The following is a 72,089-nucleotide window of genomic DNA, read 5'->3' as shown; positions in this document are numbered from 1 at the left end:
TAAATATAGTTTTAAAAAAATGTTATTCAAAATGTGTATTAGAGCTGTGTCCAAGAGAAATTAAAGAGAAACAAGAGACAAGTTCAGCATCGGTGCCAGATTTCTGCCACAGCCCCCAAAACCCCGGAGACCCAAGGGAAAAGATCAGTTTGAATATTTGGGAAGCCAAGCCAGTTGAAAGGAAACTATAGATTTTTTTAATCTCAGACTTAGGTTCTGGCCACCATCTCCCATTTGGGTGAATCATCAATTCCAGAACACAGATTATCCATGCTGAACTTCCCCTGTGACTTAGCAACTTCTGGCAGTTTTAGTCTGATTAGTTCAATAGCTAACTTCTAAGTCATTGGGGAAATTGGAAACTGAAGTGTATCAACATTTGTAGGGTTTGATTATCCATCCTAGTCCAACTATAAGTGTACTCAGTTATATTGATAAGTAGAGCTAGTCAAGCTTTTTAGGCAATGCATGAGTATACTCTGCTCTTAAGTCCATTTATTAAGTCTATAAAATGCAACCCAAATTCAGTCAATATCTGTAGCAGTTTGCCATATATACAGCCCCATGTTCCACCCATTTAAATGTTTGTGTTACTGAGCTTTGACGATTAAGCGATCGATGCAAACTGTGCAGTAGTATTTGATTGGAATCTTCAGGAAAAATTTAAAAATAAGCAGAAAAATAAACAACAGATTAAAGCACACATTGGGTTGACAAGAGGGAAAGTATCAGGAGATTTTAGTGTGGTCTTGAGTGTTAGGAGGATTTCATGCAATCTTCTGCGAGCTCCCTACACTGTTGGCAGCCTACCTCGTTAACAAGAGCAGGCATCCTCTTCCACTTCAGACCTAACTCAACATTGCTCTCTTGATGGACACTGCAGCAGACACAGCAGCCTTATGATAGGGACTAAACTACCCCTTGAGCTGTTCTTTCCCTGGATAGTTGCTGATACACCTTGGAAAGAAATTCAACTTGGAATCATCTCAGTTTGTCTTTTCTGATCTCCCCCTGTCCTTTGAGTCCATCCGTCCACCCCTGAGCTACTTGGTCATTCTCTTCTCAGGATGCTGCTAAATCAATGAGCATTTTAACAGAGTTCCCTGATGTGAGGATACACAAGACGCAAGATATTTCTTACTTAGAAACTTGCAAAACATTCTCACTGTTATATGACCAAAGAAAACGCTGTCGTTAGGTTTTTATTGGAACTTCAACAATACTGAAAAAGGACGCTATGGAAATATCACAGATGGATATCCAAGTTGATATTTCTATATGGCAGCTAGTATAAAAGAAGACTGCTGGATTTGGAGACACAGAACTTCGTTTTACATCACAGCCATGCCACTTACTATATAACCTTGCAGCAGTGATTGGATTTTATGAACCTCAGCTTTTCTTCTAAAATGAAAGAGAATAAAAATGGCGTCTTCTGCCAAAATGTATTTAAAGATTAAAATATAGGCCATGTAGAGGCACCAACCATGTAGAGGCACCAACCATGAAGGTCTTCAAGAAGCATTTATGAGAAGTTGCATTTGGATTTATATTATAATTCCAATCTATTTTGCTATTTCTCTGGGGATTAAGTTTATTCTTAAATATCAAGCTTAGCCTTGAACATAAAGTTTACATACATAAAGTTTAGTTTCAGACCAAATTATCTATAGAATTTGAAATCAGATATCTGTTTCATGTTATTATTCTAGCCTCTTCAAAATCTTAGATAACAGAATATTCGAGGAACACACACACACACACAAACACACACTCAAAATTCCAAATTCATCAGCCATATGTAGTCGGTGGACATTGCCTAGTACCCCAAAAAAGACTTCATCTACAGAGAAGAAACCTTTTGTTTTCACAGCACTGAATTCTAGGATCATTCAAGGAAGAGAATGAAGTTCACTACTCATTATATGAGATTAGCATATTTAATGTCTGGGTTGAAAATTAGGCTTAGCATAATTGTTTTTCTTTTCTTTGTAAAATTGTGTTTTGCCATAAAACACATTGTTTATAGTTTAACACCATATTTATTTATTTATTTATTTATTTATTTTTAATTTATCTGACAGAGATCACAGGTAGGCAGAGAGGCAGGCAGAGAGAGAGGAAGGAAAGCAGGCTCCTGGCTGAGCAGGACCCTGGGATCATGACCTCAGCTGAAAGCAGAGGCTTTAACACACTGAGCCACCCAAGCACTCCCCCCCCCTCCATTTTTTTTTTTTAAAGACTGTCTTTATTTATTTATGAGATAGAGAAACAGAGAGCACAACCAGGGGTAGTAGCAGGCAAAAGGAGAAGCAGGCCCCATGATAAGGATCCCAATGCATGACTTAATCCCAGAATCCTGAGATCTTGAACTGAGCTGAAGGCTGACTCTTAACCAACTGAGCCACCCAGGCCTCCTTAGTTAACACATTTTTATAACAAATACTTATATAAGAAAATATAGGGTTGAGAAATTGAGATTTTCCCATAATTTATAATTATTATGCCCCAATAATGGGTCCATGATTAAAGGAGCGAGACTGATATAATGCAAAGGTCAAGCAAAGCTTTATTTCGGGCCAAGAATCTAACCCAACGTTCAGGGACGCACCTCTTATAAGTGAGGGTGATCCTTCTCTGTTCACAGTCTAGCTTTTAAGGGCAAAGGCCATGCAGTCGGGCCTGGCCACACACAGGTGACCAATGAGATTGTAACACACCCAGGACACTCCACAGTGATGCTAGGTGACCAACTGAGTTACAAGTTACCCTAGTAGACATTTGACCCAGCCTGTTACACCTTGATTGCGATTGGCACCCAAAAGGCTCCCAAAGGACAGGGCGCATACTCCTTGGTAACCAGGGAGACAGTATGCACCCCTGCACTGATCTGATGTCTCCACCTGGCCTGACCCACCCTTGTATCTGGGCTTTGTTACCTGGAGCTGGTTTCCTGAACTTGTCTCCAAGTAAATCCCCTGGGGGACGGGAGCAGGGACAGTTTCTAAATAGGTCCTTACAGTAATAGGTTACCTGGCTTTGAAAAATAATGTTCAATTTTAATTATTGTAATACATAAGTCAGAACACAAAACAGACATATATAAAGTAAAAAGAGGTAGGTAAAAAATGATGAATTAGATATCTGGAAGTGTGCTGGCTTCAATTTAAGATGGCAAATAACTGGGGTACATTCTAGACTGGCCATGGTAAAGCAAAACACAAATAATGGACTGGAAAATAGAAATAAGAGATTTATATAAAAATCTGTACAGAGAGTCAAAAACAAAAATGTTAAGAAATACTATAAACATGTGGGATAAAAACTGAATCTCCATCATGTCAGGTGTGTATAATAGTGATTTCAGGAGAAACAGACAATTTTCTGGAATGTAAAAAAGAATAGTTTACTACTGTAAGCGACTGTGATTGCCATGGAAGATGAAAGAAAGAAACTTCTATTTAGGTATATGGGAATGATACTAAAGAATACCTAGTATAAAGTGATATTTTTAAAGTTACAAGATATAGATGATCTATAGCTGAAGAAAATTGGACTAATGGTAAAAACATCAAGCTAATATAAAATAGCATTATTCACAATAGGCAAAAAGGTGGAAGCAAGACAAACGTTCATCAAGAGATGAAAAAAAATGTGCTATGTACTTACAATGGAAAATTATTCATCCTTACAAAGCAAGAGAATCTTGTCACATGCTACAATATGAATGAAGCTGGAAGACATTCTGGCAAATGAGCTAAACCAGACATAAAAAGGCAAATGCTGTATGATTTCAAATATATGAATTCTCTAAAGTAGTCTGATGAATAGAAACAGAAATTAGAACAATGGTCATCAGGGGTGGGGTCTACGTATAGACACGAATTTTGAGTTTAACAAAATGAAAAGGTTCTGAGAGCTATTTGACTTCTGAACCTTAGACTTAAAAATAGGTAAGATGGTAAATTTTATGTTATGTGTTTTATACCACAAGGAAACAAAAACTTAAAGGCAATGACTAATAACTTCAAAGTAATCACAAAATGAAAACTGTTAACTAGTAATTTTAAACTCAGCTAAAGTGACCAAGACTGATAATGGATTAAAAACAGTTTGAATGGCAGTGTGCTTTAGTGTGCTTTAATTTTTTTTTTTTTATTCAAATGATTGGGGATTTTTTTGTTTTGTTTTTGTTTTTGTTTTTTTAAAGATTTTATTTATTTATTTGATAGACAGAGATTGCAACTAGTCAGAGAGGCAGGCAGAGAGAGCGAGGAGGAAGCAGGCTCCCTGATGAGCAGAAAGAGCTCGATCCGATGACCTTGGGATCATGACCTGAGCCGAAGGCAGAGGCTTAACCCACTGAGCCGCCCAGGTGCCCCTCAAATGATTGTTTTAAGATATTACCTACTTAGACAGAAGCGAGTAGCTCAGATGCAGAGAGTGGACTGAAATGATGACACCACCAAGCGAGAGTAAACTCAAAGTGAAACTTCTGGAGAACTGGGCGAACATTGATGTCACCAGAGATGAAGTGGCAATAAATCTGAAACCAAAGCTAGGTTCTTGTCTGTTTGTTTGTTTAGTGTCTAATGAGATATGTCAACCTTGGCCAGACAGGCAGCTGGGAGGCGGAGTGAGCCCACAGACAAGCGCACCAAAGTGGATATGTATTCTAGAACGCCTAATGAAAGGAGCAAGGTGCATAATGATGTGGAGTACACAATGATTTGTTGTATGAAATGGGAAGACCTTCTGTTAGAGGATCCTCGTTAGCAATTGTGTTAAGGAAGGACGCCAAATTGAAAATAACAAACTTTTGGGGAAAGGATAGACTCAGAATGAACAAGGCAGAGGTAAAAGTGCAGCTTTCACTGTATCTGCATTTTCTTTTCAATAAGAATGTGCTCACACTAATATGACTAAATTAAAATATTTGATGAAAAGTGAGTATACAGGTATTCATTTTTACCTCTTTTTGCTAGTTTTAAAAATACTTAAACTCAACAACATGTTAATACAAAAAAATAGAAAAAAATACAGTATACCCCTGCAAAACAGCTCAAATTCATTTTTAGTTTCTCATCATTCCAAATCAGTGTAGCCCCTCATGAAGCGATTACAGTAGTAGGACCTGCGTTTAGTGACAGATTTCACCGACTGTGGAAAAACTTCAAGGGTTAACATCTCACAGGTTTAAAACTGCTTCAGAACAGTTTTTTACTGTTCATTTTTATAATAACACACATTTTTGAAGTAGAACTTCCTGCACTGACATTATTCAACATGGCACCAGACCCAAGTTCAGAGTCTTCATTATCAAAATAACATGTAGCCTTCCAGAGAGCCTGTGAGCTCACCTGCACACCAGGCTCCCAGAGTTTCATATGTTTATTTCAGCACTGCACTTTCCCTGAAATCTCCCATAAATCTGAACAACACTGGGGCGTTGCTTTATAACATCTGGTTCTTAGTGGAAGGTTATGGTGTGAAGTGATACCCAGAGAATTAGGGAGGAGACTCCATACAAACGGACCCCTCATTTATGAATTTTCAATGCAGATAAAACAGAACCGGGACATAGCCATCATCTTTGTGCCCTCACTATGAAGAACATACCTGTGATCAGAACAGTTCAGAACAATATTTTTAATTAATTTCAATCGAAGGGGTATTTTTAAGGCTGACCCTTTTCTAGATCCTGTGGGAAATATGCAGATGTTCAGAGGCAAGTCATAGACCTCAAGAACTTGATGTTTTAAGAGGGACACAGGGCACATATAAATAATAATATGATGGACAATTCTTGGGGCATGAAGTTTCATACAAAGTTATACACACAGAAAAATTAGATAGGCCTGCTGGGAGTCATAAATGTCAATCTGGGCATTGATGGATGAATACAAAATTCATTTAGACATGTTTAAAATGTTGTTTTCTAATGATAAATGTAATATGCATTCATTTGGGAGGAGAGCCCTTCAGAGCAGCACAAAGGAGGGTGTTTCTTATTGGATATGATATGTCTGTATCATATACATAGCTAGAACCTTATTCCCATGAGGGTTCCCACGGGCATAAGTACCACTCCTTGCTCCCCACTGAGCAAGGAGTCCAGGTTCCCACAGAAATAATGCAGCTGAAGGAAACTGGGAGTCTCTATTTGTTCCCAGAGCAAGTGTATACAGTGGAGATGTCACTTTTCCTCCAAAGTAGAAATAGGTTCCAGGCTTCCACTTTTACTGGCGAGAGCATTTGGAATAGCAGTTAGAAAGCAAACTGAGTAGTGTTGAGACAGGAACAAACATGGTGTGTGCGGACTAGAGTGGGAGACAAGAGTGGCGTGATGTTTCCGGGCACCTGGTGGCTGGAGTGGTATGGGACGTTTTATGGTTTATAGAAATTGTTTTGGAAGTGCTTGTAGGTTCAAAATTATAACAACTTTAACACATTCTAGTGCTCACTTAAATTAAATATATGTCAAACTCTTTAATAGTGAATAGTGGTTATTAAAAAAAATAAAAAAGGTAACCCCAATATTCTCTTTTCTGTTTGTCAGCCCTTTTCTGGGTATTGCTGGCCTACTATTCTCCTGGATTTTTGCCTTTTTTCCACAGAAGCCTTTGCTGTGGCCATCCTCTATGCCGGTTCTGGAGTTAGGAAAGATGACTGCACAAAGGCTTCTCCGGCAGAGAGCTTGACGTCTCCTGCCCAGTCTCCCTGTCCCGTCCTGCTCTGGATTCACTGAATCTTCTGCTGGATGCTTCTCAATGCCTCCCAAGGGATACACCTTTGGATTGTTTTTAATCCATCACAGTATTAGCTTAAAGTGGCTTCTGAGTTCATGCAAGAAAGCAAGCATTCAGGCTTCTGAAGATTGGGGCTTGTCCAGCTCAGCCTTTTGTCACCTGTGGTCTGATGCTCATAGTCAGAATTCCAGAAGCAAGTCTCCACTTACCTCCTACAGTCTGCATCAGAGCTTCAAATTCTGTGATTTGGGATTTAACAATTTCTCTATTTGGTAATGCTTCATTTTGCGCATTCCCTCTGACCAGGATCATTATAATAGCTTTACTCTGCTGCAGTGAAAAGCAAATATTAAATGTTCTCAGACACTTTTGTTTGTTTATTTAAAAGACTTTTTTATTCATTTGACAGAGAGAGTACACGCAAACAGGGGGAAGGGCAGGCAGCAGAAGAGGGAAAAGCAGGTTCCCGGTAGAACAGGGAGCTGGACCTAGGGGTTCCCAGGACTCTGGGATTGTGACCTGAGCCCAAGGCCGATGTTTAACCAACTAAGCCACACAGGTGCCCCTCAAACTATACTTAAAAAAGGAAGTTTAGAAGTTCTGCTTGTATACTACGATAACTTTTCTGTAACCCACACATAAATACATACATATATTCCTTAATATTATATATAAATTTAGTTCCCGTGTAATGGTTTATTGTTGAAAATAGAAACACATTGTATAGAAATTCCCCATGTTGCCAAGTTTACTTCATTATAAAAGAAATCCTAGTCTCCATGTTTATAAGAATAATTATTATTATTTAATTAAAACTGAATTTTTATAAAAGTTGATGGCTTTAAGTGTGAGATCCATATACATGTCAGTCATGTGTTTTTAATGTGTTTTAATTCTGAGATTTCTCAGTAGACTTGAAACTGTTCCTACATCTGTTATGAAATAAGGATTAAGTTGATTATTTGAATATCTAGCTTGTGAAGTAAAAGAAGGGCTTTTCTCTTTATTATAGATAATACAATTCATCATTTAGCTTTCATGATAAGATATTGGAAATAGTATCCCTAATGATGCCATTATCTATTGTCTCGTTCCCAAAATCGGATCACACATGGAATTTCCGCTAAAAGTCACTATTAAGAAAATAGAAGAGTCACAAGGAACTTAGTATTGTAGGTGACTTTGTCAATATTGATATCAATCATTAAACTTTGTACTTCCTTCTGTGTTGAAACATCATGTGTTAAATTTATAAGTGGGATATCTATTCATGGGTCAGCCAGACAGCGATTCAGCATATGACACTCACATCTGATCGATCCTCAACAGTATAATCGTTTAATAAGAATTGCCTGAGAAAGAGGAGTAAGGACAAGAATGTATACACACACCTAAAAACATTGTTGCTCTATGTTTATGTGTATATACATATATATATAAAACTAGAAACATATGCAGGTAAAGTATTAAAGTATACTGTGCATTATCATATAAATATATATGTACACATATTTCTTCACTCCTACTCTTTTTTTTTTCTTTTAAATTTTTATTTTTTATAAACATATATTTTATCCCCAGGGGTACAGGTCTGTGAATCACCAGGTTTACACACTTCACAGCACTCACCAAAGCACATACCCTCCCCAATGTCCATAATCCCACCCCCCTTCTCCCAAACCCCTCCCCCCAGCAACCCTCAGTTTGTTTTGTGAGATTAAGAGTCACTTATGGTTTGTCTCCCTCCCAATCCCATCTTGTTTCATTTATTCTTCTCGGACCCACTTAAGCCCCCATGTTGCATCACCACTTCCTCATCTTTTTTCATAGCATTTATCAGTTTGCAATTAGTATAGTAATTTGTGTCATTATTTGCATTTTGACTGTTTATGAAAGTGGTTTTAACATAAAAAACAAACGAGATCAGCTTTGAAAATTGCCTGAGCAGACAAATCACTTTAGTTGTACAAGCACAACATCATTTAAGTAATTTTGCAAGGCTAAGTTGACTTGGGTCATTTCTTGTTTATGTTTCTGCAAGTCAGAAGCAAAATTTGAACTGTTTCCCAAGGTTGATATGAGGTAATCACTGACTGGATTCTCTATCACTTCAGAAAATTCTAATTCTAGGGGCACCTGGGGTGGCTCAGTCAGCTAAACATCTGACTGATTTAGGCTCTGGTCATGATCTCGGAGTCCTGGGATAGTCCCACTTCAGGCTCCCTGTTTAGTGGGGAAACAGCTTCTCCCTCTGCTCCTCCTCCTGCTTGTGTTCTTTGTCTCTCTCTCAAATAAATAAATAAAATCTTCCAAAAGATTCCAATTCTATAACCTTTCACTGTGAAGAACACACAGCACTGATTCTCACCCTAGAAGCTGCTTTACAACAATATACTCCTGAGCCTCATTCCGTGTTTCGGTATGAGTGCTCCCGGTTTGCAAAATGGGGTGTGTGTGTGTGTGTGTGTACAATAAACTTTTACTAATTATTGCTTCAGTGATTCATTGATTTTAATTCTGTTACTTCTGAATTTTTGCAATGTGCACTAAGTTAGTTGGCTTCAGGAGAACGTCAGGATGCAGGGTCTGCTAAATGCAGAAAGCAAGTAAAACAGAGTAAATCCCAAAGATTCACCTCGTATGTCAATAGCCAGAGTGATAACCTGTATCTGTAGGGAGTTCAGTGGTATCGATAAGATATTGGGAGGGAACTTTTAGGAAGGGAGAAGAGATGGCACATCTAAGGGTGTCTTCTACTGAGAGACCAAAGTGTCCTTTGAAAGTACACAGCGATTCTAACAGCATTCTAATTTTACAGGAAATGTCAAAACAGGTTCACTATATATTATGTAGTTGTTTAAGCGCTAAGTAGGTACACGCAAAGCAAATTTCCCAAATGTTTTCTGTTACTATTGCATTAGAATAAGAATCTTTCTTGGACTTCACTCTGTCAAATGATCACTGTTACAGCTACAATGAAATTAATTTTCTCAGAAGTTATTCTGCTTAATAAATACATTTGAAGTTATTATAGATTATTTTCATTTTCATCTGCATGTAAATTTTGGGGAATAGATGAGAAATGTTTCCAGGAAACCTATTAAGTGGAAATTAAGTCAAAAGTCCTAGTGGAACTAATTTTTTTTTCTCATTTACCTTTGAATGAACTATTTCTTTAAAAACAAACAGTAAAATCTCTAAGAAAAGGTGTGTTTTATTTATTTCTCTTACTTAAGTCTCATTTCCTGGAGACTATAATCTAGGAAAGTTACTTTGAATCAATAACAATGTAGATAGCATTTCCCAACATTTTAAGGCTTTATAATCATCTCAAAGTGAAACCCATTAAAAAAAAAAAAAGTGATTACGGTTTTAATCAACTAGTGCAGATCTACATAGTCTCACAAATTATATGGTTCAGAAGTTGGATTTTAACTATTTCCTTCAACAGGAAATCATTGTTAGTTATTATTTAATAATTTTATTTGTCACTGGCCATGGAAGTCTTTATCAGTTAGCTAAAATAGCATTCATTTTATATGTAAAGTTATTTAAAAATACCCCAATACATACTTTTCTTTTCCTAAATTAGCTACTAGAAGGAAGAAAATAGCACACTGTATACTACAGTATATCACACTTCCCTGATTACATATACATACCAGCACACAAATGAACACGCCCATATCATCCAAATGAAAGAGAGACAGAGACGGAGGGACAGAGAGAGAGAGAAAGAGAGGGTGGGATTCTCAGATTCCTTTGCGGCATTTTGGTACTTAATATTCAATTTATATTATATACATATTATTTACTAAGTATGATTTTCTTCATATTTCTTCAGACTTGAATAAATTAGAATTTCTTCTCATCTTTCCTTACTTCATAAACTCTAGCATTGTGTACATTTCTCTTTTCAGTCATTGGAATAAGCAATTTCAGTATCAGCCTTAATTTGGAAAGGTTCAACTTAGTTCTTTTGGGAATTCTGACATTTTTGGTGATTAAAATACATTATTATAATGATCTAGGGACTTTCTCTTCAACAAGGTGGCAGAGCAGTTTGTCAGCGGCGGCTTTGAAGCAGACACAGGGACACAGATCTTTGTGAAGACCCAGAGCGCCAAGACCATCACCCTCGTAGTCGAGCCCAGTGACACCACAGAGAATGCCAAGACAAAACCCGAGACAAGGAGGGCAACCAGCAGCATTGGATTTTTGTGGGCAAACAGCTGGAGGATGGTGGTGTTATTTTCTCCTAGAATATCCCAGAGAGGGTTCACGCTGCACAGGGTACTTCTCCTGCAGGGTAAGATTCATCACTGTGCTTTCCCTCCACCAGCTGGCCCTGAAATACAACTGTGACCAGATGATCACAACTGTTATGCTCAACTGCTCCCCTGCTCTGTCAACTGTCATTGGAGTTTGGCCCCACCAGCAACCTGTGCCCCAAGACGGAGGTCAAATAAGTCTCTCTAGCTGCTCTTTCTTTGCCTTCAGGGCAGCCTCCTGCCAGAGCCCCAGGGCCTTGGAACCTCAATAAAGTTTCCCTTCCCTTGGCTGGAACAGTAAAAAGAAACAAACAAAAAATTATATATATATATATATATATACAGGTATAAAGATTAGATAGGTAGATAGTTACTGTTTTATCTCAATAGAATTGAAGAAGGTGCCCTGCTTAGATGAAGGACGTGCCATATGCAGGAGAAGGCAGAAAGCTTAGTCAGTGCTTCACACATAGTAGATACCGATCTGTGGGTGAATGCGTGGCTATGCTTAGGTCCAGCATTTCACTAAGCAAACCACCTGTTTCATAGTCTCTGGTCTGACTTTCCTCTAAAGTTGTTCAATGTCTCGGTGCACATTTGTCTTGTCCCCTTATCCTTGTAGCTAATTTCTTTTATTTTCAGGGTAAAATCAAATGCTGCTGTGCTGAGAAATCTTCTGTTATCCACACCCAATACATGTTGGTATTGCAAGAAATCTTTACCCACATCTCTATGTACAGAACAAAAATGTCTCTGCTTACTGCCCCTACCTGCCCTTAGGCTGATGATCCCAGTCAATGCAATATGGAAAAGAATCAAAAGGCATAAATACTGAAAGAAAAGAAGAACAATCTTTATCTGTAGGTAATGTGACTATTTATGTAAAATCCTATGGAATCCACAGAAATTCTAGAAATATAAGTGAATGTAACAAGATTACTAAAAGCGATATTGTTACATAATTAAATTTCTATGGACAAGTAGCAAACAATTAGAAAATTAAACTTTAAAAATATTCTATTTAAAACATCAAAACCATGAAATTTATAGGTATACCTATATATAATTACAACAGATGTACATTAAAATCTTGCTGAAAATAATCATAGAAGACTTAAGTAACGGAGAAGCTCACTAAGTCACAAAGTTCATGGATTAGAAAATTCAATGTTGTTTGAAATGTCAGTTCCATCCACATTTATCTAATTTACAAATTTAATTTTTCTCTCTCCTAATTAGAGTTATAATAGCTTATGGTATTTTTTTTTTTTTGCTGATTCAGTGATTATAAATTTTATGTGAAAATGCAAAATAACTAGAATAGCCAACATAATCTTGGAAAAGAACAAAACTGGATCTTGTACCTCTTGATTTCTAGTCTTAGTGTACATTCACAATAATCAACATAGTATCAATTTGACATATGAATAAACAAAGAGATTTGTGTAACAAAGTTACAGAATAGCAAACCTTGAATAGAATAGCGTGTATTTGTCAGTTCATTTTTACAGAGACAATAAGGCAATTTGATGGAAAATAGAAGATATTTTAAATGAATCATGCTTGAATTGGACTAATTTATGGGAAAGACATTAACTGGGGTCCTGATTCATACCAGTAATTTATAAAGACTTCTACATAATGACTAAGAAGATCTAGAGCAGGAATGGAAGGTTGACTGAACGTTCAAAAATGAATTAATGCAAGGAGAAAATTCACACAACTATTTCTATAAATGTGGGAAAAGCATCTGAGAAAATTTGACACTCACACGTAATTAAAACTCTAACAAACTGAGAATGTGAGAAGAATGCCTGAATCTTATAAAGTATATGTTGTTTTAAATCAGTTGCAGACACAGAAAATAAAACTAGCCATCTTGTATAAGAAAGCATTGCAGAATATTTTAGTGACCTTGCTATATAAGACTCATATTGTGATCATATCTGATAGATTTATACCTCAGGGCTTTTTGTTGTTGTTGTTATTTCTATTGTCATCATTATTTATTTTGAATCTAATCATTCACTGGTGATATGTGAAAAAAAAATGGATATTTTGTGTTAATCTTGTTTCCTGCAACCCCGGTATGTTTGCTAACCAATTTCAGCTGTCATTTTTTAAAAGATTATTATTATTATTTCTTTTGGAGTTTTCTGCGTAGATGATCATGACATCTGCTGATCTGTATAGCTTTATTGCCTTGTATTGTTTCATTGAACAGCATGACTTCCAGTCGGATGTGAAAGCAAAGTGGTGAGGTTGTGTCCTTGCCTTGTTCCCCATCATAGGGAGAAAACATTGAGTTTTTCACCACTTAGTAAGATGTTAGCTGTAACTTTGTGGATGTGTGTTTTATCAAGCTGAGTAAGTTCTGCTCTATTTCTAGTTTGCTAAGAGTATTTATCAGAATGAGTATTCAAATTTGCCAAATTTTTTTTCAACTTGTATGATATACTCATATGAGTTTTCTTTTTTATATAGTGGAGGTAGTAAGTTAAACTGATTGATTCTCAAATAGTAAGCCAGCTTTATATATGTGTCATATGTCTTACTTGGAATTAATGTTTGATGTTTTTGTATATTGCTGAATTCGATTTTCTAATACTTTGTGGAGGATTTTTGCATCTGTGTTCATGAAAGCTGTAATGGAAAAAGCAAATGACATCTTAGAGTAGATGAATAATATAAGGAGAGATGGAAGTGCTAAGAAATAATCAAAAGAAAATGCATAAATGAAAAAATAAAGAATTTTGACATGAAGAATGCTTTTGTGGGCTCATCAGTAGACTGGACACAGCCAATGAAATCATCAGTGAGGGGGAAGGTATATCATTGGTTATTTTAAATTCATGGTCTGATAATATCAACATCTGTGTCATATTTGAGACTAGTTATGTTGTTTGCTTTGTCTCTTCATGCTGTTTCTCTTTGTCTTTGTAATTTTTGTTGAAAATGGCCATCCTCTGTCAGTGAATAGGTGCTGAGGTAGTTAAGACCCTTAGTATGAGGTTTTATGTTAATTTGGCTAGGAGTCTGACTGTGTTTAATATTTGTCTTAGTTATTGGTTCTAGAGTTTTCAAATTTCTCTATAACTCATTTTCCTTTTCCTTTATTTTTTCTGGACTTTCCTAAAAACCTTCTTTAGATAATGTCTCTGTTTCCCAACCCTTCAGCTCTGATCTAATGTTTTACATGGGAGTCCTGGTGGTTTGGCAGTAAGGTTGGGATAGAAATTTTTCTATAATTTTAGGATTAAATCCTAGTCTTTTAGTGGCTCTAAGTCCCTGGGCTTTGACCTTCCTAGGTATTTTTTAACTCTTTGCTTTCCTTTCCTTTCTTCTACTTTGCTTTGCTTTTCATCATGCAGATAGGCTAGAGGGTGCTGCCGTTGGGGTATTTCTTCCCCTGTTGGTATAAGATGCAGGTGAATTCCTTTCCGCTGCAGAGTCGTCCTCCATTATAGAGGATGCTCCAGGTTCAATTAAGGGCTACTGAAATCCAAATCAAGTACATCCTCAAAAGATTCTCTACTGTTTTCCCAGATTCTGATTCTAAGGAAGCAGAAGTCCTAAGTCCTTTTCCACAAGTTGCCTCCTAGTCTTTGCATTGACCTAAAGGTTGGATAATAGCCTCCTAATAGATATTATAAATTTGAATTATTAACTCATATTTAAATGCACTCAGGAATACACTGTAGATTTTTTTTTAAAGTAACCTCATACCATAAGTTCTGAGTCAAGATATGATGATCATTTTGAAAGCAGACCTAATAGATTATACACTCTTGCCTTGATACACATTTATCAACGTCTCCAATGAGGTATGGTAAAGTGCCCTCACAGTCACTTATTTAAGTGGGAGATAATTTGTGAAGTAAAAAAATTTCTATTCCAAAGTAGATTTGGTTGATGCTCAAATTTATTTGTGGGTGACATTGTTATATAATGCAGAATGCTGCATTTTAAGTCACAAAGCTCTGAATATTGAGATACATGTAAATAATGCTGTATATAACATTCTTAACAAATGCATCAAAAGTACACTAATTATACTAAATAAATAGTGCTGATGGCAACAATGTATAAATGCAGGGCTTGTTAGGGTAAGGAAATAAAAAAGCATCCAACCCTGTAACTGAACCCTGCTGTTTCCTGGGATAGCACCCCATATGGTCCTCAGTCTAAAAGCACCACAACATAAGGCAGTATTATATGCCCTAGAGCATTCTTAGCAAATAGATTATAATGGTGTGGTATGGAAAATATGGAAAGAATTCTTTCCTTTTATTTTTGAGCCAGGCAAACCTAGGCAGAAATGGCAAATAATTTTCTAGGAAGTTTTATAAAGAAGAGTTTTGTAGAACTCCTTTTATGAAGTTTAGTTAAGACCTACCCTTTACGTTCTATAAATCAAGGGCAAAATGCAAAATAAAGGACATCCTTCACCCTGAGACATTTATATCTTACTCTTTTGAAGACAGGCACATCTTGGTACAAAACTTTATTACAAAAAAGCAAAACCAAAACCAAAAGAAAACAAAACTCTAATACAATACGGAGAACAAAGACAAGGCTTTGATGTAACATTATGTAAACTCTCTAAACAAATTGATACATTAAATATTTCCTTGCCTAGTTGCCCAAAAATGAAGATAAAGATGGATAGTATTGAAACGCTTTTAACAACAGATTTGTGCCAACATGTAATATAGTAGCAAATTCAGATCTGTGAGATAGGAAGCCTTCATTTTGTTTTTTTTATTTAACTAGTGATAGACCTGTTAATGCTTTAGTGTTATTTTGTGTTATGTATAATTTATAACTTTCACGGTAAAATGCATTAATCAGGACCTCTTCATTAGATTACTTCCAAACCAAGAAGTCTGAAAATATTGCATTTTATTTTTACTTTACTTACCAAATGAAATTATGTAATATCCAATTACATACTGGATATCCTTTAGAACACCCACTGGAACACAAGGGGAGATTATCTTTAGGAAGGTATTTAGATTCATGGTAGCTCAATATTCTCATTATTCATGTTAACAGCAACAAAAATTCTGAATGCATTATCATAGTTTATTACACTTGATTAAAACATTTCCTCACACTTCTTGCTTCTTACACAAAATGTGTGTATGCCCTCATGTACGTGTTTAAAGCAGAAATATAAGTTTTATAATGAGAGTTAACAGATTTAAATCACAAATGCCTTTCGAATTTTCAAGTTACAACTTGGGAAGCATTAATTTTATGGGATTTTATATTTGATGAGAATCCCATTTTGTCACTAATTCTATATTAATCTTTTATGAGAAGTCAACAGTAGATAACATAGAGATAATTATTTATGGTAAGCTAAAATGACACCAAAACACTCCAACGTTAATTCACTTCATTGTAAATTATAAACTCGGATTCTAATAGAATTAACTGAAGGCCAAGTAAAATCACATAATTTATTATATAATCCTATAAATCTATACAAAGAATAATGAGGAGATATGTACTACATTACAATCAGGAATTTGAATGTTATTCATAATCACTAAATCTTTGATCTTGTTATAGTCATGCAAAATAGATGGGGAAATAGAAAATATGTTCTTTCAATAGGTGAAAAATGAAGATAAGTCAAAAGAATAAGTTAGTATTCAAAATTATTCAGCCAAGTAAAGGAATAGTATTCAAAACATAGGCAGAAATTTGGATTCCAACATTAAATTTTCAGAAAAATACTTATGTGCCATAAGCTAATGGCTAAACATATGCCTTTAATTTATTAGAGGCATTCCTTATGCCATGAGACAAAAATAAATTACTGGAAAGAGTGCCTGCTTTTTGTCTTCTCAGTTTCCCCATGCAGATGATAGTCATATAGAAATAACCTAAACAGGGGAGAAATGATAAATTGAGATGCTTATTTGAAATTGATAATTTTCTATAAATAAGAATAATTCAAACTTCAGCTTTCTGGGTATTTTTAGATAATTACTCCAGTTTTATTAGCAGATCTATATCACGTGAACCATAACCTGTTCTCAATACTTCATGACCTTTGTGAATAATAATAATAAAATATCACTCATTTCAATGTACCTTCTTCATTGTACTAGGAAGAAGACAGAGGTAGGATTAATCACGTTAGTCTTGAGCAAAATAAGATTTAGAATGTTTAAGGAAATCTATCATTCATTGAATGACTAGGTGTGCCAGCAGTTATGGTATATCACGTACACCTGACCTCTGTTAAATCTTTCCCAAAGGCCTGTGGGGTCCTGTATGATTTCTGTTTTGGAGATAGGAAAAATGAATCACAGCAATTTGGATTAAGTTTCTAAATTACAGAACTAGAGAGAGGATCTGTCCAGCTGCAAATGCAGTTCTCTTTCTCCTACAAGTGTCTTGAAACCTGGCCCCTGGATTGGAAAACTTCCCAAGGCTCTGGGTGACCTAAGGCAGCCTGGCTCTTGGGCTCTGGTCTCAGCAAGATGCATTTTTTTCTCACCTGTTGTTACTCGCAGGAGTTTTATGTTTTACAAAAAGAACCAAATCCCATAGAACATCCAATAGCAAGAGTGAACTGTAAGGGAAACTACAGACTTTGGTTGACCGTGGTGAGTGGACATGTAGGTCCATCCAGCAGAGGGAAGGTCCCATTCCAGTGCACAAGCTCTGTGGGAGGTGTTGTGCGTATGTGAGGCAGGAGGTATGTGGGAAATCTGTACTTTCTTCTCAAGTTTAACCATGAACTGAAAACTGTTCAAAAAATAGTCTGTATTTCAAAAGCTCTCAAGTGGTTTTAAAACATCCATCCTTAAAAATGCCTCCTCCTCAGGCCACCTGGATGGTTCAGTAAGTGAAACATCTGCCTTGGGTTCAGGTCATGATCCCAGGGTCTTGGGATTCAGCCCTGGCTCAGGCTTCCTGCCTGGAAAAGAGCCTGCTTCTCCCCCTGCTCCCCTCTCCTCCTTCTCTCTCTCTTTCTCATCCTCTATCAACCAAATAAATAAATAAATAAATAAAATCTTAAAAAAAAATGCAGCCTCCTTGGACAATGACATGCAAGACCTCACCATATACGAGAAAGTGAGAGTTGAAGCTCGTTCTGGACTTCTCCCCACCCTATCGGTGTCCAACTAAGAAATGACATCAGCAGAACGCTGACTCTACCCCCCGTTTGGTTCCTTGTCTGTTATCATTATTTACACCACAGAATGACAACACAAACAAATACATTTCATATTTTTCTCAGCATTTCAAACATTTTACCTACAGGAAGCATCTATTTTGCAATCTTAAACCTCTTCCCCCAAGTTTAGTTAAAGATGGGGACCCCATTCTTTTTTTTTTTTTTTTTTAACATGAGAGTCATTTTAAAATTTGCCATCCTGATCAGTGTCACTTTCCTTAACTTGACCTCATAGATTCTGTTTTTCTGTGTTTTAATGATTTTGGCTGCTGTTCTATATGGCTTTACTGAAGTCTTCACAATCCTCTTAAATGTTGGAGCACAGGGTGGTACCAGCACTCCACTAAGCAGCAGTGCATAAGAAGTGAGCAGATTGTTTCTTACCTTTTCAGACTTTCAATATTTCAATATTTCAACAGAAGCACTTAAGAGAAGATATTCTTGGATTCTACATAGCAATCATAGATTTTCCCAAGACCCTCTGTTCTTCTCTATTCTATACCTAGGCAGAAATTTGTGTACATGTGTTTCATTTGGAGCCTTTAAAAACTACTTCAATGTCATGTGTGCAGACTTAATTTAATTTTATTAGAAGAGAGCCTCATATAGTAAGAATGCTGCAGACTTTGAAATCAGAGAAAGCAGGGATGGCTCCTGTCCCCATCATTTAGTTCCAATTTATTGTAACTCCCCAGCTTCAGCTCCATCATTTCAAAAGCTGCTCATAGAGTCCAAGGTTTTTTATTTTTTATTTTTTTTCCTTGAGAAAGCTGTCACATATCTTGGTCACAATTAAACATACATTTACTCTCTAAAGTGCATAGGCCATGATGTTTGCCTCTGTGAGACAGTTCTAATAAAGATGATTTGTCCCTCATCCCCCAGCCTCTCTCCACTCAAAAATATCACAACACAGAATATTTTTAGAGAAACTAGAATCATAATATTGGGATTCACATCTTAGATAAAACTCATAGTAACTTAAATAACTGAGTCAATTAATCATTAGCGTTTCAATGTCCTCAATGTACCATAATTCTAATGATTTACATCTTTTAAAGTAGCTTTGATAATTAACTGAAATAGAATGTGAAAACTATTTATATAAGCTGTCAGAGAAGCAGAGGTTACAAAAATAACGTATTTGAAATTAGATAGACTGGGGTAAAATATAAAGCTACACAAATGGTTTCCAAATTTTCATGCTGATCTGAACATATGAACATTTGTATAACTATGTGAAGGCCATATGTATTTCATGTGGAACTTTAGTGTCTAAGAATATGCCCAGACCAACACACAAATATTTAATATAAATATTAAATCTCACTACATGCAATTAGCAGAGTCTTGAATATTAGAAGATTTGATTAAAAAACAAAACAAAACAAAACAAAGTGTTCTTTAGTAAATGATACTTTTTTTTTTTTTAATGCTGAGTGTGAAAATTTTGGTCTTAGTAGTTCAGAAGGCAAAATCACTGTGAACATTTATATTGACAGGTGGTTGTAGCCTATCATTGAGAATGATCTCTTTGAAATGAAAATGACTCCAAGGATCATGGCTATTGTGTCAGAAGCAGATAAATAGAGGAGCACTGATGAAATGATTAGCACCTATTGTTACAAAGTCTCTTGCAAACATTAATCCTAATTCTTACTGTATCTGCTAACACACTTTTGCTGAGACACTAATGCCTCATTTGGTAATGGGTAAATCAATGAGTCTTTATGTGTATGTTAATATTATATGGGTGATAAATATATTTTAGGAGCCCAAGGTACATATCAAAACTATACTTGTTAAGAATCACCATCTGGGGGCACCTGAGTGGCTCATTGGGTTAAGCCTCTGCTTTCAGCTCAGGTCATGATCTCAGGGTCTTAGGATTGAGCCCCACATTGGGCTCTCTGATCAGCCGGGAGCCTGGTTCCCTGCTCTCTCTCTCTGCCTGCCTCTCTGCCTACTTGTGATCTCTGTCTGTCAAATAAATAAAATCTTAAAAAAAAAAATCACCATCTGAAAAAGTGTTATAACCACTGTCAATTATTTGTCACAAGTTCTCTTACACACTCTACCTAATCCATCAACAAATGCTCTTTCAAAATATAGCCAACATCTTGACTACCTCTGAAATCTTCCCAGCTACTATCTGGAAAACCACAATTACCTCTCCACTTGGTCATTTCAGTAACTGCTGACCAATTCTCCACCAAGCTGAGTGACCCTTTAAAAATGTAACTTGGATCATGCTACTCCCCTCTAATGATCAGTTTGAAATCTCATTCCCACTCAGCTGTGAAGTCTTTATGGACCTACAGAACTGAAAGGTCTGATCCTGGTTCCCACCTCTGCATCCAACAACTTGTCTTCCTCCCCCCCTCACCCCTTCCCTCTGTTTCTCTCTGTCTCTATGTCTCTCTGTGTGTGTGTGTGTCTCTCTCTCTCTCTCACACACACACACACACACACACACACACACACACACTATGCCCAGTCACTCAAGTCTCAGGGCTTTATGTGCAAAATACCCTCTGCTCTACTACTTTTTCTGGAAAATACATGTAGTTCTCCACTCACTACCTTAGGTCACTATGGAAGCTTCACCTTAATAGGGAGAACTTTCCCATTTTGGCAATTCCCCCTTACCCCACACTTCAGAACTTTTTAAAAAAAATCCTGTTTTATTTTTCGCTATTGCCCTCAAGTCTACCCGATTTTATACATACCTACACACACAAACACAAGAATATGAGTGTGTCTGTGTGTTTATGGGCATGTATATCCATAAATGCATATGTTAAATTAAATAGCTGTAATATTGGTGCGTATTGCTGGTCTTCCCTTGGTTTAATATTTATAGTATAGGAGATGGCTGATTAGTCTTTAAAAGCCAAGCATCAGATGCAAGACAGGGAACTTTGGAAGAACGTGTGTTCAAACAGACACAATTGGTCTCACCACAACTATTCCTATGTGTCTACATAAAGATGCTACAAACTGGAAGAAAATTAAAATGGAAAATTACTGGGGAAATAAAAGGTAGTAGGTAAGAAGGGAATTTTCCCCAGGTACCCTTCTTGGTCCAGTCTCAAATCTAAGGTGTGAGAACCTATTTATTTGGAGCAGCTGTGTGTTGAAGGTATCCTACCTAAGCTCCCGGGAGTGGGGGGGAGTTCTTCTCATTATCTTCACATGCAGATAGACACTACTTCTCAGTCTCCCAGAAACACAAAATGCCAATCACAGGAGTTGGATTAAGCAGGGAAGGGTCCAAAATGGGCAAAGCTTACCTGGCAAAGTTTAAAAGACAATGACCTGAAAGAGTTTTTCTGAATTATTGGAAAAGTGTTCTGCTAGCAGGTAAAGTGGGGATCAAAATAAGAACCAAAGAGTGTCATGGAAAAACAAAAATAAAGAGATATAGTTCTCACAGAACTGAGGTTGGTGGTCTGGTCATAAGTTCCTAGACTCCTGCTTTAGTCAAGAACATATTTGTACATTCTGGAATTACACTTCAATTTTCTTTTATATGTATTAAAAATATGAAATGGGATACAAAATAAAGAAATGAAATATGTCATAATGAGAAGCACTGTAATAGATTCTTAACTTTTACAGGAGAAAATTCTTTAGTAAAACATATTGAATAATGTTGATTTTGGCCATCAATTTAGCAATGCCATTCTAAATTCACAGAGAAATGCTGATCTGTGTCTCTAAGAACATGTGCCTGTCAGGAAATTGCAAGAAAGAAGCTTGTTCTCCGTAGTAGTATGACCTCTATATCTCTCTTATCCCAAACTGGGGAAAAAAAAAGAGAGAGAGAGAGAGCGCTAGCTCATGCAAAAGGAAAAAAAGAAAGAAAAGGGTCATACTGATAGATTTTCTGACATTCACCTACCTCCTGATAACTCAGTTTGGTTTTACTCACTCAAGGCTGTAGTCTGTGTTCTTAAACTTCTCTTTATTCCCACTAACTTTGTACAATTTCCAACCACTTGTTATTCTCATCTTTGTGATACCTCACACTTTTTTTTTTCTCCTTACCCTCAGCTCCCTGTTCCCAAGATGACATCATGAACATTCTTATCACCAGAAATTGCAATATCCCTGAAATCACATCCATATCTAGCTTAATCACTATAACCACTCTCTCAAAAATACCTCCAATTCTGTTGTATTTCTCTCCTTCTGTTGTACTTGACCCATCAAGGCCATGACTCTAGAAACCTAGTCAGCTGCAAGTCTTGTCTGAATCTTCCTTATGCATGCCGTGGAATATCCCTACAGAAAATCACAGAATTTAGCAATCTCATACTGCTTACACATTCATTGCCACCTGCCTGATATGTTTCCCACAACACCTGTCACTTCCATCTTTTGAGGAACCTTGATCTCTAGTCTCTGCAATGTGTGCTATAGACATTTCCTTCATTCGCTATAGTGACATATGTTCTTCAAAATATTGCATGGGGCATCATATATAAAAAAATTCTCATCACCTTCTGAATTTAAAATTTCACTAGGCATCCTCTAGTTGTAGCTGCTAAATCTGGCAACAGTTCCACTACACTCTTAAAAATGTGGCGCCCTCTCTGTTTTATTGAACAAAAATATGGATGTCCAATGGGAATGCTACTGTCTCCGAACTGCCACGTTTAGCATCCTTCTTCCTTCCCATTTCTAAAAACACTTTTAAAAAATGATTCTGTATTCAAACGGTGATACCTAACCATGAACACAAGTTCCTATATCCATGTTTCTTTGGTGACCCATTCTACGCTTAAAACATATTGTGTAGGATCATTCCCTCAGTCCAGGCATGATTAATGTCTTCTATGATAAAACCATGTCTGATAAGGGGCACCTGGGTGGCTCAGTGGTTTAAGCCTCTGCCTTCAGCTCAGGTCATGATCTCAGGGTCCTGGGATCGAGCCCCACATCGGGCTCTCTGCTCAGCGGGGAGCCTGCTTCCCCCTCTCCCTGCCTGCCTCTCTGCCTACTTGTGATCTCTCTCTATCAAATAAATAAATAAAAAGAAATCTAAAAAAAAAAACAAAACCATGTCTGATAAAATAGAGACTGCAGAAGATCACACTTCCTCAGTCCTCAACCTCCTTTAGTAGCAAGGTGCATGTGCCTGGTGCTGGCACAGCCTTCCTGGGCCCCAGCCACCCTGCCCTGGGTGTAATCTCTGAGCTCTTCCAGTTGGACATCAGAATCCTCCTCTGTCTCCAGGATCTCAAGTATCCCTATGATTGTTCACCCATCAATATGCTGATGACACCAAGCTTCGGGTCTCCTGAGTTCCACTTTGCTTCCTCAACAAAAATCTACATGTAAATGCTTCACAAATACCATGAACAGAAAATGTCAAAATCCAATTCTTTTGCTTTCCCCCAAAGGTGTCTTTCAAAGAATACTCCCCACTGGAACATAATTGCTATTGATTTCCCCATTGGGTAGCCATTGGTTCCTTGCACCCTGTGCTCCTATGTCGGGCTAGGAGGTTTGAGTGGTAGGAGGTTTTGTATAGCCTCTTCCCTCTTCCTTTCCCTGTCTCTTTTTGGCCAGCCTTTTCTGAGGGTCCAGCATTCAGTTCAAGCATTGAGTCCTCGGACCATCCCAGGCCACTTCATCTAAAAATCCCTTCTCCTATTTTTTCTCACTACTTCCAATACATATTCCTATAGGTTACCTCTCGGTTTTTAACTGTCTATCTGTCACCATCCCTGGGCTACTCTTTCTTTCACTATGGAATTCCTTTTAATGGTACACACAAGTGGCACCTAACAAGCATGAAATAAATATTTGTTGAATAATGGAGAAATGCATCAATGAATTATTTGTGAGATTTATATTTTAAATGTTTTAAGGTATTCTCAAATGTACAGAATTTATGATAGATTATAAAAATATAAAAATACTTAAGACACTAAGTATATATCTTCATGATATATAATACCTTTTACCATTAGGCTAATATATGGCACAAATGTTACCAAATGTTATATACAGTATTTATTTAGTTCCTAAATAATGTAAGTCAATAAACTAAGGCAAATAGTTAAAGAGATCTAATGAGGAAAAAAATGAATCTATTAAAGCTATAATTCTGATTTTTTAATTAAATTTGGGATATATTTTATTTTATGTGAAAGTAGATACTTCTGAGGAACATTTAGAGCTGGTTTTGCAAAGCTCTCGATGAATTCATCCTGTGATGCATCAGTTAATATCCTCACCATAATTATTTATAGCTTATTAATCATTACTGAACAATTAAAAAGATTTAATAGCTCATTTCTCACTAACTTATCTTTTGCATAAGAACAAGAAAGATTGTTTTCCCTTATGTAATAACACATTCTGAAAGAGCTTCATCAAATTCTAGAATAATAAAAGTAGAAATAGTACATAAATTTTATTTTACTCCCATGAATAAAAAAATAATTACCCTAAGATAGGTATTTTTTTTTTAATTTGTTAAAATGCATCCTCTCCTATTCTTTGATTGTCTTTTTCTCTCTCTCTTCTTTGGCTCTCGCTCTTTGAATCCATCAACACCACACACACACACGCTGAGACACCTAGCTACTGTCTTCAGAGGGAGAAGTGGCAACCATCTGGTAAAAAAACATCAGTACTGACAATGGCGAGATGTAATTTACATTGTGTAAGACCATGTGAATTGTAAAGGATTATGGTAGGCAGTGGCTAATATTTTACATGGAAGGAAACAATACCACTAGTGTAATTTCCAGCCTCAGTGAAGACAGGAGTTGGATTTCCCTGCTACTATGAAATCTGCCGGAAGTCCTTGCCAGCACTGTCAATGCAGAAAGAGTTCTCTGATCTGGAGCAATGGGACCATTTGATTAAGCTGGGTATGAAGGATATTATATTACTTCCTCATACTTAATGCAAATCATCAGCTTGTTTGTTCTGCTTTCCAGAACAAAGAGAACAGCTCTTCAACTACTCCAACAATTGCAGCAAGTACCAGTGGACTGTCCCTGAAAGTGCCTTTCTTTTTGACACTTTCAGCTGAATATTGTCCTAAAATTACTCTGTGGCTCTTACCTGAAACTGCAATTGTCCAGACCCTTCTTTAGGCTAGAGCTGAGGTCAATCCTCTGCTAGTAGAACCCGATTTCAACCAAGAAAGATAAAGGGAATCATTCACAGTTTATGCTATATACATTCATTCATATTTCTTTATTAAATAAATTGTGCTAATTTTACAATTATGTATCATTCTTCCAGTATGTATGAACCAAGCAATATGTAATGTGCAAAAACTTTAAAGACATAACAAACCCCTTGATGTGTTGAGCCTTAGGTCTTACAGCAAAGATAAGTCCTCAATCCAAAATAAAGTCATATGTAAAAGGAGCCAGATGCTAATGACACTGTGGAGTACAAAATGTCAACCAGTCATAAATCCACTAAATATTCCGCCAATATGTACTATTAAGCAGTGGAATTTATGAAAATGGCTGCCCTGCTACAGGAATCTTAGGCTTGATTCAATGTTTTTGATTAACAACCCTGCTGTCATGTAACCCATACTTTGTGTTGTATTTAATATCTTTATGTCGGTGAATATATCACCACTACATATTTAATTTGTGAAGACTTCATAATCTATGGTGCTTGTTGTATAGCTAGTTTTACATGTAAGTAAGGGTATCATTGTTTTGACAGTATGCTCCAATTCTTTAGGCAAAAAATTAAAATAGAAATTGAGTTGTTTCACCATTGGTTTTTTGTTTGTTTGTTTATTTGTTTTACCAGAGACAATGTCTCCATTATCATTGCTTCAACTCTGTAGGCAATTGATTCTGCTTTAATAAAAAATAAAAATAATAAAAAAAAACTCTTTATTTTTGTTTGTTTGTTTGTTTTTTCCCCCAAAAATCTTCTACAGGGAAATTTTTATGTATAAAGTGAGAAAATGTCTCTCCTTAAAAAAAAAAAAAAAAAGGTGGGGGGCACACCTGAGTGGCTCAGTGGGTTAAGGCCTCTGCCTTCGGCTGAGGTCTTGATCCCAGGGTCCTGGGATGGAGCCCCAAATCAGGCTCTCTGCTCAGCAGGGAGTCTGCTTCCCTGCCCCCCAACCCCCACCTGCCTCTCTGCCTACTTGTGATCTCTGTCAACTAAATAAATAAAATCTGAAAAAAAAAATTCAAATCAATAGCTTTAAAGTAGCAAAAATTAAAGAAGAAATAAAGAAATTGGATTAACAAAATCTCTCCTAACTCTGTAAATAAAATAAATCTTGGAGAAAAAAATTCTAAACCTGCCCAGAAGGCAGCTCCCTTCAAAGAAGATGGAATGAGTTAGGATCTAACGAGGAATTGTTCCCAGGACTGCTGCAAAAGGAGTATGCAGTCACAGTACAAAAAGTTGCTGGAATGTACACAGTGATGGGATGATTTTTAAATGACACAGTTTTCTGCACTATCATTTCAGAGATGAATGAAGAAGGGAGCCCAATTTTTAATAAAACTGGAGAAACATTTTGTAAACAAACAAAAATCCTTCCAAAGAACAGAATGTATTTTGGGGCGCCTGGGTGGCTCAGTGGGTTAAGCCTCTGCCTTCGGCTCAGGTCATGATCCCAGGGTCCTGGGATCGAGCCCCACATCGGGCTCTCTGCTCTGCAGGGAGCCTGCTTCCCTCTCTCTCTGCCTACTTGCGATCTCTGTCTCTCAAATAAATAAATAAAATCTTAAAAAAAAAAAAAAGAACAGAATGCATTTAATGAAAAATACATGCAGAATTATAATTTATCTGAGGTCCTTCCTGTCTAGAAAATCAACTTCCCATTGGGTTATATTGGATAGGATTGATCAATGACAGGGAAGAGAACTTGAAAGCAGGTATTTGCCAGAGTTCCACATTTGAATAATTGGAAGGCAGGTAATTTTATCTCTGCAGGTGTTGAACCCTGCCAAACGCAGTAACACAGGCGTGAATTTTCATACATTCTCCTCTACTCCCACTTCTCCTCCATCCTGCGCTTTTGCATCATTTTCCATAAGCATTACTGGGTCTCCTGAACTTTAAGCATCCTGTTTTTTTTTTTCCCTAAGTATGTTCCACAGTGTTGAAGGCTATGCCGATTAAAAAGCCATATTATTATAAGCATCAAGTTTGTTGAAGCTTTTTTTGCAAGATACGATCCCAGTGCTTTTCATCAGGAGTGATCAGCTTCTGTTTTGTCTATTATGTTCCATATCTGACCCATCACTTTGATCCCCTTGACTTTGTGGATTAACAACTGTACCCCCAGAAAAAATAAAATGCATGTGTGTATATATGTGTGTATTAGTTTGGATTATATTTTATTGAAGTAAAAATGTATGGGAAGTAATTGGCAATTCATAACAAAATATCTAATGGCTTTATGATAAATTCCATCTAGCCGTCTGATTTTCACAGAATGCTTTTATGCAGTTTGCCAAATGCTTGTGTCTTATGTCCACAACCAACCTATGGCTTCATTTCAACCATGGTTTGACAACCTTTTGTGTGACTACACTTTTGAGTCTACTCCGCCTAATTTAATTTTTCCTTCATCAATTTCTTGAGCCTGTGTAGTCCAAAAATCCAAAGATGATGGCTCAAGTTGTCACATCTGCCAATTTCTGTTGAACAGCTACTCCCATCATGGCCAGTTTCATGCTCCCAATGTGATAGCATTGAACACAAAACTGGGCAGTGATATTCAGTAAGTAGTATATCATTTCTACTACAGAAATCATATGCATAGATAACTCCAATAGCAAAGATAATATATGTGGTATAATAATAAGGAAATAATAAGTTTTGGATATTCATCTTTGATTTTGGTATAATTAATTTGTGTGCTTATTTACAATATAACTTATTTCCATTTTTTTCATCATAAACGTACTCCTTAACCCCCATCCCCTAACTTCCTCATCTCTCCACCCCCCCTCCCCTCTGTTAACCATCAGTTTGTTCTCTATAATAAAGAGTCTGTTTCATAGTTTGTCTCTCTCTTTCTTTTTTTTTCCTTTGTTCTTTTTTTTTTTTTTGTTTCATAAGTGCCACATATGAGTGAAATCATATGGTATTTGACTTTCTCTGTCTGATTTATTCTACTTAGCATTATACTCTCTAATTCTATCCATGTTGCTGCAAATGGTAAGATTTCATGATTTTTTATGGTTAAGTAAATGTATATATACTGCTTCTTCTTTATCCCTCCATCTACTGATAGACACTTGATGGGTACTGATGCATCCCTTTGAATTAGGGTCCTTGTGGTTTTGGGTAAATACCTGGTAGTGCAATTCCTGGATTATAGGGTAGTTCGATTTTAATTTTTTTAGGAACCTCCATACTGTTTTCCACAGTAGCTGCACCAGTTTGCATTCCCGCTGTCACTGCAAGACTGTTCTTTTCTCTCCACATCCTAGGCAACACTTGTTGTTTCTTGTGTTTTTAATTTTAGGCATTCTGACAGGTGTGAAATGATATCTCATGGTAGTTTTGATTTATGGCTCCCTGATGATGAGTGATGTTGATCATCTTTTCATGTGTCTGTTAGCCATCTGTATGCCTTCTTTGGAGATATGCCTGTTCGTGTCTTCTGCCATTTTTTAATAGAGTTATTTGTTTTCTGGGTATTAAGTTGTATCTGTTCTTTACAAATTTTGGAGACTAACCATTTATCAGATACATCATTTGCAAATATCTTTTAGGTGTGGCCTTTTAGTTTTGCTGATTATCTCTTTTGTTGTGCAGAAACTTTTTATTTTGATGCAGTCCTAATAGTTTATTTTTGCTTTTATTTCCCCTTGCCTCATGAGATACATCTAATCCTAAAATTTGTACAGAGCCATAAAAGACCTTAATGAGCCAAAGCACTCTTGAAAGAGAAAAACTAAATTGGAGGTATTACTATTCCTTGCTTCAAGTTATATTACAAAGACATAGTAATTAAAACCCCGAGTATGGTACTCGGGGTGCCTGGGTGGCTAAATCAGTTAAGCAACAGACTCTTGGTTTCAGCTCACTACCTGGGGTTCTGAGTTTGACCCCAGTGTTGGGGTCCTCGCTCTGCAGGGAGTTTGTTGGAGATTCTCTCTCTCCCTCTGTTCCGTGCCCCACCCTCCCCTCATGCTCTTGCTCTCTTTCTCTCTAAAATTAATAGATAATTATTATTTTCTAAAACCAGTATGGTACTGTCATAAAAATGAACATAGATCAATAAGATAGAACAGAAAACCCATAAATAAACCTACAATTATATGGTCAGTTTATCTCTGTCAAAGAAGGAATGAATATCAAATGGGAAAAAAAAACAGTCTCTTCCAACAAATGGTGTTGAGAAAACTGAACAGCTAAATGTGAAAGAATAAAACTGAACCACTTTCTTTCACCACACACAAAAATAAATTCAAAATGGATTAAAGACCTCAAGGTGAGACTTGAAAGCAGAAGAATCCTTAAGAGAGCATAGGCCATAATCTCTCTAATGTCGGCCATAACATTTTTCTAGATATAACATGATTTTTAATATGGTTGTATTAACTGAATGGACAGATTCTCATCAACGTAACCGTTGTCTCTCACAAGCATATACAAGCTGGCTATAGCACACCATTGCTTCCCTAGTCCCTCCGCTGCACAATCTAGTGCTGACCCTGAAATATGCCCCACCTTCATTTCAAAGATCCAGCTCCATCCTCATCCCTAATTTCTCAAAATTTAGATCCAACTCCAGCTCTAAATCTCCTAAAACCCAACTGGGCTGCTCCTCACCCTTGCAATTTCACTGCCATCTCCTGCTCCATAGTTAACCCACCACACAATCAGGAACACATCTGAAGTTGGGCTTTATTTAAGTCGACTTGAATTTGAGACACATCTCTTTCTTTCTTTCTTTCTTTCTTTCTTTCGTTTTTAAGATTTTATTTATTTATTTATTTATTTATTTATTTATTTACTATTTTTTGAGAGAGAGAGAGGAGAGAGAAAGAAGAAGCAGGGAGAGCAGCAGGGGGAGGGGGAGTCAACAGGGAGCCTGACTTGGGACACGATCCCAGGTCCCTTAACCAACCGAGCTACCCCTGTGCCCAAGACCTTTCTCTTTCATCCACAGCTGCGTGACCTTAGGTAAGAAATGGTTATTTTTCAGGTTCAATTTCTTCATCTGTAAAATGGAGAAAATGACAGCAAGCTGATAGAATTTTAGTTAGAATTCACACAGTTCTGAAACATGCCCATAAAAGATACTTCATAAAAGAAGATGCACCTGCTTCTTTCTCCGCTTGTTCACACGAAACGACATTCTCTTCAGATAAGAAGAACAGGGCCAAGAGGCTTAAGAGGAACCTTTGCAGCCAGCTAAAGCCTTGTGCTTTCAGCCACTGACTGAAATAATGACGATATTTACTCAATATGCTCCTAGTTTATTGGTCCCCCTGTTGGCTACACATTTCAAGTCTCAGCATTTCTTCCTCATGTCTCTGGACTATGGCTTCCATACACAGCTGTCTTTCCTGGTACTGTGCCCAGTTAGCATGTGGCTTTGAGCCTTCGTGAAGCTGGTTTTGCGCTGGGTCTTGATACAGCATATTTCCTAGCCACTGTTCTTGACTTTCTGGTGTGCAGTACCAATGCTCCCTTCTCCATTTACTCTTGCCTGATCTGATCTTTCTTCCACTGGCTTTGTGACTAGGCAAACTTTCAAATTTGCCATTCCAGCCTTGGTAATACTGAGATTGGGGCATCGGTGGACAAGGAATGAGATTCAGCAAAGCACCGGGGCAGAGGTCAGAAGAATGAGGGTCTGGTTCTGATTTGCCAGTATTAACTGTGTTACTTTAGAGAAATCAATAAACTGCTCAAAGCCAGAATTTCTTCAATTGAAAATGAGGCATAAGATTTCTCTAGGGTCCCACCAGATCTATTGCTTCATGATTCTGTGGTTCTCATTTCACTGTTGATCTCAGCAACTGCAGTAAACTGGAAATATTGCCTCTCCCAGCCTGTTGCTTAAGCAACCCTTAATCGGTAGGAGCAACCTCAGCTGTTCTGCTCGGTGTTGCCTGTGAGCTCATCAGCGGCCGAATCCGGCTGGGAGAAACAACACCTTAGGCAATATTTTTTCCTAATCTTAAATATGAATGTATGCTTTATCTGTAAGATAAATTTTTGTTTTTCCAAAGCCATAGAAGGCAATCCCCTGGATAACAAAACAAATCTATAAACATACGAAGACTTGCCAGATAAAGTCTCAACCAGGAAGTTGCGACCATGAGTGGAAGTCGGGCTGTTTTTTGTTGAAAACATTGGCCTCCTGAGGTGGAATAAGGCAAAATACTGATAATTATAATGATGAAAAATTAACAATAATATAAAATTAAATATAAGAGTAAGCTGGTTTTTAAAAAAGGTTTACATTCTCCTGAAATCTTAAAAAAAAAAAAAATAGTTGAAATAAGCTAGTGAACAAAGGTCCTGGATCACCCTTATCTTTAATATGTATTTCAGGGGTTCCTGTGCTTATCTATGGCTTCCTTCCTTTATATGCATGTTTATGTTGACGCTATTGATCAACTCTCCTTAATTCTTTTTTTGGGGGGATTTTTCATCAGCACATAATCCTCTGACCTTTGATGGTATCTCAGATGCCCCCTTTGCCTTCTTGCCAAGGTTGATTCCTTGGGTTCTCTTTCTTTCTCTCTATTCTTTATCCCTGTGAGCGGGTCCCTTCCAAAGAATTCAGGTATCATCAGCAGGCTGATGATTCAGTCACATACCCTTTGGCTACAATGTATACACATAATACAGATTTTATACACATGTATAGAGTATGATTGCACATGTGTACATATATGTATATGTATATATGTATAAACGTGTATATGTGTATAAATACATATAATTTACACCAATATTCAAGACATGTATCTTTGGATGTCCTTATGCGTTGCCTAAATTTCACTCTCCTTAGTCTTCATTTCTTGTGACACCCCATGTCCTGAAGGTGACTCTGTACATCTAGTCACCAAAGGTGGAAACTTAAACATCATACTTGACCCCTTTCTTGCATTCACTCCTCATATTTTACCAGTCAGTAACTTGCATTGATCTTTTACATCTGTTTGTCTCCATCTCCATCCTCATCCTGCTGTTCTTACACTACAGTCAGCCATGGCAACACACTGAATGGGACCCCCTGGTTTAGGCCTGTTTCCCCAGACAGGCCTGCTGACTGCAGCCAGGGTGACTGTTCTCCATACACGGTCCCATCAAACCCTCTTAAAATGTCCCTTTAGGGTGCCTGGGTGGCTCAGTGGGTTAAGCCGCTGCCTTCGGCTCAGGTCATGGTCTCAGGGTCCTGGGATCGAGTCCCGCATCGGGCTCTCTGCTCAGCGGAGAGCCTGCTTCCTCCTCTCTCTCTCTCTGCCTGCCTCTCTGCCTACTTGTGATCTGTCTCTGTCAAATAAGTAAATAAAATCTTTAAAAAAAAAAAATGTCCCTTTAACTTTGGATGATATGGACTTACTTATCTGGTCTATATGGGACCTTAGGATTCATATATCAAATTTCTACCTGTTGGAAATACTCTGGGAATATGAATCAATTACACTTCCTCGATGAAGGTCCTTTATGGTTTTTAAGGATTTTGTACCAGCTCTTCCTTGTAACTGAATACTTCTTCAGACTCTTGTCCTATGATTCATCACTTAATTTTTGGCTCAGACACCTGTTGATGTTTCCACAAAACTTCTTTGACCCCCTTAAGGAGGGGTTCTACATTCCTCTTAGCACCCTGATTGCACTGATTTCCCTGGGTTGCACCTGCTCATTTATACCTCTCAACCAGATAAAATCCATAAAAGCAGCCAGACTCATCTTGTCCACAGTTGTATCTCCTATAAATTCAGCACATTCAGCAAATAAATATACAAGATGTCCCTTTAAAGTTGAATTTCAGATAAATGACATTTTTTAGCATGTCCCAATATTGGGAACATATATTAGAAATGTGTTTGTTATCTGTAATTCAAACTTAATGGGGTATCCTGTATTTTATTGGGCAACCTTAACCTCCGCATCTTGAAATATATCTACTGCATACTAGTTGTTCAATAAATATTCAGTGATGGGGCACCTGGGTGGCTCAGTTTTTAAGCATCTGCTTTCAGTTCGGGTTGTGATCCAGGGGTCCTTGGATGGAGCCCGGCATCAGGCTCCCTGCTCAGCAGGAATCCTGCTTCTCCCTCTCCCTCTCCTCCTGCTTGTGTTTCCTGTCTTGTATTTCTCTCTCTCTCTCTCTCTCTCTATATATATATATATATATATATGTAAATAAATATTCCGTGATATGAAATGACAGCAGAATTATTGTAAAATTTCATCCTATTTCTTCAAAAATGTCATCATACAATTTGATATATTTGTTCTTGGAGAGTTAGCAGTGAGTGCTCTTGCTTTATTTAACAGTAAATCATTTTAAACTGAGGTTGCTGGAGGGGAGGGAGGGTGATGGGCATTGGGGAGGGTATGTGCAATGGGGGAGTGTTGCAAATCCTGTAAGACTGATGAATCACAGACCTGTATTCCTAAAACAAATAATACATTATATGTTAATAAAAATAATAATAAAAATCATTTTAAAAGAGTTCATATTATCAGTTTGATTGTGTATACGTCACTTAGCTGTGATCTTAGCAAAGGAAAATATGCATGCATATAAGCCATTATTAGAGAATTCAGAAAACATAGCTTGTGTGGGTTTTTTTTTGTTTGTTTTGTTTTTGCTCATAGGGCAGATCCAGAGCCTGTCTAAACTTGCTGAGGGAAGCTCTCTTTAGGTTTTCATTTCACACATTCACTCCCTGAGCATTTCCCTCCATAGCACAACATCGGTCAGAAGTGCTCTGACTGCTTACAAGGGAGAGAGCAAGAGCCATCTGGCCCTGACCTAGAGGCAGCCTCTAGGGACTACAGCATCATTTCCTAACTTTCCAGTCTGTCACTTTGATGCATGAATCCTAAAACCCCATAAAGACATGCTTTGATTTTCCCTGAATTATTACAAAAGGAAAATAAAAAGGGAGTTTCTCTCAATGATCTTGACCCAGTATTTCCTTAATTTTTTGGTGTTACAATTTTAAGACCATGTCATCAAGTCTAATTTAAGAAAAATAAAAATACTTAATATGGCAGAGATCTTCCATCTATAATATGAGTAAAGTTACAGTTACTAAAAGAAATGGGTGAGAGGAGTGTTTGTGTATGTGTACATATGGATTGCATCTTTCTAAATTCGCACAGCTTATGTTGGTTGGTTTTATTTGTTTCCATCTGAGATGAGTACTAATGTTAACACAAAAGTGGACGGTTAAATCCCTATGAAGTAGCAAAGGGAATGGATTAAGGAATTCCAAATTTCTGCCTCTCCATAAAAGCAATGGAATAACTGGAAAAAAAAATGTGAGAATAAACTTTTTCAGAATTCTGGAAATTATCCAAAAGCTTGCAGCAACCAGGGAGAATTCATTCAAGAAAAGTGTCTGTGTCTTGGCAAGAACAGAGAGTTATGTGTCATTTTAACCTACCCTGGTCCCAAGCCCCATCTTCCAGCTTAGCAGTAGCCTTGAAAATGACAGTCCAGATTCCATTACAGATACAGGAGAAAGCAGGACTGACCTCAGTTGCAAAGAATTCTCTGTATTTACAGTCATTTGTTTTATTCACACTTAATCTCTGTTTATTGCTTGCTGATGGCTGGACCTAGACGATTGGCTCAAAAGGGTTGTCTTTCCTTCACCTAACTTGGAAATTACTGAATGCTGAGCATCTGTCCAAAGCATATACAAGAACATGCTTTAACCACTACTGCCCAAAGCAATGGATAAAAGTTGGAACAAACAATAGACTAAACAAAGACCTTGTGGAGAAAAGCTGGGGAATGAGAGCTTAAGAGAGCAGGGCTTTGAAAAACTCTAACATGATTCTTGAATCAAGAAGGTCACACACATGCCCATGCTGTACATCTGCTCAGCAAAGACTTGAGAAGACCCTGAACTCTAACCCTTAATTGATATTGAAGCTCTGTCCAAGGAGGTAGTGAAGGCTAAGACAGTGTTTTCAGCTGCCAGGCTGAGTGTCAAAGGTGTCCCCTAACCCCCACACGCAGTCTCTCTGCAAAGACTGGGAGGGATTTTTAGGACTTTCCAAATCATTCCGTGAATCCGGTATTACCATGATATCAAAGCCAAACAAAGATGTCACAAGAAAAGGAAACTACAGACCAATACCTATTATTAATATAAATGCAAAAATCCTCAACAAAATACTAGCAAACCAAATCCAGGAGGAAAGGGTATTTTTAAAGGATTACATATATTAAAATTTATGACCAAGTGAAATTTATCCCAAGAATGAAGAGAGGCTTGACATACAGATACCAATTAATAAAATGCCCTGTATGACAGAATGGAGAAAACTGAACACCTGGTTATCTCAACTGATGCAGAAAAATCATTTAAAAAAATTCAACAACCTTTCCAGAGAAAAGAACTTTAGAAACAGAAACTAAGGCTAGAACGAGGAATAGTATGGAACTTCCTCAGTTTGATCAAGGGTATGTATGAAAGACTCACAGTTAACATAATGCTTAATGCCATAAACAACAAATTTTCCTGCTAAGAATAAGAAGACAAGAGCGTCTTCTCAACACTGCTATGTAATACTATACTAAAAATCTTAGCCAAGAAATCAGGCAAGAGAAAGAAATAAGAAGCAATCAGATCAGAAAGAATTAAAGTATCTCTATTTGCAGATGATGTGATCTTAAATATAGAAAACTCTGAAGATTCTAACATTAACATCCAAACAATAAAATAATTAAGAATAAATTCAAGATATACATTGAAAATCACAAGACTTTGCTGAAAGAAACACTAGAAAGCCATCCTGCACTAGACTGTATTAATACTTAATAGTATAATGATGACACCAATCCTCAAATTGTTCTACAAATTCACTGTAACCCCTATCAAAGTTCCAACTACCTTTTCTGCAGAAACTGAGAAACTAATCCTAAAACCCATATGGAGCTGCAAAGGACAAAGAGTCATCAAAAGAAACACTGGAAAAAAAAAAAAAGAATAAAGTTGTAGGGCACAGACTTCTGCATTTTCTAACGAACTGGAAGGCTATGGTAGTCAAATGATATGGTACTGGCATAAGAATAAATATGCAGATCAATGGACTCAACTTAAGATCACACAGATTAACTCACAGAAACTGATTTCAACATCAATTCCAAGACTATTCAATGGGATAAGATTTTTTTTTTTATTAAGTTGTGCTATTTCAAACAAGACCCAAAGATTAACTCAAAATGGATTGATGATATAAATGTAAGAGCTAAGACAATGAACTTGAAAAAGTAAACATAGTATACATCTTTGGATTTGACTTTGGATTACGCAATAGTTTCTTTACTAGAACACCTTAAAACACAAACAACAAAAGAAAAAATAGATAAATTGGAGTTCATCAAGATTAAAAACTTTTGTGTCTCAAAGGATACTATCAAGTAAGTGAATAGACAAGCAACATGATGGGAGAAAATATCTGCAAATATCTGGTCCAGCATCAGAATACATACAGAACTCCTACAACTCAGCAGTACAATGTCAGACAAATCAATTTAAAAATGGGCAAAAGACCGGAATAAGTATTTTTCCAAAAAGATGAACAAATGGTCAATAAGTGAATAAAAAGAGACTCAACATCTTTAGTCATCAGAGAATGTAAACTGAAACCACAATGAGATACCCATTAAGATATCTGTAATAAACAAAATGCAAAGTAACATGTGTTGCTTTTTTGATTCACCTGCAGAGCAGTTATGGCTTCATGGACATTTTTGTTTTGGTTTGGCTTGGTTTGAGGATTCTTTTGTACAAATTTGTTTACCATGGGTCTTAATATGGTACAAACATGTACGAACATGTCTACCATGTTTGTCTTAAAATCCCTCAATGCCACCCAGTGGAGTTGCAAAAGTGTGATTGGCCAGGTGTTGTATGACATGAAAACTTAAGCAGAACTAGGAACTCCAAGATGGGGAAAGAAACTCCCACATAAGGAGATAAACCCAGCACCAGTTATGAGTGCTCTTTGACTCCTGTTAGGGAAATTGTTTGGAGACCACTTTCTGAAGCCATGCAAGGGGTCAGAAGCTACACATGACTATATCTCCCAACAGTGTGGCTATACCACATTTTGTGTATTCATTCCTTAGTTGATGGGCATTTGGATTGTCTATGCTTTTTAGCTGTTATAAATAGCATTGCTATGAACATTAATGTACATGTTTTGTGTGAAAATATATTTTCAAAGCTCTTATAAAACTAGAAGTGGAATTTCTGGGTCATGTACCAGCTCTATGTTTGAACTTCTGAGAAACTACTAAACTATTTCCCACATTGACCGAATCATTTTCATTCCCACCACCAATGGATAAATGTTTCCATTTCTCTCAAATGGGGATTCAGACTTTGATGAAGCTGTTGGTCCCAGATTCCCAAATGGCAATAATTCCAGGTCCCCACAAGGTTAGGGAGAGCTGGTGGCATTGAAGGATTTTAGGACAAATGTGGGGACCCATGGCAAACAAGTTTGTACATAATTGTGTGAGGGGCTCTTTGCGTCATGGCTGGCATCAGTGATCCTGATTTCTACAGGTAAGTGTATAACAGGTATTGACATTTCAACTGTTTACAGCACAGAATTTACCACAGCTGCTAGGGCATGCCCCATCACAAAAGAGGATTAGAGCTGTAACTCAAGGTGCATCACTCTCACTTACCACCCAAATCACCCAAAGCCTGACCAATTACTCAACAAAAGCAGCATTTCCCACCAGCCAGAGGAAAACACACTACTTTGTTAATTCAGGCCTTGCAGCAGCCAGGAGGGTTCCATGTCCTGTTATCACAGCAAACACCCCAGAATCTGGCTGGCTGACCATGCCCTACCATTGATTAAATAATGAGATGCCACCCTTGGCCACTGGGGTACCTAGTGTCATTGCCATCACCAAAGCAGCAGTGGCCTACATGGGAGACCAGCACACCATTATTTATTTAGGTAATGCTTTATATCAGTTACTCTGTGGCACAACAATGAGGACCAACTGCATTCTCATGGAATGGCCTACAGGATCCTTTTGCTGAACTTCTGAAGACGTAACTTAACTCCCTGAAATATGCCAGCATCTACAACAGGTCTGTTTATCTCCAGAAGTACTCATCATCCACTATATTGATGACGTTCCCATTGATAGCCTGACTGAGAAACAAATTGACCAGGCCCTATATGAGGTCATTGAACTATGACAGGCAAGGCTGTCAACCCTGGAAAGATCCCAGAACCTCCTTGACAAGTCCAGATGCTGGGAACCACCCAGGCTGGTAGTCAGAGGTGTATTCTTGATAAAGTTAAACAGAGGTTTAACTGTCCATAGCAGCCTTCACCATCAAGATAGAGGCTCAACAGCCAGGATAACTGCTTGACTAACTGCAGACAATATATACCACTTATGGGTATTATTTGAGCCTTTTAATCAAGTGTGCCTACAAGGCCAATCACCTTTGAGTGGGACCCCAGCAGAAGCAGGTATTAGAGGCCGTGCAGCACCCATTGGGATGAGTGGAGCCTGCAAACACCGTGGAACTACAGGTCTCAGTGACTCCTATGCATGTGGATTGGAGCCTGTGGCATACGATTGTCACCACGGTGAGCGGGCTTTCAATTGTCGACATGTAAATTACCTGAGGTAGCTGCCAGATACACCTTCTTCCAGGAGCAGCTCTTAGGCTGCTATTGGGCCCTACTGGAAGCAGAACATATGACCCCTGATGCACCATATGTGACCCATTTATGACCCTGAGCTGCCTGTCCTCACATGAGTACTCACTAATCCCACTGATAAAGGGGAGCAGGCTCTGCAAAGTTCCATCATGAAATGAAAATGGTACATTCCTGATGGAGCCTGACCAGGGCCTTGGGGAATCAGCTGATTCCCCAGTGGCTGCCTTACTGAAGGGGACTAAATGCCCTGGAACATGTGCTCTCACCCTTCCCTTTTGTAAGTGGGTCCAGGACTCGAAGATATTCTAGCTGATCCTATGGCTTGGTTCCTGGATGGACCCATGAATCTCAAAGATGATGGAGCCCACTGGGTTGCTACAGCCATCGACCCAGGAGTGGCCACATTTTGAATGAGAACAAACTAGGACACCCTGCCCAATGGACCTAACTCCATGTGGTAGTGACAGCTGTGAAAACTACTCATCAGCATCTCCCTGCTACATGTTTACAGAGTCGTGGCTATTGAAAACAGGCTAGCCATATGGTCCAGTGACTAGAAGATTGATGATTGGACCATTAAGGATCCCCTCTGTTGGGATAGAGGTTCTGGCAGCAGCTTGCAAACTGGAAAAGAAGTCATTCAAAAGGGAATGTGAATGGGACTCATGAGCTGATCAAACGTGCTCAACAAATCGCCATGCTTGCCCACTGGGTCTATAAAAATGGGACACGGATGGCCACCTCGGATGCAAGAATGAGATGAATCATGAGGACTTACCTTAGAAGAGATGGAAGCCAGAGATGCCATCAGTGCAGCTGTGGGACTCCCACACCACACAACATGGAGGACCAGGCCACATATCCTGGAGCAGAGGTCTATGGTGAGTGTATGAAATGGACTCGACTGGATATCTAGCCTCTAGTCATGGATTGCAGTAGTGCCTCACCCCTGTGGTCACATATGTCAGACATGGAACTGCCATCCAGTGTCCATGTATTGTGGCTATGTGTTTGACATTTAGCACAATTCCAGTCAATCAAGGCACTACACTTACTGCACAAGCTACAGAGCTCTGGACATACTCTCATGGCATAGTTTGAAAGATTCATGCTCCCTAAACCCTGACCCCCAAGCAAAAATGGTGGTAGAATCATGAGCACTTCAGACCTATCTAGTGGTCTAGTTCTCTAGAAGAGAACCCGGGTAAAAAAGTTCATGTAAGAGGTCAACATCATTCCCTTCAATTCTGGGAACACATGTGGACACCAAGATTGATGGCACTATTTTTTCTTTAATATTTTATTTATTTATTTGACAGACAGAGATCACAGGTACACAGGTAGGCAGAGAAGGAGAAAGAGAGGAGGTTAAAAGGCTCCCCACTGAGCAGAGAGTCCGATGTGGGGCTCAATCCCAGGACCCCAAGATCATGACCCAAGCTGAAGGCAGAGGCCTCAACCCACTGAGCCACCCAGGTGCCCTGGTAACACTATCTTTAATAGAAGTATGTGAGTCTAGACATTTGCTTCAGAAAGCTATCAGAGAGTGAGAAAGGATAATAGTATAATGTATTTGAGAAGCAGGTGACCTTGTCCCCTCTGGATTTCAGAGCCCCTGGAGGAAGATGTCAATTGTGCTCCTAGATCTAGATAAAAAGATATGGAGTTCAGATGGGAGTGGGTCTAGATGAAGCAAGAGAAATCTGAGTGAGATCAACCTTGGGAATGAGGAAGCATATAAAATGAAGTAAGAGTTTTCTTTCTCTGGAACATCCTCATATTGAAGGAATATGAACAGAGGAGCTGAGCTCTGTTGCAATGAAGCTAACTGCAGAGATGTCTTCAAGGAATTGGAGATGGACTAGGAACTATAAGGGCCTACTTACCTAGAGTGATTCCATCCAGTTAAACAATGACTTTGTTGTTTACACAGTAAAACTTAAACTGCCCATACCCCCCTTTCCCCCAGGGGACTTACTTAAAAACAAGTCCTAGAAACCAGCTCCAGGTAACAAAGCCCAAAGACAAGGGTGAGCCAGGCCAGATGGAGGTATCCAATCAATGTGGGTGCACACTGTCTCCCTAGGTAACAAGGAGTATGGGCCCCATACTTTGGGAACCTTTTGGGTGCCAATTCTGACCAAGGTGATAGGCTAGTTCAAATATCTACTAGGGTATTCAATTGGCCACACTGTGTAAGCTAATATGACTGTGCAGCTTTAGCTCTGTATTACAATCTCATTGGTCATGTGTGTGGCCAGGGCCAACCACATGGCCCTTGTCTTTTAAAAGTTAGTTGGTAAGGCAGGGACGGGTCGCCTCTTTGCAAGAGAGGGCCCAAATGGTCGGTATGATTCTCGATGCTCAGCGCAAAATAAAGTTTTGCTTGACCTTTGCTTTGTATCAGTCTCCCTCCTTTGATCATGGACCCATTATTGGGGTACCTAACAGTATTAGAGAGCCTTCTCTTCTGTGAAGACAGTGCTGCTTGTGGACCTTTCCCACTGCTGTAGGAGTAGCTTTTCCTTTTCTGATCTGATCCATCCTATAAGAGAGAGTAGGTAAAAGTGCCTAATTAGCGGTGTACTAAGCCAGAGTCCAAACTTGACATGGACCCTGGAGATGAAGTCTTTATATTTCAAATCTTCATGACTTTGTTGCTTGTTTTTTCTTTCCTTTCTTTCTTTCATTTTTTTTTAAAGATTCATTTATTCATTTGAGAGAGACAGAAGGAGCAGAGAGAGAGGTAGAGAGAGACAATCCTCAAGCAGACTCCATCCTGAGCACTACATCCCAGGCTCTCTTTCAGTACCCTGAGATCATGACCTAAGCCAAAATCAAGAGTTGGCCACTTAACTGACTGAGCCACCCAGGTGCCCAGGACTTTGTTGCTTTTATGAGTTTTATTTCAAGAAGTGTTCTTTTTTGAAAGTTCTATTAGTATATCTCTGAACAATAATTCCAATCATATGTAAGAAAACTGCATGAACTCAGACAAATGTGCCGTACAATAACATTTCCCAAGTACAGACATATTGATTTAAAGCCTCCTTTACAATTTCTATGCATGAAAAGAAAAAGGAAAAAATGGGAAAAAACCACTTCATAACATCATTTTCTATTATATTTCAATTGATATTTATGTGAGACAAAAAGATAAATTTAATAGTTGGCTTCTGTGGTCATGTTAATTTCCCCATGAGAAAAAATAATTTCCCATGTGTTGTGGTTGATATTAACATGTTGAATCTTATCTGTTAAAAATGTGCTTTTGTCACAAGAACTGTCACAGAAAAAAACAGTCTCTGTGTATTACACTCAACAGTCAGACATTGAACGCCAAAAATCCCTGAAATGAATTATTATAAAAGAGGATGAAAATCTCTTGCAGGAGTACAAATAAAAATGAGAACAGTGAAAATTAAAGTAGAAATGTATTCCTCCATGTCTTTCCCAAATGACTTCATTTTTATGTAAATATCCGTATCCCTCTTATTCTTGAGTACTTAAATGTGTAGGTCTTGAAAGATAACAGAGGAAGGACAGCCTTTGAATAAAGATATGATAACCGTTTTTTTCCACGAGGCCTGTTATCAAGGCAAAATTACATTTATCTTTTGGTTCAGGAAGCCAGGAATAAAATTCAATGAACTCTTAATGTGTTTATATTTCAGGAATGCACTTCACCTTATGGTGTGCACATACACTCTAAAGTAAGACAAGTTAATTAAACAGACGAACTCCCGGATCTTCCTGCTCTGCTGTCATCATCACTAATTTCCTTTGACGAGGTTTGCAAAATGGGCTTCAGTGTGTAGCTTCAAGGTTAACTCTGCCCCACTCCGAGCCTTCCTAATTTGAGGCACCAACCATTCTTTGTAGTTGTTTTTTTCTTGTGCACATATACTCATGATGACTATATGTTTAGGGGGAAAATGATCAATTTTGTGATATCTGACCCGTCTACACAGTGAAGGTGGTGATCTACTGTACTGTACATTTTATACATTATCATTACCTAGGTGTATAGATGGGTGCTACAGAATAATTCATATTAATAATTAAATAGTTGTTGACATTAATGTTACATGATCAGTGTGGAGTGGGTGGCTATTTTATGTGATTCCATAATTTCATTATTAGAGACCCATTCAGTCATCCTAGGTCTCTGTCTGTTATGTCATGGTTTAGCACCAGATTCTGTGGCGAAGTCAGCTCTAGGGTAGAGTATCCAGGAGTGTTGTGGCTAGTTTTCTCTGCTCCTCTGCCTATGGCATACAATCTCCCTCGTACAGAGCGCAAATGGATTCATTGTTGATCTATTATTACCCTCAGCCATCACACATTATCATTAATAGGCATCGGAAGCACTATGCACTATTGTTTCATTCTAAGGAAATTCATTTTGTTTATTGTGAAATTTCAATAAATAAATTTTAACACTTTAGTGTGAAAATATACTAATAAAAATTGTGTTTTATTCTTCCTTGTGGTGACAGATTTTGTGTGTGTGTGTGTGTGTGTGTGTGTGTGCACATGCACTGTTTTCCAAAGCCTTAGCTTACTTAGAATAATAACTGTTCATATTTCTTGTCCTTACCCTTGGCAAAGGAACCCCCATAACCAATTAAGAGGGATTTGGGAGCTTAATGTTTGAGACTTTAGTACTAATGCAAGAGTTCTTGGGTGTGTAAAGAGCTGATTGCTTCACCCCTATGGTTGAGTCTGATTGCATTTTCAAATATCCCACTATCTAAGCCAGATCCACCAAAGGAGCCTTTTTCTCTTCTGCAGCTAAGCATCAAGCGGAGGGTTCCTTTTTGGGGTGTGGGGCACTGCCTGCCGGGAATGAATTTGTTCATCCAATATGTGTGTCCCCAGGGCAATTTGGAGGCTGCTGGACTTTCCCCACTTGTCTAGAACACACTGTATTCAGACTGGGCTTTTCTAAAGCATAGGTCTTAAGGCAAGGGATGAGCGTTTTTTCCAGGATTTGACTCCTCACTGATTAAGCATTCTTCCATGGTTCCGTTAAAGGTTGCCTCCCCGCAAGGGTCTGGTGAGGATGCAGGGTCACGGAGGGTGGTTTGGAAGCTTTGGGTGATAGGGACTCCAGAATTTGCTCCTCCAGCATGACCTCTATGAGTGGTGCCATTTTTAAGCCTAAGTAGTATAGGATATTTAATAACAAGTCTTAAGCAGGTTAAGTAGGTTTATTGTCTGAATTTTAAATTTAGTAAAGCTCAAGAGAAACTGACATTTTATATTAGGAGGAAGAAGTTATTCAACTGGTCTTGTTGATATCCTAATATATTATATAAAGTTATTTCAAAGGATGCATCTTACCCCAATTGTCCTTCAAAATATGGGCAAAGAGAGTGAAGATCTCAATTTCACACTTGTTAAAAAAAAAAAAAGAAAAGAAAAGAAAAAAAGAGGGGAGACTTTAGTCAAAAGGAATATTATTTTTATCGATTTTAGTAGATGTTTCATTATACTCTGAAAATAAACTTAACAAAAACTGATCTTATTAAATTTTCCCTACAATAATCCTTAATGAAAAGAAGAGTAAATTCCTCAAAGTGTCTAATTTATCTCCAGATTATCTGATGGAAGTTAGGCTGAAGAAGGAAAAGGGGAAAGAAAGAAAAACACTCCTAATTATTTTGCAATTTGCTTTAATTTAAATCAGAGCCTAATTTGTTGTCACAACAGATTACGAGAGGCTGCACAAACAGACGTAATGAATTCAGTGTGTTTCAAAGCCAAGGGCTAAACCTGGATTTACTGCGGGCATGCACTATATCCAGCTTCATTCTTGTAGAAAAAGAATTGTTTTTTAAGGTAATAAATGCATCGGGAATTTAAAAATATAACGAATCTCAACTTAAACCAGTTATGCAGGTATTCAAGTCGATGTCATAAACAGCAATATCCCTATATCATATTTTAAGCAAAAATTAAAACTGTTTTATAGTACAGCCTTGATTTGTGCCTAATCTGGAATAGCCCCTTTTATTAATATTGTGCTAAACCCCAGGAAATGATGCCATAGGCCACAGATTAGTGCCAAAATACATATGAAGCCAGTTGATTCTATTTATTAAGACCATATAAGGTCCCTGACCCCGTTGTGTGGAACAAACACAAGGCCAGCTGGCTCACAGGCATTATTTTATACAAACCTGTTTGCTCATATCTGTTCGCAACTTTTCCTTTCATCGGGGTCAGAGCCATTCCAGGCGGTGCAGGGACCCAGCAGTGGGAGGCAGGATTGTGTTAGCAAAGGGGTGTGCAGAGCAAGTGTGCCAATTATCCTCCATGACAATCGGCTGCTAACCAAAACCGGCTTTTTGCAAGTGTGTGTAAAACAGCGCCTGGGGGCCCGTCACATGAGTTGAGGTGCCCTCAAATGATTCCATTTTCCCTAGAAAAAAATTCCTCCGACCATGTGAATGGAAAAGAAAAGACATCAGGAGCAAAAAAGAAAAAAAAAAAAAAAAAAAAAAAAGGCACTTGCAATTCAAAATGTCTATCATTTTCCACCCCAGTGACATAATAGCAAGACTAAAAAAGTGTGCAAATACACACACACACAGACACTCCTGCGAGCAGCAGCCCCTTCACATGTGTTGTTTTTAAAACAATAGAGCTCAGCATCTACTTCCATTTCGGTTTTCGTTTTGTTTCCTTTGTTCACCTCCAAAGAAACCTGCAACCTGACTTTAAATATCTTTGAAGTTTCCCCACTGTAGTCCTTACTTCTCTTTTCCAAAATGAAATGATTATATCACCTGGGACCAGGGCGCGCATGGGGTTTCAAACCAGGTCAGTGGAGCAATTGCTAAAAATGTCGCAGAAATTATAATTTAAAAAAATAAGTTATTAAGATAAATTTCAGGGGTTGGGGGGGTGGCAGGCATACTCAGTTGGAGGACACCCGGTTGTGTCCCTGCTTGCCTGTGGAATTCATTTTAACTTCGTAGAGGAATATTTTCATTTTAGTAGAGGATATTTTCATTTTAGAGATGAGAGCATATGCCTTGTCCTTACCCACAGTTTTGGGAGGGGGAGCGCTGGATGGGTCTGTTTGCTTGGCATTGCCCCGCTTGGTTTTGTGCAAAGAGTTCTAGGGTATCCTGGTCCCATGATGAAGGTAAATAGTAGAACGCTCTTAAGCTGGCTTGATGCAGTCATGGGGGAATCAGCTCCTCACAGGAGGAAAGCGTTTTCCTGAAGGACTCCAGATGCTGCGCACTCGGGACCCACTGTGGTTTTCATGCTGAAGCCAGCTTTGGTCCAGGCATCTCCTAGCCAATGATGAGCACAGAGGTGCCTACAGTCAGGCCCTTTCAGTTCTCTATCTCAGGGGCTAAGACTCTCTCAGAACTGCACTGTAGGTTGAGGTTCTTCCGACCCAACCTACCCCCTTCTCTTCCTCCCTTTGCAGGTGTCAGGACCTCTGAGCCTTCGGCTGGCTCTCCACGCCTCTGCCTTCAAGCCCCTCCCAGCTGTGGGAGGAAGCGCTGTGTGATCAGAAGGGTGTGTGCCCATCTTCACTGATATCCCCTCATTTCAAAATGAGTGGCTTGAATATTTAATTATTTCATGCCATCTGCCTTTTTTTTTTTTTTTTTTTTTTGAGGACTCCAACACCCAGTCAGGTCTGCCCTCTGTTTATTTTCAGAGCTTCTAAAAAGGTGCATTTTTTCCACTGTAAACTATCGAGTATGAGAGAAGCCAAACTTAAAACATCATTAAAATAAAATCTAGATATATCTAGAGAAACAAGTATTTCACAGTTTTCCAAAAGACTTAGATGTTATGAATCCCAGTCCCAGTGTGGTCATCCTCTTCAAACAGGTGAAGCAAGCCGCACCCTCACACGCCCCCACACTCCCACCCCCACCCCACCCCCCAGCAAGGCAGAGCGATTGGCACCGCCCCCATCTTTCCTGAGCCAATGGCGTTTGTTCTATTGGGCTTTCATGCAAATTTAATTCAGGTACATACTTAGGAAGTATCTCCAACGACCCCGCTTAAACTGACAATGCATCTCCGGTCTAATCACAGCCAAAAAGAAATCTTTTTTAATTGTCTCAATTTATTTGCCACCTGTCTCCTATAATAATCTGACATAATGTGACTTTTAATTCTGGATTACTAAAAATCCTCTCTCAGAGGGCCTTAAGACCTTCTAATTTTTTGATTCCTTGACTGTTTTTTCCTTTTTTTTTTTTTTTTTGTTACCCTAAACCCAGTATTTCATATTGCTAACTGTTGCTTTCTAAAAACAAACTAAAAAATACCAACACACACACACGTGCCCAACACCAGGGGCTCATGTAATGCACCTGCAACATTGATCCATTGACCTCCTGCCCGGGACAGTGAGACCAGCTACCATAAGTCCAATTCAAAGCTTCTAAAAAACAAATGTTCACATTAATGTTGTCAGAGCCTCTGTTTCACCATCTCTGGCTCTCTCTATTATTGAACAATGGCAAACAGATTTTTGAAATTTGTAATATTCAAATGAACACAAATTTGATTTTTTTCTTCTATTTTTATTTTTTTTTTTTTGTCCTAGCCCCTACACCCTAATTAACTACATACAAGAATTCAGGCTAGATTTCCCCTTCATGTATAGCCTCTTCTCTGTCTCATTGTTATAACCCACATTTCAACTTTTATTAGAACTCTATTTCTTCCAACATTCCATTAAGGTCACACTAGATATCCTTTTGTTTAACTAATACTTGATCTAACTCATTTACTCAGCCAATGTCAACTGAGTCTCCAGTATATGCTTTGTGCAGATAGCAGATACATTCTTTGACTTCATGGAGCTTATAGTCCAATGGAGACAGAACAAGACTAAATGAACATGTAATATCGATTTTGGTACGTTTTTGAAGAACAAGAACAGAAATTAAAAGTGAGGAGCCATGATTAGAATAAATATCTACAAAATTGCTTTCTGAGAAAAAAATTAAGTTGAGACTTGAAGAATGAGATTTTATAAAACATATACAGCACCCAGATGCATCTATAAATATACATACATTTATATTTATATGTAACTTCTTTCGCTTCAGAAACTGGGCTCCCATTGGCCATTATCAATTAGCAAATATAAAACATTACTGTAGATTAGAATATAGATACAAACAACCCACCAGTCTCTCCATCTGCTCACACATGCCTCCCTCCAATGTGACAGAAGGAGGGTTTTTGGTAATTAATTGGAAAGCAAGAGATAGAAAGGCAGGAGGGTATTGTTTGGCACCTTTTCCCTCTGAAGTCCTGTCACCTAACTCCTGAGACCACCACCACTCAACAGCAAGACCGGGAATCCTTCCAACAGCCCGCAAGAGCTTCCTTTCTACCCACTGCTCATCCAAGAGGCCTCTCACTCATTCTCAAACTCTTTATTCCAACATCTCCCTTGCTTGTTAATTTTTTTTTTTTTTTTTTTTTTTTTGAATCGGGATGGATGTGCCTTTTTTGTGGTTCTATTATGAGGATTTCAGCCTGGAAGTCATCACTAGGCAGTAAGCACGCACACCTCTCTCTCACAGAAGGATGGCCAGGAATTGTTCTGATGGATTTCTGGGTCATTCCTCCCTCCTTTCATTGATAAAGCAGGAGGCCTAGACATTTGCCATGCCTTAAAATGAAGTTACGCATCTAGGCCATGCAAACCTGGCCTAAAACCCATGTCTCCTTACTTTGTACGTAGGGTGACCTTGTACTCCGGTTCTCTGGGACAGTCCTGGCCTATGAACAATCCTAATAAAAATACGTTTATGCCTATGGTCCCCAAGAAGTCATTACTAAAAACACTTTGGCTTCCATGAATCCCAGTTTGGAGTGTATATGATATACTCCCTCTACACAGAATCCATTTATCTTTCCATCATACCACACATAATTTTTTGATTCTCAGTGAAGTTTGTGTTTTCTGTATATGTTGTGTTTTCAAATGTAGTGTATTGGTACATAAAAAAGATGGTGTGACTTATGTGGAGAAAAACTCTCAGAACACTACTTAGAGTCTCTAATGGTGAATATGTTACTTACTCTGTGGTAGCCACTGTGCCACCTTTTACTGATGTTACCATGAATGTCACAATATCCTGACAAAGCATATACTTTCATTTTCTCCTGTTGACGGATAGGGAAAGAAAGCTATGGTCAAAATGCTTGGAGCTGTCATTCAGACCAAATATGCATGACTTTTTTGGCTTGTATTCCTATTATCAAGCATGCCAACTCCATTTTTAGTGGGGGAGTTTACAACATTCTCTGATTTTTGCATTTTTATTCTGTGTCTTGCATTTATTATTTCCATTCTTAACCCTATCTAAGTCCCAAAGACTATGTTAGTGAAATCAAAATCCATCTTAGGGAGCAGAGACTGAGAAATGAATACAGGTAATTTATGTTTCACTTCCCAGCTACTTTGGGATGAACCTGTCTCAGTGGAGAAGAGTGTCTGTCTCTCTTTCTGAAGTATATATATATATTTCAGAAAGAGAGACAGAGAACAGGAGTGGGAGGGGTAGAGGGACAGAATCTCAAGCAGACTCCCCACTGAGCTCAGAGCCCAACATGGGACTCCATCTCAGGACCCTGAGATCATGTTCTCAGCCGAAATCAAGAGCCACCCAGGTGCCCCAAGAGTGATTTTTACTATCTACTTATGCGATGGGTGAGCAGGCTGAGCAAATCACGCAATTTAAAGGAATAAATGAAGTTGCTGAAGGTCCACGGGAGCCTCAGTAGGGGCTGACTTGCAGATGAAGAACAGATTGGCCCAAACTCTCCTTATGGTACTGACGTTATTATTTATTATTTCAACAACACCAAAATAGTAATTTAAGGACATTTACTGAGCTTTGAGGGGTATAACTATTCAGTCTTCTCACATGGCTCAGGAAGGGAATCTTTTCTTTATTTAAACAACCTAGGATTTACCACATGTGTTCCTAGGGTTTGTAACCCCATGAAGACAATGTCTCTACAAAGATACACTCTAAAAATTAACCATTCTCTGATTATTTGAAAGGAGAGTATTTTTATTGGGTAAGAGTAATTACGGGCATCACTGACTTACACACTGATAAACATAAGAAAAAGGTTCCAGGTGATCAAATACTAAGTCTGCTTATTTTAGTATGACCTTTTAAAAACTCGATTAGAAATAATAATTTTTAGATTAGAGAGTTTTGGTTATTTATTTATTTGTCTGTTGCTCTGTTCAGATTTTGTTAACCACAGAGTACCCCATGGAAGGAAGTGGAAATGTCTAGGTTTGAGTCACTATCTCTGACCTACAAGTTTACAATCCTGAGAGAATAATAAATGAAGTATTGATTAAGTTTCATTCTTTCCCCCATGCATGTATTTTTCTGTGAGTGAAGATTGGATTCAGGGATTAGAAAAATATCCACGTCTTTGGGTTATAAAACAACCTGATTTGAAGAGTCTCCAAATTAAGGAAACTGTACATAGCAACATTCTTGTCATGCTTTATTATGACAATCTTGGACTTCTATATACAGACGGACAAAAGAGGAAAGGTTATTAACTGAATGCCTACTGTGTACCAGGCACTGTGAATGACATTCCACAGACATCTTCTCGTGCTGCCCTCACAACAATTGAAATTTTGTTTTTCAAAGTCTAAAATTGAAGCTCAGGGAATTTAAGTAACTGTTAAGATTGTGAAGTTAGTAATTGTCAGATAAACCACAATCACATTTGCATTCTCCAGGATGTATTTTAAGAACACATACACACAAAAGGAAATGAGAATAAAATAAAAGAAACACTATAAAAATCGATGACACACATTTGGAGGCATTAATGGAGGAAATGAAAAACAAAACAAAAAAAAACCTTTAAAGCTGTTAAATGAGACAAAGAAAAAGCCATTCCATATCGATCAAAGGGTCGATTTCTTTATCCAATAACCTCAGATCTCCATGTGTCTGGGTTCAGTCACCAGTGGGTCATTACATCTTTTGGTGATACAATGTCTCCTTGATTTTTCAGCTTTTTTGAAGCCTCACATTTGCAATTAACAAGGACCTCTCCAGTCTTTGCTAGCTGACTTTGGGAAAATGTACCTTCCATCCATCAGCCCAGCTAGGGATTCCAAGGCTTTCTAGGGCCTTCTGTGGGTATGTCAGCTCCACGTTTCACGCCATCTCTGTGACACAATTCCTAAGCTTGTCTGCCTTCTCTCCAGCCTGTAATGACCTCCTCTTGTGTTCTCGTGCAGGACTAAGCTTGTGGTCTCTCTCTGGCCCCTGACTGAGCTGGCTTTCTGGGTGTGCTTACAAGCCACCTGTGAAAGCTTGCTGACCCCACTGTCAGAAGCTGGAATGGACAGCAGCTGGGTCTTTACTGGGTACAGTGCATGGGTCAGGTGCTCGGTCCTGGGGTGCGGGGGGGGGAGGTGCATTCCCAGAGGACCGGCAAGGTGTCCCCAGAGGATTGGGGACAGGATGCTTCTTGGAACACTGAGCAGGACCCGTGTCAACTTAGTGCCATGTAGAGCCTGACTGCATTTCTCCCAGCCTCTTCCTGCCCCTGTATGATGCCCCTCACATCTCAGGACTGAGGATAGGTTAGGGAGAGGTGGCCTTCTTTGGCAGTGTCCCTGCAGCTGGGGAAGCATGGTGCTCACCCGTATGTTCCAGACCCACCACCCAAGAGAAGTTCCCAGGCACTGAGCTGCTCTAGTGCTTGGTGACATCCTGGGTAAAGTCAGACTGGCCACCTTACCCAGAGCGATGCACCCAAACTCCTGTTTGTTTTGCTCCAGTGGTGCATTGGGACTTTTCTGTTGGAAACCTGGACTTCCACAAAAGCTGATCTGTGGCTGACGGTCTGAGACAGTGCCCTCCATGCTCATGGACCACAGCCAAGAGGAGCAGGAGCTGGTGCTTGGGCCACTGCAGGAACCACACAGCAGGGACGTGGGTCCAACGCCTATCATCCACACACAGAGGACAGACTTATCCCAGGTCCCTTGATGTTTGGTGTTCCATCCTAAAGGACCCAGAGAGGAGCTTTGTCCATGAACGGATGCCAAATCATTGTTACTGGAGGTGTGTATTAGGAGGAATGTCTGATCCAGCCATGTTTGTGGGGTCACTCTGCCCAAGGTAATGATCTTGACAGACCAAAATCATCATCAACAAACCCTCAGTCTGAGTATCCTGGGGTTGTGGCTGAACCCTCCTTAAGACCCAGAAGCATCATTTTCAGGTCAAAGGAGCTAATAAACTATCAGTTTAATGTCCTAAGGTGAAGAAAAACTATACAAGCCTTGGAAATAAGACAAAAAGGACAAGCTGTCATGTCAGTGTGGCACGAGAGCATTACCTAATGGACACACCCTGGGTTTATTTAGTTCCCCAAGGAGACACACTTCTGTTTGCTTTAGTATGTGCTATGGATTAGGGCCAAGACTGTGCAACACTAAATATTAACTTATAGGTATTTTCCCTGTATTGCTGTCTGGGAAAATGGATCATAACAAAGGGGGTGGGTTAATAGTAGTGTATTTGCTCATTTTTATATCTAACCTGGTCATCTTATTCCCACACTTTCTCTCAATGACAATACTAATTCAATCCCTCCAATGTCTTTTTAACCTGATTTGTCATCTGCTGATGTCTTCATCAAGAAGAAAAATACATCTTTAACAAAGGCTCCCTAAATGTTTGTAAGAATCATCATCTTAACTATTGTAAGTTGCACTTGGAAATTGCATGTATTCTTCTGGTCTGTCTCCACCGACAACTCCCTTGGGTTAAAGAAAATATTACTGGTTAAGAAGGCAAGCATAAAAAAGCATCTCTGAGGGTTGCTGGGGGGAGGGGGGTTGGGAGAAGGGGGTGGGATTATGGACATTGGGGAGGGTATGTGCTTTGGTGAGTGCTGTGAAGTGTGTAAACCTGGTGATTCACAGACCTGTACCCCTGGGGATAAAAATATATGTTTATAAAAAATAAAAAATTAATTTAAAAAAGCATCTCTGTAATATATCATATAAAGGGCATCTAAATATGTTTTATCCTTACATCGTTTATTTTATTATTCATCTTTTTAAAGGCTCTGTGTTTGGTTGGGCATTTTCATTGGCCCTTCATTCAATATTGGTTGCACTACAAAGAATCCATGTGTTAAACCCATTAGTGCTAGAGAAACCCATTTATACTCATTCCATCATTTTTTGCTACTTTTGTCTAATTCAGAGCAGAAATATGAATATAGAGGAAATATTGTCTTTATAAAATTAATTTCTTCATACTGTGTCGCTAACCTCTGATCTACATGGCATAGGCAGCAAATTGGAAGTAACAATCACTTCCAATTTTTCAATTAGGTTCTAATCTCCAAAATAGTAATTTAGTCTTCCTCCCACAGTTACAAAAGTACATGGTAAAACGGAAAGAGTAAATACTGTAAAGGAAATAGAAACCAGCCACCATACTACTTTACACCTTGGTTGTGTAACAAAATGATGCTGAAATCATATTTGATTTAAAAGGAAGACCTTTATTAGTAACAAGCAGACAGGCAAAACAAAGTTTACAAGGTGTTCATGCTAAAATTGCATTTACAAAGTGATAGCTATGTAAAAATAAGATTCAACAATCATAAATGTTTTGTGAAAAGGTTTCCTCTGTGTTTTCCGATCCATAAGATAAGACAGATACAAATTAGAGTTTTTTAAGGTCTTCAGAAACAGTATAGAACCGAAATGCATTTAAGTTTGAAGAACCATAAAGAATGATCTAGAGGACAGTGAAGTTGTGTCTTAAAGTGTTCACTGTCCTCTAGTAATTCATAACAAAGGTATTGAAATTGAAATATTTTGTTGAAGGTAATGATTTAGGGGGGTGATGAATCAAACGCTTAGTGACTCGAAGGGAAAGGATTTGAAACAAATTCTAATGAGCGCTGGTTGCTTTTCTCCTGACCTGGGTCACTCCTGGGAAAGGCTATGAGAGAATTGTTAAACAAAGAACAGGGGGGCAGGTCTACCGTGGCCCCCCTCACATCCATCATTGCTGTGTGGATGGTTTAGTCTGGTCCGATGACGGAGCCGTGGACTATGGCTGTCAACCCTGCACACCAATATTTCCCATCCTGTCTAAGCCTGTTGGCGATAAATAAACAACACCCACAGATCTGTGGGACGAAGTCTAAGCACACCGGCTGGGGTTTCACAAGGTCAAATCAAGATGTCTATAGGGCTGCGTTCCTTTCTGGAACATTCACAGGAGAAGGCACTTCCAAGCTCACTCAGGTTGTCCACAGGATTTAGTTCCATGTGGTGGTACAGCTGAGGCGGCCGGCGATTGGAAGGGTGATTGGAAGGCCGCGGTTCTCTGCAAGCCAGCAAGCAGAGGTTGAGTTCTTCTCGTCCTTCAGACCTCTCTGAGCTCCCTCCCTCTGATCTGCCACGTCTCTGACTCCAGCCAGGAAATGCTTTTGCTTTTTAAGGGCTCATGTGATTAGATCAGGACGTTATGGATAATCCAAGATAATCACCTTATTTTTAAACGTCATTTTATAGTAACTTTAATTACAGCTGAAAAGTCCCTTCAGAGTAGTAGCTAGATTAGTGTTTGATCAAATAACCAGGTGTTAGGATTGCAGGACACATCTTTAGAATTCTCGCTACTGCAAGCTTTAAGCAGTATGTTCCACAAAATGTCAGCTGATTAGTAAGCCAGCATTTCTCGTTGGTTGATACGAATGTTGGAACAATTAGCTAGACTCGTTACCCTCAGTCATTTTGCCCTTTGACTGAATTAGATATTGGATTCCAAAAACTTCCTTTGGTTTCTTCCCCGGAGCCTCTGCTCCTCTGTCTCATACATCAAATGCTTACATGTCAAATAGAATGCTATTTATTGTCTTCTTTCTTGTATCACCTTACTGTTGGCATTATTCAAAGGGGCCATTTCTCTTCTATTCTCTCAAAATCCCTCTTTCTTTAGGAGTACCATTAACTCCAAGTTTACTATCTTCCCTTACATTGAAAATCTCTAGTTCTGTTTTGTATCTTATCCTTTTATTAAACTTCAGTTAAACCTTAGTATTAAATATTTTTTTTCTGGTGAGGGAGGACTCCTTAACATGAGATCCACAAGGGGTCCCTATATGGAAATCTGATAAGATGGGAAAAATTGGCAACTTTTTTTACATTAGTCTCTAAGTGAAGTTTAGTGTTGTTTTTTTTTTTAAGTTATAAATGTGTTTCACATGTCATTGTAGTATTAGCAATACCCATAAGTCTGACACCTTAAAACACATATATTTCCATAGAAATGATTGCAGCAAATGGATAAAACTAACCTTGACCATAGTTACACTTTGTGATCCCTTTAGTAATTCAGCCATCACTTTAGTACTACAGTGTAGAGTGGGTACTATATCCCTGCGTTGACCGCAGCCATCACGGCTCCAGACCCTCACGTGTCCCAACTGGGCCACCAAGACAGTGTTCAGCATCCAGCAGCTGATCCATGAAATGGTGTAGAAGCCAATCCTCATACGGGGACCCAAGCATCTGCGCTGCTTTGTGTTATTCCCTCTCCACAGTTATCTCCTGCACAATGTATGGAAGGAGGTGGGTCAAAGCACCCGACAGGTTAATGCTCATATTCAGGCTGATGACTAACAGTATTCACCCAGGGCTCTCATTTAAAAATAAAATATAACTTTATCCTGCCTGTACTTTAAATGTCAAATCACTTAATGCGTTATAAAAGTGTACATATTACTGTATTTATATTTACGTTTTTGACAACTGCATTTCAAGACAATGGGTTTTCTTTGTCATCCTTGATATTTATATGCTTTAAACCAATTAGAGGCGTGCGTAATTTTTGCCAGACCACCAAACGGTTGTATGGAATAGCAATCCCCACCACAGGAAAACTGGTAAAGAATCCCTGCAACATTGAAGTGTGACATACGTCTGTAAGCAAATGCAACAAATTTCTACTAAATTCTATCTTTCCAGTTGATTCCTCAATCATATTGAGTGTATCATCACACTTCTGCCTGCTAATCTGAAGCTCCCACTTAATCCCATCATGGTCCACAATTAGTTTTGAAGTAAATATTAGATATCATTTACCAGTTAATTGTAACTGGTAACTTTTAACTGGTAACTGTAACTTTGAGATTGTATCTCCCAATGAAAATCTCAAAGAAACAGAAACTCATGAGGATTACCACACTGACAAACCTGAAAAGCTATGTTTTACAACATCAGATGAAACAGTGAATGTATACATCTGTCTCGCTTTTTTTAATTAAATGTTTTCTTTTGAGATAATTGTAGATGCACATGCAGTTTTAAGAATTAATTCAGACATCCAGTTTACCCTTCACCTGGCTATCACCAACGGTCGCATCTTACAAAACTACGTATCACGTCAGGACGTTGACCTCCACTCAGTCAACAGACCAAGTGTCCGCATCCCCATTAGAGTCCTTCACACAGTCTCCTCTGCAGCTGTAACTTCCTGCCCCCATCCCTGTCTTAATGTTAAAAAATCACTCATCTGTTCACCTCTTCTCTAATATGGTCTGTTCAAGACAGTTATGTAAATGTATATACTGTCATAACTTCTTGGGATTGCTTTTTTGTTTTGTTGTTTTGTTTTTTTTTTTTTTTTTTTTCTCCGCCTGTTTTTTTTTTATTTCTTCTTTTTTTTTTTTTTTTCTTAAATTTTATTTATTTATTTGACAGAGAGAGAGAGAGATCACAAGCAGGCAGAGAGACAGGCAGAGAGAGAGGAGGAAGCAGGCTCCCCGCTGAGCAGAGAGCCCCATGCGGGGCTCGATCCCAGGACCCTGAGATCATGACCTGAGCTGAAGGCAGAGGCTTAACCCACTGAGTCACCCAGGCGCCCCTGATTTTCTGTTACTTCATCCAGGTTTTTACATTCATCAGTTGCCTGTTTCTTTTTATGCTCAATACTATTCCACCTTATGGCTGTACCAGGTTTTTCTTTCTTTCTGTCTTTCTTTTTTTTCCTTTCTTTTTTCTTTTTAACTTTCATCCACTAAAGGATATTTGTGTTGTTTCTAGTTGTAGGCTATAATGAATCAAGCTGCTGTACACATGTCTCCAAGTTTGGGGGTGAACAAAAGTCTGTGTTTCTCTAGAGAAAATGACCAGAAGTATGATTTCTGGTTTGCATGATATTTGCAATTTTTTTTTATTTTATTTATTTTTTTTTACAGCAGAGCTATTTTCCAGAGTCCCTGCACACTTTACACACCCATAAGCCAAGGGACATCGGATTATATAGTTTCTTAACTTCCTCGCCAACATCTGGTGCTGTCATTAATTTTTCATTTAGCCATTTTGATGGCTACTTAATGGTATTTCATTGTGCTTTTAATCTTCACTTATCAAATGGCTAATCATGATGATGATCATTTCATGTGCTTATTTGCCATCTCTGTCGCTTCTTTAGCAAAATGTGCATTCACATCTTTTTTCCATGCGGCTTAACTTTTTCTTCTCTTAATAAAGTCTCAGAGCAAAATATTTTTTTTAAATAATTGTTGCATTCAGGGATTGTGCCTTTTGTTACTTCTATACTTTTTGCCTAGCCCTAAATCTCGAAGAATTTCTCCTGTATTTTTTTGTTAAGAGTTTTCTATTTTTACCTTCTACTTTTAAACCTGAAAGATTTAAAGAGTAATTCATTTTGAGTTACTCTTTTTTTTTTTTTTAAGATGGGGCAGTTTGGTTGAAATGTGTGTGTGTGTGTGTGTGTGTGTGTCTGTGTGTGTGTGTGTGTGTGTGTGTGTGTCTGTGTGTGTGTGTTTGCGTATGGATATCCTATTGTCCCAGCACCATTTGTTAAAAAGACTATCTTTTCTCCATGGATTTGCTTTTGTACCTTTGTCAAAAATTGTTTGGCCAATTTCCGTGGGCCTATTTCTGGGCTTTCTATTCTATTCTATTGATCTATATGTCCAGTCTTCTTTCAGTACCACAGAGTTGATTACTGTATCTCTACAATAAGTCTTGAAAGTGAGGAGTCTCTCTCCACTCACTTTCTTCTTCATTTTCAAAGTAGTATCACTCTAGTTCATAAGAATGATTTCCAGATAAGCCTTAGAATAAACATAAGTATTTCTATAAAAACATTACTAGGATTTTGACAGAAATTACATTAAAATTACATATAAATTTTGGGAGAATTAACATCAATATGTTGAATCTTCTGATCCACAAGCATGGTGTCATTCTCCACTTATTTAGGTCTCCTAAATCTCTTTCATCTCCATAGTGTGGTTTTCAGCATGCCGGTTCTATGCATGTGTTAGACTTACACTTAAGTATTCATTGTTTAGAGTCTTTGTAAATGGCACTATATTTTAATTTTTATATAATGATGGCCATTGCCAGTATATGAACATTCAATAGATCTTTTTATGTTTACCTTTTTTTTTTTTTTTAACTGAAGAATAGTTGACACAACGTTACCTGTGCTTCAGGTGTACAACATAGTGATTCAACAAGTCTCTATGTCATGCTGTGCTCACCAGCAGTGTAGTAAGCATCCATCACCACACAGTGCTACTATGATGCCATTGACTGTAGAGCCTATGCTGAGGCTTTCGTTCCTGTAACCTGTTCATTCCGTCCCTGGGAGCCTGTACCTTCTACTCCCCTCCATCTAGTTTGTCTAATGCCACACCGCCTTCCCGTCTAGCAACCACCAGTTTGTTCTATGTATTTATAGGTCTGTGATGATTTCACTTCTTGGTTTCAAAAGTTTATTTGTAGATTCCTTAGCATTTTCTACCAAAGCAAGTGTATCATTTGCAAATAGGGACAATTCTTTTTTTTTTTTTTCTAATCCCAATGTATTTTATTTCCTTTTCTTGCCTTACTGCATGGACTATTTAGAACTTCCAGCACTATACTGAGGAAGTATGGGAAGAGTGGAATCCTTGACTTTTTCTTGAAATTTCTGGGAGGGGAGGCAAATATTTCTTTAATGTAGTGCTAAGTATAATGTTTGCTCTAAGTTTTTTGTAGAGTGTCTTTATCAAGTTAAAGAAGTTGCCTTCCATTTATTATCTTTCTGACAGTTTCATCATGAATAGGTTTGAACTTGTCAGCTGCTTCTTCTGTACCAACTGATACGATCAAATTATTTTTATCCCCAACATTATATTAATTCTCAAATGTTGAATCAACCCTGCTGGTCTACAATATACATTTATTTGTGACAGTGGTGATAATGGGGTGGAATATCTCCCCTTTTATAAAGAGCAGCGACATTTTAAAAGCTTAGAATCACAAGAGTCCAGAAAATACAGGATTCTACCAATCCTATCTCGTGATATTTTGGATACTTTTTCTTAATAAATTAGTAAGACATTTCACACCTCAGAATGAAGTTTAAGATACAGTAAGCATACTGCTCCTTGACTGAGTTAGTTAAGACAACCATGAATCCAAATACTAATGTATCCCTTATACACCCAAAGTGAGTATACAATGCATTAGTTCTTCACTATTGTAAGAACTGTAAAAGAGAGGGAAGACATTTTTATGCATATTCTGCTTATAAATACCTTATAGTTTTTTTATAAGTACCTTATAATGTTTTATTTACTTATATTTATTTGTTTACTTATTTGAGAGAGAGAGAGAGAGTGAGCAGGGGGTGGGGAGATCCGAGGGAGAGGTACAAGCAGACTCTGCATTGTGTACAGAGCCTGGTGAGGGACTGGATCCAAGGACCCCAAGATCATAACCTGAACTGAAACCAAGAGTCAGATGCTCAACCGCCTGAGTCACACAGGCATCCCCAAAGCATCTTAAAGTCTTGTTGCAATGTATTTCTTCCTGGCTGGTGAATGGTAAGCAAAATAAAAGGACAGGGAATGAAGTAGGAATGGTGCATGTGACACTGTAATAAAGAACCACAAATAGGTAAGAAATACAGCTTAACTAATGATGTAAAAATGTTGCTAAGTTGAAGGATTTTGAGCAGGGGCAATGTGATCAAACTGTAATTCTGGTGGATAATCTATGGAAACGGTTCATAAGGGATAAGATAAAAAGAATGATCAAAGGGAAAGCCACGGTTACATGTACAGCACAATGATTGAGAGGATGTAGGGGTACAAGAGTGTTAACTTCAAGACTTCCAAGAAAAGGGATCAATAATTAATACTTCCAGGATCTCTGCTTCTTAAGTGGGTGGTCAACATCAGCCAGATCCTTGGGCTGACTATAAACCATGAAAGACATTTTTCAGGTGGAAAATTCTGCTCATAACATCAGAGTACATCAATTATAACAAAAACTTTTCCAGAAGCATTTCCTTGGAGGAATCTGGTTTGGAAGTTATATTGCTACTATTGATTCTGCTACACAGCATTTTCCCTTGACAAACATAATACTTTTTGAAATACACATCTTTATTATAATGACATTCAGAGTTTCAGAAAAACTCCCATGTTCTTATATAAATCAAAGAAAATTTAAAAGATAGAAAACATCAACACATCAACCACAGTGTTCAGTGTGATATCACATTGACAATTACAATTTCATGGCAAATTATTTTTGGTGTTGTTATAGAAGAACCTCTCTTACAGGTTCAGTACATTTTGCAGTCAACAAAACATTTATTTTTTGAAATAGTATATTTCACATTACACTAGATATTTTATGGTACACGTTTTCATTTCTTATCAATTCTATTTTGTGTGTTTAAGATTTGCTGAGATACAGTTGTTTTGCTTTTAATAATGTCAATTTGATCCTGCCAAATTGTTTGAAATATGTAAAATGGCCTTACTTATAAGTACTTATTATGTCTGCATAATATTAAGTAGCTGATTGTATAAACCTTTGTTAAATTGACTATTGTCAGGGTTCCCGGGTAGCTCAGTTAAGCATCTTCCTTAGGCTTAGGTCATGATCTCAGGGTCCTGGAGTCAAGTCCCACATCGTTCTCCCTCTGCTCCTCTTCCTGCTTGTGTGCTTGCTCTCTCTCTGGGTCAAATAAATAAGATCTTAAAAAAATTAAAAAAAGACAAATTGATAATTTGTCAAATTGATAAATTGACAATTTGACCTGGAGGCCAGAATGACATTTGATCTTACATTTGAATAAATCCCATTTTTCATTCATGCATCATTATATATTAAGGCAAATCAATAGTTGAACCATTTGTATGAAGTAAAAAGAAACTGAGGGGTTATTAATCGTCAAGAATTCAAATTTGGAATTGTTGCGAGGAGTAATGTCATTATCTTTAGAGGATTCTGCTCTTTTTTTTTTTTTTAAGATTTTTATTTATTTATTTGACAGAGAGAAATCACAAGTAGATGGAGAGGCAGGCCAAGAGAGAGAGAGGGAAGCAGGATCTCTGCTGAGCAGAGAGCCTGATGCGGGACTCGATCCCAGGACTCTGAGATCATGACCTGAACCGAAGGCAGCGGCTTAAACCACTGAGCCACCCAGGCGCCCAAGAGGATTCTGCTCTTAAAGAAAAGAATAATGTCATGAGGGCACATTATGGTTAAAGTGATGAGAATATTTGTATAGAGGCTGGATATAAAATTTGAGGATTAATTTTGTGTTTAGCTTTTTTTGTGTTAATTTGCATGTCAAATTCCTTTTGGAAAAATGGCCACCAAGGCTTGTGTTATTGACTATTATAACTGCTACTTGTATTCAGGCAGCTAAATACACTTGAATTGTCCGGATGTTGTCGTATAAGATCTCCAATTTAAATATAATTATCTGGGGAATGCATAAAAGTTTTTTAATATTTCCTAAATTCACTTTGTAAAAACTTATTCCTATTAAGCACTTAAAAAATTAAATAAGTTCATAGATAACGTAAAATGGATTCTCTAGAATTTGGAAAAGGGTACTGAAATTAAAATAGAGAAGTAATAAATTGTCTCAGAGTCAGTGAAATAACCATATAAATCACATAAGATATATATATATATATATATATATATATATATATATATATATTTTCAAATAGGTCTACTCCAAATGTTCTTTTCTGGCCATAAAATAATTATATGAGCATCAAGCCATACTTATGAAAACATCCTAAAATGATTTTCATATATGGGAAATTTATCCTCATTGTTAAATTAAGTTACTGCATACATACTGAATTCTTTGTATTTCCAACATATAATTTTTCACCTCTTTTGAATGATCTAAGAGACCTATTTAAAATCTCTAAATCTGTAGTGCGTTTTAAAAGGACTAATATTTCGGCCCAAGACCTTTGGTGATTACAGTGCAATACATCTGCAAACAGAGTGGATTCTGTTCTCCTCTGAACTCCAAAAGTTTGAACTTCAAAAGTTTCCTAGAAGATGTATTGCATTCTAGCATATGAATCTGTCATGCATAAGAACTAGTTAACTAATTTGCTTGCTTTGGGGTCATTTTTTTCTAAGAAACTATATATAATTCTTTGAATTCAAACTCATAAAATCTGTTGATGAGATTCAGCTTCAGAAGAATATTTCCTGACTCATAATATTTCAAAAAACACATTTCTGGAAACGTTACTATATTAAATCTGATTAATACAGAGGTCTGGAGCAATCATTACTGAGTTGTCATCAGAGTCTACAGAATATAAATCCAAACAAATGTGTCCAGTATAAAAAGAATTCTTTATTAAAACCACCTTTCTCGAAGGTTCTATTACCTCAATATGTGACTTTGGTGTGTTTAAACAGGGCTTTCCCACATGTCACTGTAACCAGCCACTGCTTACTTGCATTCCATCAAATCGGATGCCTTCAGGAATTGTGAGGGACTGCTTGGAAAACTTACTGTTCTCTTAGAAAGTACGCTCAGTCAAACTGATCAGCCCAGGTCCGGTTTTATTATAAAGGATGGAGCCCAAAAAGTCCTATGGTTCAGGCAATTAAAGTTCTATGATTTTTCATTCATATGGCTCCACTGTTTTCTTTTTTTTCTTTTAATCTTTCACTTTTCTCCATTATCACATTCCAAAAGATGAAATCAATTGTTAACTTAATGTCCATTCTCTAAGCAAAGTTGTCTATTTAATGAAATGAACCTCCAGTTCATCCATATTAGTGGTTAACTCTCTTTGGCTACTTAAAATGCTGACATTTGATCCCCATTTTGCAAAATGCACCCGTTTTTAAAGTGTGTTTCCAAGGGAATGAAAAGGCTGAGCCTCAGAGACCACAGACGGCTACATGTGCTTTGCTACAGCTCACATTACTGCAAGGTGGGAACAATGTCAGCAGGAGCAAAATCAACGTTTTATACAACTCATTGTACATAGGAATGCATGAGCTAATAAAGTCAGTATTAATATGTTGCCACCGTGCATAATAATTCTTAAATATAAGTTTCACATTTTAAATAGGGCAGTTATAACATACGCAGTTATAATAAACTCTGATTTCATCACGGCTTGTGAAATTCTTAAACTAAGCCAGAATTATATATGTATTTCCAAGACTCTAATGGGCAGGGAAGGAATGCCCAGTGCTATTTTATTTCAAAACAAGGAAGGCACCATATGCTTTAACCAAATGAGGGGAAGAAGAAGTTCACCTACCCCCAGCAGCTGACGTGCACTTTGTAGTTGGTTGAGTAAGCAGTTCTACATCGGGGTTCTAGCGTTAGCTGTCTTTAAAGGAGGGTGATACTTGAATTAAATTGAGCTAATTGTAGGAAAAGATCATCCATCAGTATTTATGTTTTATCATGCTTCCTCTAGTTTAAAGTATATCAGTTATTTTATCGTGAGGTAAGACTATAAAACTAGACAAAGCCATCTTCACAGCTGACATTCTTCCAAATACATGGAATAAAAATCTGAATGTGCTGATGCTTCAACTCGACCTCCCTAAGACCAAAAAATAAAAACCAAAACCAAAACCAAAACAAACAAAAAACTGTTCTTATGGTTGAAAAACCAAGCTTAATAGATATCCCCTAGCATCTCTTTACCTCAGTTCTTGTAATAAAATTAGAACCCTTCTTAATTACTTGTGGATGTGTTCTTAAAATATCCAGGTCCTAATCTCAGGACAGTCTTGTCAGCTAATTGCAAGGCAGGTTTGCTAGTAAAGCTCGCAAAGCGTCTGTGAGCTGGAGCCAGAATGAATTTACCTTTTCATGCTCTATCAGGCAATCCGGGGTTTCAGGTGTCAGCTCAAAATTTAAAAAGAAAAAGCAATTGTCTTCTGACTTGCCTCTAGCTTTCAGTGTGCGTTCCCATGCATTTTGAGCTCAACTTTAGAGGTGGGGATTAAGAATGAATGACGGTGGCTTAACTCAAGTTTTCATTTTTCGTTTTTCTCTTCCCTCCACAAGTGTGGTTTCCCTGTACCTGATTATTGTGGAGGGTTTCGACAGAAGTGAAGTGGTTGGAATTCAATCATGAAGCAGAGGGCCCGCGAGGGCTGGGAACGCGGCGGAGACTGCCCGGAAAGCCCTCTCTCTCCATCCAGAAGGAGTCGTGCTCTCCTGCAGCTGGGTTCCTCTTGTTTTCCCCAAATGCGCTATTGATCATGTCAAACTAGAATACTTCCTCGCGATGTGCACTCACCCAGAAAGTTCCACCTTCCAAACCCAGTGCTGCGCTTGGAAATTACGTGACTTCTTAAGGTCATTGACTCTATAACTTTTTACACTTATGAGTTAGCTTTGGAATATGCCACTTAATATATATGTTAAACCACCAAAGTGTTTCACTAAATGACTTCAAGGAAAATGTCACCTCTTGGAATTCCTGAAAAGAAAATCTTCAATCCTACGTGAGCCCCATTTCATCCTAAATTCAGTTTTACTGTTTTTCTTGTGTCTAACATCGATTTGCCCAACCAAATTAAAGTCATACTAATTCTGACACAAAACAAAATCCGGACGTATTATATTCCCACTGTCCTTTCAAACAATTTGCAGTGAAGTGTATGGCCCTGTATCACATAGAATTTCTTTCCTATTTTCATTTGTTAAGCCATATTCTTTTTTGTTGGGTGGATAGGGCATAGTTTTTCTCTTTCTTTTCCCTATGACAACTTCTGAAATTATTTATTGTTGAAATTTTTTAAATTCTGAAGGAAAAGTATCACAGAACCCTGTTTCTTAGGAAAAAAATGTATTATTTCATCTGTATTATGTATATTCATGTGTTATATGCTGGGATCCATAAACAAAAGTGAAATTTTCAAAGAATGATAAAAATGTTAATTAAAAAAATTGACATAGACTTATTTTCATATTAACTGGGATAGCATTATGCATCATTTTGTTATTGATTTATAAAAGCAATTCCGTGCTTTTTTTCTTGTTTTGCTATAATTCTTTAAGAAAAAAATCCTAACACACTAAAGAGTTTTATTTACTATCAAATCCAATAATCATTAATACTTGTATCTTTTTCTTTTTGCATTATCTATTTGTGCATGTGTGTATAAACTCAACCATAGGAAAATAAACCAAAATTGGGGCATCTGGGTGGCTCACTCAGTTAAGTGTCTGCCTTGGCTCAGATCATGATCTCAGGGTCCTGGAATTGAGCCTTGCATTAGGCTCTCTGCTCAGTAGGGAGTGTGCTTGTATCCTCTCCCTCTGTGTTCTGTCTCTCTCTCTTTCTCCCAAATAAATAAAAATCTAAAAAAAAAAAAAAGAAGAAAGAAAGAAAGAAACTAAAATTACCAGACACCTCATCTTTAAGCAACTCAGCTCATCTATCCTATAACTAAGGACATTTTCTTTTATAGTTAAAATGCCACTGGCACAGCTAATGAAATCAGCAGTAGTTACCCAACTATATATAATTTTCAATTCACATTTAAACTTTCTTAACCATTGCCAAATGTATTTTATAACTGTTTTTGAAAGTACGGATTGATTTACCAATAAGACGATGCATCATACATATCGCTGAGCCATGGTCTGCCTGAGAAGTTGCTGAAGTAAGGAGAGATATCTCCTGATGGAGAGAAAATTAAATAAATCTGTAATACTAGTTTATCTAACTGCTTGGGGCTCTCCTAGACCCTGCTTCTACTGTCTGAGTGGCCAGAAAGTGTCCCATGTAGTTCTACCTGGAGCTTCCAGATTGAGGAAGGGATTCTCTGGCCCAGGAAGACAAAAGGTCTTCCTGCTCCTAGCTACTCCTCATGCAAATTCCATTTTCTGGTGCTGCCTCTAAGTTTGGGCCTCTCTATGAAAGAAGAATGTTCCAGACATATGGGGCAAAGTGGCTTCCAGAACTCTTATTTTGGGATACCCTTGATTTTGGGAGATGGGATTTTCTAAAAACAATGTCTTGTGGTTTATCAGATTATGGAGGATCTTCATGAAGCATAAACACTCAATACAAATTTATTAAAAGAATCAATGCTGCTTGAGATTATGTGGTTGCTAGCAAAATATTCGCATGGACAGTGTAGTACCCACAGAGTCTTAGAGAGGCCTCCCACTGCATTGCTTCCACAGTCCCAAGGGGCAACATGGAAAGTTTGAGCCCTCTTTCGATCTCAGCTCTCTTCCAAGCTTTTAGAAAGTGTGTCCCCGAGTATAACTGAGTTACCTCCAAGACCTTCAATCATCTGGTTTTGATGAGTCAAGTGTTTGAACCAGTCTCCATCATTCTCCCTCACCCCAAAAAGCAACATGGAAATCATACTGTGGCCTTGTTTTTGCCATCAATACCCTTTGGTAATTCTTCAAAGGAAGAGTGATTATATATATATATATATATATATATATATATATCCATATCCATTTTTGTCTCTTTCATTAACATATATATCAAATATTCGTTGGATGGATTAATTTGTGAATCAAAATATAATTCATAGTTTGCATCAATTATGGCATTACTTATCTTCATCTCAGAGTTTCTGAAGCAGCTTTTATCACAGCCAGTATCTTATTCTTTTATCACAGCTTCTAATTTCAGTGAATCAGAGGCCAATAACTATTTCCCTTTGGAATTTGAGATAATATGGATATTTCAAGTTTGAGAGTTAAGTACACATCTCATCTATTTCATAGCTGCCAAAATGTTGGCTGTATTGTTTTAAAGGTATTTTAAGTATATTTACTGTTTTGATCTTATTTAAACATGTAAACACAAGCACCATTAATCACAAAATTAAGTCGATATGTAAACTCTTCAAAAATGGTATCGCAGTAGAAAGATCAATGCAATATGGGCCACAAACATAAACTTCAAAGAATACTTAGGTAAATATTGATACATCGTATGCATATACATGTTTGTAATTGCAATATTGCATATTTCTAAATATATTTTAAACATAAAGTCTATATATGGTTTTGAGGGACATTAATTAACTTTCTGGTAGAAGAGTGTTTTGGTAACAGGATTAGATTAAAATTTCAGGTTGACCACAGAATGGTAACCTGTCAGCCACAATTGACTTATAGCCTACCCCAAAGCAAGATTCTTAATGGAGAAAAATTATATATGAGATTCCACTATACCAGAGGCAGCCAAGATTGCAAAATTTTTAACATCCACCCAAACAGAGTTTTAGTTACTCCAGATATTTGGTGAATATCTACTCTGCTTAAACAATTATGACTGATGCAAAGAAGACCTCGCTGCATTCAAAATGACTTTTTAAAGAAGGGGAGGTAGAGGTTGCCAGAGTGTTTGCAATCCTGTGCTCATCCTGTAGGTTACGTCTATCACATTCCGCCTAGAAAAATTAGAATTATTTTTGTTATCTAAAAACCTCCTCTACATCTGCCTCTGCTCCCCACTAGGGTTATTTTCATCTCAAGGATCTCCATAACTAAGTAAGGGGTTTAGAAGCTTAAGCAACAATGGGAACACACAAGCACACACACACACACACACACACACACACACACACACACATATGTATGTGCAAGTTTCGAAGGTTTTCCATTCACAGCTAGTAACTGAATTTTTTTTAGTATTAATGATTTTAAAAGAATTGTGCTGCTTACTACAAGAACAGAGGAATGGGTTTTTAAAAATGGGGTTGGGCACATGGGTGATTCAGGTGATTAAGCCTCCTACTCTTGATTTTGGCTCAGGTCATGATCTCAGAATTGTGAGACTGACCGGTGTTGGGCTCTGCCACTCGGTAGAGAGTCGGCCTGAGAGTTTCTCTCTCCCTCTCCCTCTGCCCTCCACCCTGGGCATGGGCTTTCAACTCTTTGTCTCCAAAATATATAAATACACACATATATATATATTCTTAAGTGGGATATTATGTTCTATTTGGACACACCAAATCACTGAGAATGTGTGACATATGCAGAAATAAAAATGTAAGACAGATCCCCAATTTCAAAGAACCCAGAAAACTCAGGAAGGATGCATACCTGCCTGGATTAGACGTTGCGGTGTTAGAAAGGACAGGGCAGGGGCGCCTGAGTGGCTCAGTAGGTTAAACCTATGCCTTCAGCTCAGGTCATGATCCCAGGGTCCTGGGATCAAGCCCCGAATCGGGCTCTCTGCTCAGCAGGGAACCTGCTTCCCTTCCTTTCTCTCTGCCTGCCTCTCTGCCTACTTGTGATCTCTCTCCGTCAAATAAATAAACAAAAATCTTAAAAAAAAAAAAAAAAAAGAAAAGAAAGGACAAGGCAGACATGGGCTTCTCAGGGCAGCTGGTACCCAGGAAGCAGAGAACACATCATCTGTTCGTTCACCTGCTCAAGCAGCTGAACGTCTGTGTGCAAAATGGCCTCTAACAACAGAAATGGGACTTGGGATCTAAATGATAAATTTACAGATCAATTTTCAAAAACCAATATATACATCAGATGAAAATTGTCATTATTCTTTATAAACTTCTTTTCTCAAAATTTTCTTTTGTAATTGTAAGTGCAATACTTTGAATGTCCGAGAACACTTCATTTTGGCCTGTGGACACATACACATACTGAACATGCACACACCTCCACATATATGAAACGTGGAACATATATATGTATAGTCGTGAGATATAGTAAATGTTTTGGAAATGATACTTCATTGTTTTAAAAATTATCCATGATTTGCTTTGCAAACTCTTCTGTCAATTTTCTTTCTTTCTTTCTTTCTTTCTTTCTTTTTTTTTTAAGATTTTAATTATTTATTTGACAGAGAGAGAGAGAAAGAGAGCACAAGCAGAGCAGGTGGCAGAAGTGGTCTCTCCACTGAGCAGGGAGCCTGATACAGGGCGCGATCCCAGGACCCTGGGATCATGGCCTGAGCCAAAGGCAGACGCTTAACCAACTGAGCCACCCAATGTCCCTCACCTGTAAATTTTCTAATTGTTAACAATACACATATAATGGAATTACTTTCCTCGCCAACATTTTATAGATGAAATTAAGTGTAAACATGCACACTCAACATTTATCACATCTATCTACTACTTTGTTCCTTATTATCTACTTTGCTCCTTATTATTGAGTCTGTAGAAGACATTATTTTTACTTTGATGTTTTGTGTCCAACTTTGCCTTTCTTGAGGCCAAATCCAAAGTCATGTTTAAAAGACTTCTGAGGGGGCATCTGGGTGGCTCACTCTGTTAAGCATTTGCCTTCGACTCAGGTCATGATCCCAGGGTCCTGGTACTGAGTCCCATACTGGGCTCCCTGTTTAGTGGGGAGTCTGCCTCTCGCTCCCCTCTGCTCATACTCTCTCTCAAATAAATAAATAAATAAAATCTTAAAAACAACAACAACAATAAACCACTTCTATAAAAGATAAAAATAAAAATAAATGACTCCCGAGGTTTTCCTTTTTCTAGAAAAGAATTCGGTGTATCTATTGCCGTAAGGGTACATACTTTTAAAAGTAGCAGCAGAGGTTAAGACATACAGAAGTATGCAGGTAGCTCAGTTGGTTAAGCGGGCAACTCTTGGTTTCAGCCCAGGTCACGAGCTCGGGGTCTTGTGTCCGACATCAGTCTCTGTGCTCAATGGAGAGTCTGTTTCAGGATTTTCTCTCTTCCTCTGCCACTGCCCCCTTCTCATTCATACTATTTCTCTCAAATAAACAAGTAAATCTTTGAAAAAAGACATGAAGTATACAATGCATATTTTCTAAGCCAACGCAGCTTGGCATGTAAAGTAAGGATTACAGTAATTGTCTAAATATACCTATTCAGACATGATATTACTAACCACGAAGCACTATGAGATTGAGTGACAGCTAATGTGATGTAATATGAAGGATTAAAAAAAGCCAACATATTAAGGATCCTTTCTAAAAATCTAAATTAAACTCCTAATTTATAGAATATATAGAAGTTAGAGGGATAAATTTAATGACTCCATGGTTTTAGAAAAATTCACAATGCCATTTTTTTCTATAAAACAACTTGTCTGATGTTTTTAAGTAATAAGACAGGAAAATAAGTAGGGGTGGGTATAGGTCCAGACTGAAAGAGGAGACAGGAGATCCAACTGCTATGAGTGACGTTTGATCAAATACTGGTTTTAAAAATGCTACGAAGCAAACCTGGCCTTAAAATATGCTATAAAAAGAAAAAACAATTGATGGAACTGGGATCAGAATGTGTATTAAACAGTATAAGATTAATTGTTTTTAATATTAGATAATAGCATTGAAGTTTTTTGGAGGATATTCTTTGAAGGTTCATGCGGAGACATTTAGTAGGGAATTGTTGTCGTGTTCAAAACTCACTTTCAAAACCACACTGCAGTAAGACACAAGTACAAAAGAGGAAAAGCAAGTTAACCAGTAAGGCAAAACAGAAGAGCAGGAGTAAAGTCTCCTATCCTGTAGAAGAACTTTTGATTCTGTTCTGAGCGAGAGGGGTCTGGGGTGGGTGGTGGAAAGATCTAAATTCTAAAACACACACTGGTGGTGGGTAGAGAGGGTCAGGGAACCAGCGCATCAGTAAGGAGCTCGGCTAGGGGACGCTCTCCAGCATAAAGAGCCATCACTGCCAAAATTTTCAAGAGCTGGTCAGATTCTTGTTGTGTTTTGTAGATAGAATGGTGAGGATGTGTTTGTGGATTGCGTGTCAGTTTGGCAGGAAAGAGAAGTCAGAGCTGATGCCAAATGTTCACATGGGGAACTAGGAGAACTAAGGTGCCATTTACTGAGATGGGAAAACTATTTGGGGAGTGTTATAAGAGATGATCAGAAACCATTTTCTTAAGCATGCTAAATTTTAACGTCATGATCAAGTCTTTTTAGTGGCACCACTCTGTCTCCTGCTGATGCTATGCCTGGACCTCTGTTGCTCAAATTAAATTATGGTCATGTCACACTAGGGACATGGCTGTAGGTACATTTAGAAAAGTTACTCTGGGTCAAAGGACCAGCTTCTACAATAGATAGACTAGGAATAGCCTGTCACATGTAGAGAACTGCAGTTAGTTCTGAATGAATGGAGTGACTGCTCAGGGCGAGAAAAAGCACGCAGTGTCCTCTCGAAGTGACTCCTCTCATGGTCCCTGCTGATCCAAGTTCTCAAACCAAAATGTTGCACATTGACACCCCTTCCAATCCTTGTATAAGTCATTCACCAAGTTTCTTACCTTTTCCGCAATCCTGGGAGGAGGAGAGCATCATTTACCTTCAACTGTGGACACATTGAAAAGCAGATGGCCTCTCCCCCAAAGACGCACAGAAGGGCTATGTCTATCCTGAGCTCACTACTACGACAACTAGGCCCTGTGCTTGCTCTCATGATCTACCCAACCTCCGCACTTCTGTTCTCATCAGAAAACATGGAGGAGAAAAGAAGTACATAAGAAAGGAACTCCAGGTGGTTTTTTTTTGGTCTCCTCAAGAGAAAAGAGAAATTGGGTGCATTTGAATGCATTGATCATGCCAAAAAAATAGGCACTTATTCTGTTATAGGTTCACTATTGCATGTAATTGAATTCTGGTAATCATAGTCGT

This window comes from Mustela nigripes, chromosome 15 (genome assembly GCF_022355385.1).
Source record: "Mustela nigripes isolate SB6536 chromosome 15, MUSNIG.SB6536, whole genome shotgun sequence".
Taxonomy (NCBI): Eukaryota; Metazoa; Chordata; class Mammalia; order Carnivora; family Mustelidae; genus Mustela; species Mustela nigripes.
This window is presented reverse-complemented; position numbering follows the sequence as displayed.